This window comes from Pezoporus flaviventris, unplaced genomic scaffold (genome assembly GCF_033815535.1).
Source record: "Pezoporus flaviventris isolate CSIRO_AGI_PZ_B2104156 unplaced genomic scaffold, CSIRO_AGI_Pfla_v1 ptg000057l, whole genome shotgun sequence".
Lineage (NCBI taxonomy): Eukaryota > Metazoa > Chordata > Aves > Psittaciformes > Psittacidae > Pezoporus > Pezoporus flaviventris.
In genome coordinates, this window is record NW_026892605.1 from 5,046,296 (window position 1) to 5,117,351 (window position 71,056).

A 71,056-nucleotide genomic window follows, 5' to 3' on the forward strand; every position below is an offset into this window, starting at 1 on the left:
ACGGAGGAACTCTGGCAACATACATGAATCAATGAAGAGAACGTGCCATTAAGTAGGAACTTTACAGATGACAGCTTGCCCATTGCCTGTGTGTCTTGTCTTACTTCACACAGTCTATAGTTTCTAGGTATGTGCTGGGCTTTATTTACATCAGTGTAACTGTTCCTGCAAAACATGCATTGCCAGAGGTGTCATACAGCCTCAAAACCAATGACTTACGAAGTGAAGTTAATGATTCAGAAAACATGTTTCTCTGAGAGTAATTAATAGGATACCCTGCTGCTAGATGTTCAGGAGACTACTGTGCTTTTAAATAAATCTATGGGAAAGATTCCAGTTAGAGTTACACCTTATGTACTAATATGGGTGCTCTATGTTTCAGACTCAGTAACCATTAAGTAGTGCAATGCCATGCCTTATCAATATAATAGGGATCAGCAAAATACCAATTATTCATAATATTTTCAGTTTTAAAAGCTAGAACTAGTCCTTTCCATTTTTTCTAATTATAAATAGGTTGTGAGCATAAAAAGAAAAAGAAAAATCTTAAAGTGCTTGTGTTCTGAATAGTGACAAAGTTGCAGTTTGTGGTTTCTCAGCACCAGGTGTTGCAGGTGTATACAATATTGCTTCAAAATTAGGTGATAGACTATTAGGTCTCACACTTAGGACAAAGCAGGTAACTCCATACAAATGGATATTTGTAATAATATAATAAGTAATTGCTGAATTTGTAATAATATTATAAGTAATAATGGCATTTGGTAAAAGTTTTCATCCGTCATTGGGTGTCTCACTAGCGTAGCCATCTTGGATTGAAGTAACTGGCAGTTACTCAGGCCAGAACATTCGAAGCAGAATTTTAGGCATTGTCTAAAAGGGTTGGCTATTGTAGGTACTATTTTGGGTATTTTAATTTGGATTTCATTGCCTGAAAAATTCCTTTTTTTTTAATTTTTGGTTTAGGTGTACACAATCGGGTTCCCAGCCAAACACAACTGCTTTCATACAATCTCAAGTACTGCATCTCTGAGGAAAAGATGGATCTGGTATCACAGTCCACTCTAAACGGTAAGTAGTTGCCAAACAGACATTAAGATAATATAGAATTATCTTAAGAAGAAGAATTCACATTTATGATCACAGATGAAAAGTTACCTGTTCAGTAACATTTAATTCCTCAATAGTTGTATACCTTAAAGAATGAGATTTGCTTTTTTCAAAAAATTGATCTATTAAAAAGTGATGCCAGAGTATAATGATGATTTTCCTTTAAAGCCTCAGGAGCCTAAGACCAGTGGTTGAAAATCTCAGCTTCCTTTTTCACATTAATGTAAGCTTTTCATTATCCTCCTGGTAAGGTGGAGTCTGCAGATGTGACACGAGGTCACAAACACAGGTTTTAAAAATGGAGCTGAAATAAGACAACACTACTGAATTTATTCCATTTAGTTATTTTAGTACCTAATTTGTGATCTTGAAAGGGTTGGTAATGCTGCTTAGATCTGGTTTTGAGAATTGTTTACACAAGGGAAGTATTCCGGTATTTTTTTGTCTCATCAAAACCTCCTACTGTTGCTCTCATTTCCTTTGCAGTGTGTAGATCTGTTAGTTTACCAGTCTGGCTTTCAGTAACGGTTGCCTAGGAACAGTTTTCCCATGAGCATAATGAACTTCAGCTCTGTCACCTTTACTGTCTGGCCAAGCCTGTCTCTCACCAAAAATCAGACCAGTTCATGCTTTGTGGAATTCACAAATATTTTACACCCTACACCAACATGCCATTAATAATTAAAAATGGTAAAAATGTAATAATAAACCAAATGGGAACATAACTTCTAAAGGCACCATTTTACAATCCAATTTATTATTTTTTTTAATACAAGACAATGCTATTCTGTTTGTTTGGGGTTTTTTTTATAATGTTTCACACACATGTGTGTATTTTTCACCCCCTCATGAGTTATGAACAGAGTTTGTGACCTGACCCCACCTCAGGCTTTGGCTTTGGCTGTGGAAGGGACAGAGCACCTTTGTGGGGTCAAGACCAGCTGTGGTGTGTTCTGGGCACCCTGTGTCTCCATTACCTGCCTCATCTTGAAAGCATATTGTGGTTTGATGGAGTTTGCAAAGTGAGTAGAGTAAGGCTCTGGGGTAAAACTGAACAGGAATAGGTGAATTAAATTGTGAGCAGGCACTTCAACTGAGTCACCCACAGTTAATGTGGGTTGATATTAGCAAAATATTAGCAAATATTAGTTAATATTAGCAAAATGCATTACACAGATAGATAACTGGCTCCTCCAGTTAGTTCCTGTTGGTGTGGAAGGTTTAAAAAGTTAAATCAGAATAGAGTTTGTTACCATGTCATGCACAATTATACATGAAAATACATTATTCTGAATAAGCATATTTATAGAAATCACTCTAGCTGTACAATCATGTTGCCATGTTAGGGGCTCAAGTGTAGAATTCAGGCTGCAGCTGCGCATGCAAACACCTCTCCTCTGCCTATATGTGCGTAGTGTAGCTACAGGTCTTCTGCTACGTGTAGCAGCAGTCTTGGTGCTGGTGGGGTCACCTCGCGCTGTGTGTTCCTGCAGGGGAACAATCACAAGAACATACTGTTTTGTGAGAAATGCCGTGCCCAAGCTTCCCTGCTGTTTGGGAGGCGTGACGAGGTGCGGCCCCGGAACCGGCTGCTGACACCCGCAGCCCGCTAGAAAGCGATCCCGTGCTGTGGTGGGGGCTGCAGACCCATCAGCTGTGGACAGGCGAGATTGTCATCGAGTCCGGTAACAACCTCTGTTCGTCCGCGGCAGCCGAGCTGGGCGACACTCGCCCGGGCCCGGTCGAGCTGCTATCCCTGCGCCGGGGTTGCTATGGCGACAGTCATGACAAGTGCCGCGAGGGGGCGCTGTCAGCCGCGCTGGTCCGCGACCGTCGTGGCCGTGGGGTGGGGGTGAAACTGAAAGTGAAGGGTTCGGGCCGCGGCAAGGCGGGACTCAGCGGCCGCCCTGCCCCTTTCCACGTTCCGCCCCCACGCCGTTCGCCGGCTGTCTCCCAGAAGCGCTTGAGCTGCCCCAGCGTGAGCATGTCGGATGTTTTCGACCGAACTCCGGGTGCCGGCCGACGCCGGGGTGCGGGCTGGGAAGGCACTGCTGTCCCCGGTGGTGCGGGAGCGCCGGAGAGCGGCGATGGGGCCCCCCTTGGGGGAAGCGGTTCGAACAGCTCAGGCTCGGCCGACGAGCAGCAGCACCAAGCGGGCGGCCTCTTCCCGCAGCAGGAATCACTGCGGCCTCCGAAGACTGCGCCTCTGGGCACCAGAATCGCAGGTACGGGCGCAGCGGCCCCCTCCCTGCCCCTCCCGAGGTCTCCGGTGTCAAAGGCGTAGGGGAGCAGCTCCCTGCAGCCTGCCGCGCTCCACTCGTGTGCCCGCAGCATGCTTCTCCTGCTTCGCTTGTACCCCCATTCGCCAACCCCCTGAGACTGGAGCCATGGGGGTTCGCCTCACCTCCCCGCGGCCAAAGCTCGGGGACGCGTGATTTTTCGCACCCCCATACGTAGAGGCGGAGGAGTCACCGCGGCCTGAGGACCAGCTCGCTGTGCACCCCAGCCATCCGCTGGATTCTTCTCTCACCGGGGAGAGCTGCGTGGGGGCATCTGCACCTTTCCTTAGAAGAGTGATCATGTTTCTGGGTTGTGGGCCTATGGCCAGGTAAAGGCGTGGTGTGGCACTGCAGCCACTCACAACACCTCTTTGTCCACTTCCCCCCGTTCTGGGCCTTCACATCTGTGTGTGCATTTTATCCATCTGTTAAACTGACAGCAGATGGTTCAGCCTTCCTCTTATTGAAGAACACCAGCCTAAAGGTTTGCCAGAAAATAAACACAATCTGACAGTAATACAAAGCATTGTTTGCTGGTTAGCTTTTTCAGGTAGGTATCAGGTTCCATTTTCAATAAACATAGGAGCTAATCTATAAAGATACATTTGGTACTCTTGGGAAATACTGTTTTGAAAGCACTCTTTCACTGTTGATTGGTTGTGTAGTTGTGGGGGGTTTTCTGCCAACAGTGTATGAGAAGAACACCTAAGTGTCTTTGAGAATTCTGGTAAAAATTAGTGTTGTTAAAAATTAGTCATGTCTTCCAATAATTGAACTTCAAAGTCTTGAATTTCTATCTGAAAAGTATGGAAAACCCACAAGATGAGCAAGATTTGCTAGTTTCTCAGGTTAGCTCTCTTAAAAAGCATGTTTTCGTGGGAGAGGAGAGGAGAGAGCTCTTTTTCTTTTTTCTCTTTTTTTTTCCTTTCTTTTTTTTAAATGTTTCTTTCACATGAACATTGTGGTTATTTTCTATGAGGTAGAAGGACATCTAGAGTTTGCTAAAGTAAAAGCTTTATCCATGTGTAAGAAAAACAATGTATTTGATGTAAACTTGAAAGTATTTTTAATAGTAAAAGTATATTTTAAATAAAAATATGTATTATGTGTGTACTCAGTGTGAATACATACTCATTTAGTAAATTCTAAGAAAAGCTTTTAACAAAAATTTTTCAGAGCACCTGCCACAGACAGGGATTCCATCTGGATCACAAGATAAAGTTTCAGTTCTTGATTCTGAACCAGAAATGGCTGAACCTCAGGTGGCTGCAGCTCCTGTGATAAGATCAAACTTGTCTGTTAAAGCACCTGAGTTCTATCCACCAGGTTACGTCCAGAACTTCAATCAGAACTTTGCGGTGAGTGTTTATTTTCTTTTCTGCCAATGCCAACTTGCTTATATTCAAGTTACCATTTTTCTGAGATCTTGTTTAATCAGATAACTTAAATGCTTCATTTGCTGAAGAGATTCCAGAAACTCGGATGATAACCTCAGGAGTCACAGTCAGAATGTTAAGTGATAGTGGGTGAATATTATGGTGTATGTGAAAGCATGAGATATTTTGCTAAAGCTTGCTGCAGATAACGATGTTACTTGTTGATTTTACTAAGCATTGATTGCATCTTTTTAGCAGCTACCTCTGTTGTAGTTCGCATTGGATTTTAAGTAAAGGCTTAGGTACACGTTTATACAGATTTCAGTTTCTGAAGCAAGTGTGGGAGAAAGCTTGACCTTCAGCTTTTCCAAGCACAAGACTTTACCTTTTTGAAATTTATTCTACAGTGGGTATGATTGACCGTGACTTTTAATTCCTTACTTAAAAGTGGTATTGTATCACCGAAGGGCAGAAAAGTAGGATTAGGCTCATTCCTAGCAGTTACCTACCCACATACCTAATACCTTTACAGCCAGCTTAAGGGTGATTTCAATTCAATGTTGTAGATGTATCATGTAATAAAAGTTGGTACTTTGTATTTTCTACTCTGTAGTCTTCCATGTTACTGCTTCAGTAAAGGGAAAGATGTATGTGAATTCTTGGAATATCCTTTTGTGCAAGCAGCCAGATTCTGGTATTGTACATAAACAGGTGGGAACAATGACTTTTACAAATACACTCAAGTGAATTTAAAAAAAAAACAAACAAAAAAAAAACAAACAGAAAAACCCCAGACAATTTATAGAAACATACAGATTTTTAATAACTTCTAGAAAAATACTTGATTTGAATGCTAAATGTGGTGGCTTCGATTTAAAGTCTTTTCCTCACCAGTGAAATTGATGTTATCTTAATGTTGCCAGCTTTGCCAGTTTGCTGAATAGAATTACTGTCCTGCATAATAGAAGCCCGTAGCCGATATACAACTGCTAATGAAAGGCCAACACAAACATGCCTCAGTGAATTGGGTAATCTAGGGGGAAAATAACTATTTTCACTCAATATATGTTACGTGTTTTCCATAAGTAAAGGATTTCAGTTTCAAGACCAAAAAACCTGCCATTTGGGTTGTCATTAGACAACGCGTGCTTACAATTACAAAGTTTTGAGGACACCAGTGTTGCTTTTCAGCTCTTTTGCGAAAATACAGAGGCATGTAGGAGTTCCTGGTTGCTGTGTTGTAGGAATATGTAGGACTATGTTGTAGGAATATGTAACTCATCTATTAATTAAAATACCTGTTAAAATGCTAGGCAAATCCTAGAACATGTACTTGTAAGTATGTTGCAGGGGCCTTAATAGTGGTGTTTCAGATGTTTGTGCTTCACTATTACAAAGTTTTTTGGTGGTTTTGGCTTTTTTTTTTTTTTCCTTGGTGCATTTTTGGTTTGGTTGTTTCGGGTTTCTTTTTCGTTTTAATGGCTGAATTAATTTTACTTGCAATAAAAATAAGAAATTTAGCACATCTCATTATTACACAGAATTTGATCATGAGTTTTAAAATCTGAATCAAAATTTTGAGAAAATACTGCTTTTCTGACTTAAAATTAATATCTTTTACCTTTAATTTATAACATTCCCTGGAATTATTACATCTGAAAGCTCCATTTCTCTTCTAAAATACCCAGTGGTTTTGCTATTAAGCATTTATTGTTTTAGAAAAAGTGACAGATTTCTTGTTTAATTGTACATTATAATAATTACTGTGCATGTCCATATCACATTTGCATATGAGATTACTTGATGACATCTGGTTAGTTCTGATACTCAAACTATCAGTTTGCTGTGAAGACAGTGTAAGTGGTACAGCACACAAGGCATACTAGAATTTTCAGAAAAACTTTACCAGGACTTTAGGGAATAAAGACCCCATGGTCCCTGCCCATGGCAGGGGGGTTGGACCTTGATGATCTTAAGGTCCTTTCCAACCCTAGCTGTTCTATGATTCTATGGGATTATCTGTTTCCATACAGAGGTCGGTCCAATCAGAACTTGTGGAATTCTGCAGTAGAATTGGTGACTAGATTTAGGTTTGAATTGCTAGTTGGAAATGTCAGACTTGTTCTCTGGCACAAGTGTATGATAATAACATGGCTCTCACTACATCAGAAGGGCACAATGATGTCTTCACTTCGTAAGATGAGATTTTTATCATCTTAGGTGGAATCTGACCATCACCATTTGATCTGGCTTTGGTTTTTACTTCTTTTCATTTCAAAAAGAAGGAGGTTAAGCAGCCTCAGTGCTGGTCTTATATGTTTAGCCAAGCAGGGGGGTGCCTCTTCCCTTTATACAGCATGGCAAGGTGATTTTGTATATGCAACAGTCTTTATGCTGTCCCAAAAGTGGAATTGTTACTTGGTGTGCAGAATGACTATATATACTCAGACTCGAGGTGTTTTATTCTCAGGTGTTTTGCAAAGTAAGGTGCTAGGTGGAAGCTCCACAAAGCTAGCGCACCTTAGTTTTGTGTACATCAAATATATACATTTCAGAGAGCAAAGAAATTACTTATCATTGGTCAAAAGTTACCAAATATATTATTAATTAGTACTTTTTTTTAGCACACATGCTTCATGAAAGGGGGTGGGGAGACAGCAAGCTTTTTGGGTCCTAAATTGAGCCAGTCAGCAATCTTCCTGTGCCACCTTCGCTTTTCACCCAGCTACTGCCCTTTCTTGTTGATCACTTGTTTTTCTAGTATTCACTTTGTGTTTGGCACTGTCTGGTACAGGTGTTCTCCTTTTATCAGTCCTTTAGCTCTGCTTCTAAGGTTAAGGTAATTAGTAAGGAGTGTATTGCTTACACACAGTCTTGTTTTTACAAGTGATGTTGTTAATCACTGTTTATCACTATGGCAAATTCCATTTTCACTGTACATCATTTGTACTTAAGTTTGCAATAAATTTATTGTAAACTTGTTAAGTGCATATAATCTGAAAGTGAGAAGAGCTTGTTCCTAAGGGTCTGAAGAGAAATCGAATGAAGGATTCAGTGACGAAGTTCGTAAGTGGAAGAAAAGTTGTAAATACCTACCAGGTATAGGAAGGCGGTAATTAGCACGTGCAGAAACTGAGCACAAGAGCAGACTTGGCTCATATATCTTCCTTTTTGTTACCTTTACATAAACCAGAGGAGTTTTAGTACCTACTGAGCTTTTTCACTATTGTTTTTTTGAAACTCATGAATTGACTCTTAGTAGAAGCAGAGGCAAAAGAGAAGCAAGTCATCTCTTAGCCAAAAAGAGGCAAATCCATTATCTTTAAATTGGTCAGTCTTTTGTTGTGAATAATCCAGGATCCCATCCTATAGCTATCAAACATAAAGGAGAAGGATTAGACAGTGTTCGCTTGATTGAGAAATCAACAACAGAACAGAAATTCGTGGAAAATTTCTGTTTGATTTTCATGGCTTTGAATCACAAATTTGTAAACTTATAGCTTCCTATTAGCCAACTAATAAAAATAATAGGAGGGATTTGCTTTGCTTTTCTTTATTTGATACAGTAATAAGTGCTGTCTTCGCTTGTTAAAATCTGCCAGTGACAAATGTGAGTGGTTTATGTCTAGAAGTTACTGGGCTAAACATTATTATTTTTAAAGTATCAAGCATTACTTATTTAGCAATATACAACTTTATTATAATGTCTGAATTATTCATTTTTCTCTCCTATTTGTTCTTTTTGCTGGCATAGTTACTAAAACCTCAATTGCATTTGGATTTGTGTAGTTAGTACAGGTAGATTAATGTGGTTACAGAGCCTCTGTGTTTAGCCTTTTAATTACAAAATGGGAAGAGGAGTATCAATACAGGGACACCGGTATACCAAATGATATTGGGGCTCCTTCCAGAAAGACATTCTCCTCCAATATTGAATTCCTATCAAGTAAGTATGAGAGGAAGATACCTTCCTCTCTGGTGAATGAGGATCTCCTAACAACCTGATGGCTGTCAGAAGGAGCAGCTTCTTTATACTAGCTGCAGCAATAGCATTCCCTGCTATCTCCCTGCAGGAGAGTTTTTGAACAGGTTGATTGGAGAAATGCCAGTTCATTTGTATATGACTAAGCTGTAGTTGTTGCACAATAATGTCATAGTTCTGTGGAACAAAATAGTTGAAGTTTATTGTACAGAACTTTTCCTGGGGTACTTGAAATTGCCTAGTAAAAGTTGATTTCCTTTAGCAAAATAGAGTATTTAGCTAATTACACATAGGCCTGTTACCCTTTATTCTTTGGCTTTGTAAGCTCCAAACCATTAGAACCGTAGGATACTTCAAGTTGGAAAAGACCTCTGAAGCTCCTTGACTCCCTTCCCCAGCTCAAAATAAAATTAACTTGGACCAGGTTGTTGAAATATTTATCCTTATAGTAATAACAATTTGCCACCATTTCCATAAACCCTTTTCTTTCTTTTTTCAGTTTCTTGTGAGCAATATTATGTAACTTTGTACAGTGAATAATACTAAAGACAAATATTCTACTTAATTAAACATAATAGGAAATCTTTCTATTTTTTTCTTTTATTATATTGATACGTCTCACCCTAGCTTAAGTTGTATAACCTTATGATGCGGATCTTTGAAGAATTTTGGAAGGTCTGCCTTTTTCCCCACACATTCTTCACAGGTCATGAAATTAATGTAAATACTTAATTGTCAGCAGTGTCTTTCTGTACAGTTCATGTCCAAATAAAAATCTTTCACAGATCCATGTTGCTTCACAGTAGAGGAGAGACTGAGGTGTTTTGAAGACAGAAAGTAAATTACATCCCTTCAATAAGGGAGAAGTGGTGGGGAAAAGGAGAATGTACTTATAACCCTTGGCAATGTATTTATGTCCACTAGATGAAGAAAATTGTTAGTTCACTAATATTTTTAGATAATTTTATTCTTTACAGTTCATGTATTTTAAACCTTTTTCTTGTTAACTAGTAGATCAGTTGACAGGCCTGATATTCTGTGTCACCCTTATATCTTGAATAACTAATGATAAGTCATTTCTTTAGCAGTCCCTCTTCAGGCTCCTGCTTACACTTCTGAAATCTGTGTAAGAATGCTTTTCACCATCTTTTGTATAGCGTGACAAAGTGAATTATTTGTACTGTGTTATTACTAGTGACATCACAAAGTATCCTGCTTACTTTGCTGTTCCCCTCCCATGCTAGCATCATAATACTTCAGAACAGTAGTGACTTCAGATACCATTACATATGTTCATTTCTAAATGAACAAAATTGACAGACTTCTGTCCATCAGCAGGAGTGTAAACACTGATAAAGTGATACTATGCAAGCTCATCCCTCCATTAGGGAGCAGGTGTGTTTACTGTCTGGTTTTTAACCTCAATAGCTGCAAATTAATGCAGTACCATTTGAATAGTTTCATTTCATGCTTTGTAGTCTTTCATCCATTGTCAAGAGATGCAGATTCACTGACTTTAAAAAATACTTTTTACATGGGGGCGCTAGTTGTATTTATTGTATTTCTGTAATTTCTTGCCATTCTGCATGTTTTGAAGCACTATATACTCTGTTTAAGCCAAACATAATTTGTTTCAAGTTTCCAATTATTTTTCCTTCTACATTTCGTATATATGCAGCACTGTTTGCACATCAGGAATGGGTGTTGAGCCTCTATTAGCTTTAGCCTTAACATATATACTTTATTGCTTAGTTAATCTTGCACCTGACTTGGCAAACTCTTTGATTTCTTTTGATCTGTCTTTTGATGTGTTTTGCCTGGAGACTCTAATCTATATAAAAATATTACTCAGTTCTTAAGATGATAGGTCTACTAGAGCTTTCTGATGCCCTGAGGTCTATGTTCTCTTGTGTTGAAGTAAACTGTTCCTTTTAAATAGTCGGTATGTTATTTCATTGCTATAGGATTCTTCCTTTGAAGATAGATACGATGGCTATCTGACTTTGGTGGAATATGTACAAGACTTCCTAAATCACCTCACCGACCAACCAGCTTGTTTTGAAACTGAAATAGAGCAGTTTGCTGAAACACTGAATGCCTGGGTCACTTCAGGTGAAGATTTACAAGGGCTTGTTGAGCTCATCTATCAGCAGGTACACTGTGTATATAACATTGATACTATGCCTCTGTTACCTAGTGTCCAAAGTATGCATACCAGTATTGTTTGTCATGTAATTTTATCTATGTAGTTGTTTAATGAATTTTTCTTTTTAGACTGGAACATATAGGGAAAGATTTTGCTAAATCAAATCTAAATGGTAGCTCAGGTGTGGGATACTTGGGCTGTTGATAAATTTTTAGCTCCTGGCTCACATACTAGATTTGAAATGACGGTTAAAGGGAGTTGTATTTGAATTGCTTTATTTATATAGTAAAGATTGAAGAAGTACACTCTTAAGCAATGCCAGAGTTGTACATTTTTATTCTATCCTGCAAAGCAAGTTCCTTATACTACTCAGATACTTTCAATTCCTTGGTATTTTAAAAAATTAAATTCATACCTACTGTGCTCATCAACCTTTGGGAAATACTCCTTTACTGACAGGCTTTCTTATTCATTTGGAATGTACCTATTTCAGAACAGCATAACTAGGGGAAGGGAAAGCTCATCTGATGGTAACTAGGTCCAGTCCCATTGATGGCCATGGAAATGAGGACAGCGACCTTGAGCTGAACTCCATACTAATTGGGGGAGCCATTGGAACAAACAGCTTAATATCTGTTGGTTAGCAAATTAGCTGGTTTTACTGTCTTTTGGCCTTGTTGCAGAGAATGAAGTCACACTTGCCCTTGCTGTTCATTACCTTGTGCATCTTTCACTTTTCTGGGTTGGTTGGTTTTGAATTCTACCTTGGAGAATGCAAACTCTTATTTACCTTTTAAGTGCAGATACTTGCAGAATATTTTAATCTGAGGCATGTAGAAGCTGCATGACCAATTGATCATGGTACAGAACCGTAGAGTCTAAAGTTTCTTACTGTCATATAGAATTAATGCAGATTTAATTCACAACAGATTAGTGATAATCTGTAAGATTATCTGTGCTGTGTTTGGCAGCATTGTTTTCCCATCTTTTATTTGAACACATGGACAACAGTTTAAAAAGATTAACATATCCATGTAACTTTATTGGAAGAAAAAGAGGGATTTATCAGATTTTTGAATTCATACAAGTTAAATAGACTCTTACTTAATGTAAGTCTTCAGTGTTGTCTCTTTCTCTCCCCCCCATTTAAAAACAGGTCCAGTGTTAGGGTTGGCTGTGCCTTCTTCAACTGAGAAGCATTGAGTATTATTACTCAATGAGGGCTAGAGCACCTCTCCTATGAAGACAGGCTGAGAGAGATGGTTTTGTTCAGCCTGGAGAAAAGGTTACTCCAGAAAGATCTTACAGCTGACACAGGTTGCCCAGAGAAGTTGTGGATGTCCCATTCCTGGAAATGTTCAAGACCAGGCTGGATGGGCCTTTGAGCAACCTGATCTAATGGCCTGGCTGAACAGGGAGATACTGTGGGAATTCAGGAGAAGAAAGGAGAATCTATTACCTGTAGAAGGGACTGTTGGCCCATCAGGAATTACAAGGATATTGTTGAATTATGGAAGGAGAAAATTGGAAAGGGGAAGGCACAGATGGAACTAACTCTGGCTACTGCCATAAGAGATAATAAAAAGTATTTTTACAAATGTATTAGCAATAAGAGGAGGGCCAAGGAGAACCTCCATCTTTTACTGAATAGCAGGGGAAACCTAGTGACCAAGGATGAGGAAAAGAATGACATACTTAATGTTGCCTTTGCCTCAGTCTTCAGTAGTCACACCAGCCATCCTCAGGGTGCTCAGCTTTCTGAGCTGTATGGCAGAGATGGGGAGCTGATTGAAGTCTCTATAGTTCAGGAAGAAATGGTTAGAGACCTCCTGTACTCAGCACTGGTGAGGCCACACCTCAAGTCCTGCATTCAGTTCTGGGCCTCTCACTACAGAGAGACATTGAGGTGCTGGAGCATGTCCAGAAAAGTGCAGCAAAGCTGAAGTGTCTGGAGCACAAGTGTGATGAGGAACAGCTGAGGGACCTGGGGGTGTTCAGTCTGGAGAAAAGGAGGCAAAGGGGAGTTCTTCTCACTCTCTACAGCTATTTGAAAGGAGGATGGAACCAAGAGGTGGCTGGTCTTTTCTTACCTGGTAACAAGCAGTAGGGTAAGAGGTAACTGCCTCAAGCTGCAACAGGGGAGGTTTTGACTGGGTATTAGGAAAAATTTCTTCACCAAGAGGGTGGTCAGGCACTGGAACAGGCTGCCCAGTGCAGTGGTAGAATTACCATTGCTGGAAGTCTTCAAAAACCATGTAGGTGAGGCCCTCAGTGACATGATTTGGTAATGGACTTGGCAGTCCTGGGTTAAAGGTGGCAGATTTACACCTGCTATGTGTAAAGACTAAAATGAATGAAACCCAAGACATGTACACTCTTCCCTTTGTCTGTGTATCAGGTATCTCAATCTGTCTATAAGTATTAATTATATACTTCCCCTTCTTCTTCCTAACCCATTTATGTCTCTATACAGAGTGAATTTTTGGTTCTCTTGTTTTCCAAAAGTTGAGCACTCTGACACTATAGCTCAAGAATCTTGGCTGTTTATAGTTAATACACCAACTGAAATTTCTCAAGATAAGTATTGGTAATTAGCCTTCTGCTTAGGTTGTGAGTTTTTTGAGTCGGAGATAAACTGGGATTACCAGCAATAATAATTCAGGGAAGATGTTACTGCACAGTAATGATTGGTTATTAAGAAGATGTAGAGGTGGGTTTTTTTGGTCTCTGAGTTATAATACCAAAAATTTAGGTCATAATAGCTAAAACTTAATTGTTTCAGTATTTGATGCAACCACAAATGCAGACCAAGTATTTAGGAAGATGAAGTTTAGAAAATACAGATGAGGTTCGAAGAATTTGCGTGTGTGCTTGATTGATTTGGGGGGTTTGTTAGGAGAGAGAAGTGAAATTAAAGTGATGTATTTTGCTTTATAAAAAGGGGACACCTTTTCTAGTCCAAGCAACTAATTGAACCAAAGGACCAAAAAGCTCATTAGATATTTCACATGCCTCTTACTGGAAACTAGATTCTGGTTTACTATCTTAGTTACATAAACTTGTTGTATCTTCCAAAGACAATTCAGTTTTTACCAGCGACTTCATGCGCACAGTACAGTTACAGTAAGTGCATTTTTCTCTGCCTGTAACTAGCTATAGTACACATAGAAGGTAACTAGATAAAACGCATTGACATGCTAATGGCAAGATGCTCTTTATTTGAACATGTTACAAGCAGCAAGCACAGCTGTAGTGCTGATAGATGATCAAGATATAAAATGAATGTTCAAAGATGATTCAGCCATGGGAGAAGTTTAATGAATTCTTGATAACCCTATTTTCTTTTTGGCAGAGCTGCTGGAGTTACTTAAACTAGAACCACTTTTCACTGAAGCTGTATTTGAGAAAGAATCTCTAATTCAAGTGTTGTTAGAAGATAGTTTAAAATAATTGAACAGGAATAAATTGCCAAAATAAGGGGATGTTCTGCATTAAGTTCTAAGAGACTTTCAGTAATAGACAATGTTGAATTTTCAGTTGCTTTTTTCCACCTCTTAAAATTTTAAAGTATAGTATTTAAAGCAGAATATTTTTCAGACAGTGTATAACTTACATTGTAGAATTTCATTGCTGCCAGCTGTTTTTAGATGACAAAAGTGTAAATGTTCAGAGTAATATGACTTGTTCTGGAGAAAAAGACCCATCAAGAGCTATTAACTGTAATGATAACAGTCTTAACCTCCAAATCAGGAGTTTGCTATTCTGCAGATTGCTGGAGTGTGTACAGGAGAAAGTATTTGTCTTTACTTGCCATGTTCTTATACTTTTTCCCTGGGCATTCATTATTGCCAGAAATAGTTTCCGGGATAAACAGCCCTTTGAATGAAGCAGACTTTTTGCTGTTGCTGCTGTTTTAATATACTCCTTGCTCCTTGAGAGAGAGAGTGTGTCCTTGGAAAAATGTTTTAATGTCCAGTGTTGATTTTTTTTGTAAAAACAGTTTGTAAGTGACCTTCAGATATTTTTTGGTTGCAGGTTATAGTGAAGAAGCACAGTTGAGACACACAGCATAATGGTAGTTGTTTTCTTAAAGATTCTTAAAAAATCACAGTACATGTAATTTTTTAAGTGCAGGAATGCATTTAGCAAAGTGTTGATGAGATGTAAAAATTAACATGACAAATAGTAATTATTAATCTTCTGCTCTTCAGTTGTCCTATCAACTGTTGTTAAGTAGTTTTCAAAAAAGCTGTTAAAGATACTTCCTGATAGCCTAATAATGATTTTATGAATAATTCCTTTTTTTCCACTTCTATTTTGGAAGGCCACATCTGTCCCAAATTTTTCATACATGGGAGCTCGCTTGTGTAACTATCTATCTCACCATCTAACCATTAGTCCACAAAGTGGGAACTTCCGACAACTGTTACTTCAAAGGTCAGTATCAATATGTAATTTTAAGCCTGTTACTTTCTCAGGTTACATGTCTTCTTACTTTGTAACTGTTAGCATCATGTGCAACCAGGTACATATATAAAATAGTTTAGATGGAGGATTATTAAAGCACAGGTACATACTGGTTATCAAAAACATACATTTTAAAATATTCTAATATTTTAAAATATGAGAAAGGGATTCCATTTGGAGTTCTGTTGGCTCTTTTGACCTGAGTATCTCAGACTGATCACAAATTACAGGGTAAATTGGAAAGTTAATCAACTAAAGTTTGAAAGTATAGTAAATACACATATATGTACTGTTCTTGTCCTTTGACCCTTGCCAAGACTGACTTCATTGTGGTTTGGGTTTTTTTTTTTCCTTTAATTACTTTTCTGGCTGGAGTTGCTGTGTAAGGTTTATTCACTGATCAGCTAACTGACTTTGTATGTGAAGTGGGTGCATAAAATCCATAAGAATACATTTCTTCAGTTTTCAGTTTCTACAGAATTCCGAGGGCTTACAGTTTAATAGACTTTGTAGTTGACAAAAAAAAAGTTTTTAAATGGACTATTTTAAATCTTTTAAATCTTACTGCATGACTTTTGAAGCAGTACACTGTAATACTTAAGAATTCTTTAGAAATTAGCCTTTTTCTCTTTAAGGACTTTTGGCTTTATAAACTTCAAGCTTGCTTCTTTTAAAAAGTTTCATTTAGTGCACCTATGTTTAGAAACAAAATCATGAAAAACTTCAACAGCAATGCATTATGATGATCTTTTATCCAGAGTGTAACTTCTGGAGTGTCATGGTTGAAGACAGCAGGTAGCTAAAAATGATAACAGCCACTTGCTTACTCTCCCTGCCCCTCAGGAGGATGGAGGAGAAGACCTGGGAAGAAAAGACAATTTAATAAGACAGAAATTGAAGGAAAAATAATAATAATAAAGCCAAGTAGTTGACTTGCTGAAATGCAGTGCATGTTTTACATCTGTGGATAACCTGTCCAATAGTGTCCATGGTGAAATCTGCTCCACAGTCATGATCCCATCTATATGTTGCATCTCCTCCTTGGTGGCCTGCATGAGGCCACTGGGTTAAAAATAATTCTCCCTTATGTTGCCAGTCCAAATCCACCTGAGACACTTCAGTCTTAGCAGCCTGATCTACCTTTTGGCTGTTTTGATGTTCTTCAGTGGCCCAACTCTTGAGTACTTGAATATCTGTCTACGTGGCATACTTTTACAACAGGTACTTTACCCAAGCAGCGCTCATAACTATCTAGCCTCAGGACAGATCTCTGGATGGTATTCTTAAATAGTTGTTTAACTCTGAGGACGTTTAGGAGACATAGCAATAGGATCATGCTGGTTTGAACATCCCTAGAATATTCAGAATTCTCAAGCTATTATAATTAGCCTGGAGAAGAAGAGGAAGATGGAGGAAGGTTTCTCCTCCAGAAGAAAGGGAAGATGGAGGAACGTATCTCCACAATGGGTTCTCCGAGAAGGTAAAAGGTGTAATTGCCAATAGATTCCGATAGATGGCTCCCGAAGTACGGAAATGAGGCAAGGTTGAGAGAGACCAGATGAGTCTCGCAAGCAGCAATTTTATCATGTCATAAGCCAGTGTTACAAAGTACAGCAAAATGGTAACCTTAACCCAGCCCCCATAGTTGATAAATATCACAACAGGCAACATGTACAGCAAGTAAGGTGTTACCACAACTCTGAGAACACACACAGCAAGTCTGAGAGAAAATCAATCAATATTGTGACCAGTGACTGTTAAACTAATATAATGAATGCTTATAGCAAATTTGTTTTAACACACTGTGGTCAGATCTGTTGTTAGCTCAATCTTTTGTGCACTGTGTTGATCTCCCAAAAGGACTGTCATGGTTTAACCTCACAGGTAGCTAAATGCCACACAGCCACTCACTCACTCCTCCAGTGTACTCACAAAACAACTAAAGCATCAGTGTGCTATTAACATTATTCTCATACTGAAGCCAAACCACAGCACTGTACTGTACCAGCTACTAGAAAGAAAATCAATTCTATCCCAGCTGGAACCAGGACACAGAGAAATGGAAAATACTTACATTTTCTCTCTTCCCCAAATGAGCCTTTTTGCCTTCAAAATTACAACTTTTATTTGGGGATTTTTTTTTTTAAAATATGTTTGTTACTTGAAGGAAATAATCTGTTAAGGTTGGGTTATCAGGCTTTTTAAAGCCAACCCAATAGATAACATCAATTTTGGCACCCTGCTTATGTTTTTATTACTAATACGGATGTAATTGGGAAGGGGGATAAACAACCTAACAGTATAACCACAGAGAGTTCATCTTCTGTTTCTCAACCCAAGTTTCTACTTTAAGCAGCTGAAATAGAAAATGTAGATTTTTTCGTTTCCTTAGTGTTTCTTAATTCACAACATAACCATAGAGAGTACGTTAGAAGTCTGTCTTTCCTTTATCTCAAATACTTTCTAATTCTGGTTTTGAACTGCTATGTAAGCTTGTATGTTTTTGGCACAGTTGTTGCGTACTAGAAAAATTACCTCTCAGCCGTATTATCTTAATCCTCTGTATTTATATCTAGATTATAGAATCACAGAATGGTTTGGTTTGGAAGGGACCTTAAAGCTCATCCATTTCCAACCTCCCTGATACGCGCAGGGACACCTTCCACTAGACCAGGTTGCTCAAAGCCCCGTCCAGCCTAGCTTTGAACACTGCCAGGGATGGGTCAGCCACAACTTCTCTGGGCAACCTGTGCCAAGGCCTCACCACCCTCACAGCAGAGAACTTCTTCCTAATGTCTAATCTAAATCTACCCTCTTTCAGTTTAAAGCCATCCCTCCTTCTACTATCACTATTTGCTCTTACAAAAAATCCTTCTCCAGACTTCTTGTCAGCCCCTTTAGGCACTGGAAGCTGCTCTAAGGTCTCCCTGGAGCCTTCTCTTCTTTAGACTGAACAATCCTAGCTCTTTCAGCCTGTCTTTATAGAAGAGCTTCTCCAGCCCTCTGATCATCTTTATGGCCCTCCTCTGAACAGCTCCACATCCTTCTTATGCTTGGGGCTCCAGAGCTGGACACAGTACTGCAGGTGGGGTCTCACCAGAGTGGAGTTGAGGGGGAGAATCACTTCCCTTGACTTGCTGGTCACGCTTTTCTTGATGCAGCCCAAGGTGTGGTTAAGCTTTCTGGACTGCTAGTACTCATTGCCAGCTGATAATCAGTTTTTCATCCACCAGTACCCCCAAGTCCTTTTCTTCAGGGCTGCTCTGAATGCACCCAGCCAATATCCATGTTTGGGATTGCCCCAGCCAAGTGCAGGAACTTGCACTTGGCCTTGTTGAACTTCATGAGGTTTGCGCTCGCCCACCTCTAAAGCTTGTCAGGGTCCCTCTGCATGGCATCCTTCCCTTCCAGCATATCGCCACACAGCTTAGTGTCATGAACTAGGCATCACTGTCACTTAAAATGGTTAGATAAAGAATATATTGAGTAAGTGTAAAGGTATCTAAGACAGTGTGGGCAGCACCCTGAAAGGGGGAATATGTCCTTCACAGTAATATTTGGGTTTGTGGACATTTGGCTGCCTGAGTTAAACTTCCCGGACCCATATTCTTATATGTAGACCGTAACTGTCTTTTAATTTTTCCATGTTGTAAATTGCTCTATTTCATTTTGCTCTCTCCAATTTCAGCCATTGAAAACATCATCATGTAATCATATGTATTCATCTAAAAGGAGACAAGTCCATGGTGTCTTTGTGAAGTGTTCTCATTTCCTTCACAAATTGTACTTGCCAACATTCAGCATGTAACAGCTGCAATGTAGTTCATAAATTCTTAGCATTCTGTTAAGTAAATATCATGTTAAATACCTTGGGATGTTTACAGATGTATGACTTTGTTTTAATTTTTACAGGTGTCGAGCAGAGTATGAAAACAGGGATGAAGCCACCAGAGCAGATGAGACTACCCAAAAAGAGTTTCATGCCTTTGTCCTGTTCTTAGCTGAACTCTACCTTAATCTAGAGGTAAGAAGAAACTTCCATGTGGTGTGGTTCTTTGTTGACTTTTTGTTGTGTTCAGGTAAACACTGAAAATGGCATGTAATTTGAGGTGTTTTTTTCTAAAGGGAGAGGGGAATAAATTAAAAGAACTTTAGAACAGTTTTGTTGTAATGTGTGTCCAGGAAATAGGACAAGATCAGTAGAAGTTTATATTTTTTGAAGTGTAAGAAATTATAAAAAAAAACCAACCACAACCACCTTTGGAATGCAGCTTTTGGTATGTTCTTTAGACTGGCAATACCCCCAGATGAGTACACTTCACCAGCACAGGAAATGTTACAACCTTGCAGAAGCAGATCATGATCAATAACCCATAATTCAGTATCCAGTCACCAATAGGAGCTATTAGCAAACCCTTGAGGAAGATGTGGAAAGTTTTAAAATGGGCAATTAAAAAGGTAGGCCTTTAAAGATACATCTTCTGAAGGTTGAGCCCTTGTATTATGCTTTAAGCATGTAATCTTGTATTTAGATTGGGGTTTTTTTGTATCTGTAATAGGTGCAGAAAAGTTTATGTACACTTACAGCTTCTGACTCTGTCATGGTTTAAACCCAGTCAGGCAATTCGTTCGCTCACTTCCCCCCCTTTCTTGCCCTCCCCCTGCTCCCGGAGGGACAGAGAGGAGAATCAAAAAGAATGCAACTCCCACAGGTTGAGATAAGAACAGTTTAGTAACTAAGGTATAACACAAATCACTACTGCTACCACCAATGATAATAATGATAAAGGAAATTACAAGGGAAGAGAATACAACACCTCAGCACCAGCCGACCGATAACTCGCCCCCCTCAACCCGACCAAGCACCAACCCATACCTCCTCCAACCCTGCAGTCTCCCAGCCCTTCCGGCTAACTCCCAGTTACCTCCTGGGCATGACGTGCTGTGGTATGGAATACCTCTTTGGTCAGTTTGGGTCAGGTGTCCTGTCTCTGCTTCCTCCTGGCTTCCCCTCCTCCCTGGCAGAGCATGAGCCTCACAAAGTCCTTGGCCAAACCAAAACATCGCTATCAGCTCTGTTCCCCAGCTGAAAGGTAAAACACTGCACTGCACCAGCTACCAAGAAGGAGAAACATGACTGCTACTGCTGAACCCAGGACAGACTCTTACACTTGTGAGTTCAGTAAGGTCACTGCCAAAGTGTACTTAAAGGTATTTTAGCAGGATTATTTCAACAGTTTGATATAAGCAAACAATATAAAAATGTTGTGCTGGCATAAGGAAAGAAAATAAATATTTGAGTTTTCCATTTCTGTTTGTAAGTAGGCCTTGAAATCTGCTTTTCACTTGCTAGAAGTAAAGGGGAAAATTTACAGAGGGCTTTGCAGGAGGAGGAGTTGTCCAGTTCTGTGGAGCTTACGGTTTATTTTTTTAACTGTTTTCTATACTCTCTTAAATACATAATGAGCACCTTCCAGAAGTAAGCCACTACAGCTGTAGAGAATACATATCGTAACATGGGAAAGAGCATGGGGTTCTGGGAATCTGGGATTTTGTGGACCATTTGCCAGGCACTTGGTAGCTTTTCTTAGCAATTTACTAGCAAACAAAATGCTAGGCATGCATTGTTATGTATGTGTCAGAATTGCAAGGTATTCTCAAGTTCTGTGTTCTAAAACAGCTACAGTATGTGGCATGTTCTTCCAGTTAAAGACCTCAGCTATGTTGATCACAAACCAAATCATAACAGCATTCAAGAGAAGAAAATGTGACTAAATTGATTTCTAAAACGTAAGTCTTTTAACCTTGTTGTTGCAGATTAAAGGAACAAAGGGACAGGTAATGCGAGCAGAAATTCTTCAAGAAGGCCTTCGGGAATTACTAAATGCGCTGTTGTCTAATCCTGTGGACAGTAATCTGATATGTGCAGTGAAACTGCTGAAGGTGAGACAGTAGTTTTAACGGAAAAAATGGTCAAGTTTTTTAACCTTCTTAACTTTGGAAGCAGTGGGGGAAACTGCAAATGAGGAAATGTTTATAAGGTTTTATGCATTACATCATTAACAGAGGAAGCTATACTTGTTTGCTGTGTTTTTCTTCCTTAGTACCATTATGAAATTGAGCCAACAAAAAAGTAACATAAGCTCTAAAAGTAAAATGAAAGGCTGTTCTTATACATACAAGAGCAATGGAACTGAAGTCAGGATGCAGACAATTAAGCAGTCACTTCAGGTCTCCTTTTGCTGTTTCTGGTGTGGGAGAAAACTGTAATCAATTTGAATGAATTGTGGGGGCCTGTAAGGATGCTGGGGAGGGACTCTTTGTTAGGGACTGTAGTGATAGGACAAGGGGTAACAGGTTAAAACTTAAACAAGGGAAGTTTAGACTGGTTATAAGGAAGAAATTCTTTATTGTAAGGGTGGTGAGGCAGTGGAATGGGTTGCCCAAGGAAGGTGTGAATGCTCCATCCCTGGCGGTGTTCAAGGCTAGGTTGGACAGATCCTTGGTTGACATGGTTAAGTGTGAGGTGTCCCTGCCCATGGCAGGGGGGTTGGAACTAGATGATCTTAAGGTCCTTTCCAACCCTAACTGTTACATGATTCTATGTTCTCTGTTCTGAAGGACGTGTCTGCCACTTTTTGTGGCAAAAGTTTCTTGATACCAGTTATTTCATCTTGTATTGCCTGTATCACTGCTACTGCACAAATAAATATATTCCTCTTTCATGATGAAAACAAACCTCTTTGCTCTTAAATTTTTCCTTAAAAAAATGGTGGCTTCTATGCAGGGAGAAAATTTTCTCTTTGCTGGCCATGGTTATATTCATAGTTGCGAAAAGACTTTTACAGGAAAGCAATTTAAAAGCTTTTTTGGACTTTAGGTTTTTTGGGGGAAAAAGGGGGTAGGGGAAGGGTGGTTGGTTGTTTAGTTGCTTTTTCCTCATTCTTCCCTCTTCTTCCCACTCGACTGTTTTTCAGACTCTTCTGTCTTGAAATGCAGGAAGCTTCTTTTGATATGGTGAATAGGGAAGAGAGGTTTTACATCTTTCTGTTTAAACTTTTCATTTGAAGTTTGGATGTTTAAACAGGTTGCTTCAAAGCAAAAATGTGAGGTTGTATTCAATAAGCATAGTCCCTCCTGTGGTCAATCCTTATGTTGGCAGTGCTTCCCTGAAGCAAGGCCCATTGAAGGACTTCCCAAAAAGGCAGTACACAAATCATGAGGTTTTTCAGTGCTGCTGGTTTTTATAATTGTTCTCAAAAGAAGGTGGACGTCTTGCTATTTGTGTGAATGTTCTTGGAATATTTACTTGACTTCACAGCATCCATTCAAAATAAAAGACGGCAATCTAAATTATTTTATGACACAGTACTAACCTACAGAGTGTTACAGAACACAGGTTTGGGGGGGGGGGTGTGATGCAAGTGTTCTCTAGTGTCTTACAGTAGCTACAAATATTAGAGAATATGTGTAGCTAGATTGGGCTACTTCATGAAACAGAATCACACAGAATCACAGAGTTGTTAGGGTTGGAAGTGGTCTCTGGAGATCACCTAGTCCAACCCCTTGGCTTCACTATTGAAGCAGTAAATGTCTCCTGTTGTCTTTTCCATTTAATATAGTGATAGATACAGGTGTTTTACCTGTTTGCTCTGCAATATGTTTATTTGTAATTAAAACTCCTTGGTGCTATTATCTAATTGTCTAGAATCAGGGTAGGACTGCAGTAGAAAATTGAGAACACCAAACAAATGCTGACCAAGATGCTTGCTTTTATCTTTGCATTTTATTCCTTTGTATCATCAGGTGCCGTTCCAGGCATTTTGGAAAGTGTAATATTTATGCTGAGTAGATCAGGAATTGCTGTTAACTTTGATCACAGAGGCAAACTATTTTTCTTGTGATTTAATTCCTACTGTGCAATTACTGGGCAGCGAAGTACCTATTTTTAACAGAAAAGGCTTTCATCCACAGCAGTAGTAGACTATCTGCTGCTAAAACTTGGCATCAGCTTCAGCTTCCCAGATTTTATGGATTAAAATTCAGGCTGGCTTAATTAGATAATTCTTAGCTCCTCATATATACCCAGATGAAATCCTCTGGCATGTGTGATGCTAGCTAAGTTTACTGAAGTGTTTCTAAACTGTTTATTAAACTCTTCATTATTCTCAGGTAAGCTAGTGGCATTATCTGCAAAAATAAGGTCTCCTTTTCTTATAGCATATACTTACATAAGATCTGACAAATGTCATTGAAGAGTTGTTTCAAATCGTATTTCAACACTGAAAAGAGAGAAGTGGTTGTGAACTTCTTTGTGACATAAACATTGGACGTAAAGCTACCATACTGCTTGTAATCTAAAATAAACTGTTTATAAGATCTGTTAATCTGTTTAGCAAGAAGGTATTGGGAATTGGGAATGTCAATCCTCAAGTAGTCATGCAGTACATCTAAGTGTTATGAATTGTTACAGAACCTGTTCTTTTGACAGTTTATTAATGTTTTATAATTAAAAAAAAACCAAAAAAACAAGAAACAAAAAAAAAAAAACAAACTAATCCAATGTCTTTAGTTGACAGGCTCAGTTTTAGAAGATGCCTGGAAAGAAAAAGGAAAAAGTGATATGGAGGATATTATTCAGAGAGTTGAAAATGTTGTGTTGGATGCAAACTGTAGCAGGTGAGAAGATAAATTTGTGTGCAGTGGGGTTTTCTTATATTAAACAGAACACCTTAAAAATCTTCGAGAATAATGAACAACACATCCAAAACATTTTAAAAACGTCTATTTATAAGAAGGAAGGGGATGTTCGGCTCACTTCCTATGTATAAAATCAGATATTTCTTCATTGAGGAGGCTTGGGGAGATTGTTTTTTTTTTTAAAAAAAGTGTATTTTATGTTTTGATAGGTATGTGTGTTCACAGTAATGATTTTTTTAATTTTTTTTTTTTTCAACTTTTTAGATCTTGAAATCTTTCATAAGTGCTTTGGTTTCTAAGAGCAAGTATATATATACAAGGAGACAACTGTGGTGATATCTCTTAGTTTATACTTTTAAATATTAGTTTAACAGTATTAGGGTTATATAAATATATACAAATAACTATAAATGTAAAGGCAAAGTGAAACTTGGTTTTGTGTTGTTTTTTCTGGAGAGCATGGTCTTAGTGCAGTCTGGAGAACAATGAGTGGTATCAACAGCATGAATGAGGTGATCTGATTCTGTTGTACTTCATCCTCAGCTTCTTGCAAATTCACTAAAAACCTATAGATGGTCCAGGCACTGTGACCTGATATCTTGCCATATGGAGGGAGGCCAACAGGTAGCTTGTAGCATCTGTGGGTTGTAATTGAGCTGTCCCCAGGGAGGATGAGGAAAATTTTGCTTCAGGAACCTGAGAAAATTGATAGCACAAGCAAAGGCTTCAAAGACACAGAAGCACAAACTTACTTTAATAGAGAAAACAAGTGAAGATTTTATTTATTCCTTAATGAGAGTCTTCTGCATGAACTTGCTTAAAAGAAAAAAAGCAATTTCTGTTATTTTAGGAGTGAAATGACTCGTGATATCTAGTGTATTGGAGACATTACTTCTCACTGTTGACTGCAAATTACAGTGTGATTAAGAGGGCTGAAGTTAGGAGAATCAATTAGATTATTAAATACAATTTGAAGATCATTTGCCTGTTTTTCCCAGTACAATCCTTTTATCAGAAAAACTTGTGCTACAGGTTTGGTATCTTGATAAAAACTATAGCAATTTTTGTTTCGTATGGGCTCCTTACTTCACCACAGAGGAAGTGGAGAGGGTGAGTATCTTATACTTGATATATAAAGCATCTAGACATGGGGGGGGGGGGTGTGTGTGGAAATTAACTCAGAGTTATCTGTCGACTGGACCAGGTTTTGTCCTTTATAGAGCTTTTGGGAGGGGATTTAACTACGTAATATTTGCAAGATGTGAGAAGCCCAATTTCCTACTTAGCACAAAACATTCTAACTTTTGGAGTGCTGCTTTTTTTCAGAGATGTGAAACATATGCTTCTGAAACTAGTAGAATTGAGATCAAGTAACTGGGGTAGAGTTCATGGATCTTCTGCACATACAGAAGCTACCCCTGAAAATGACCCTAACTATTTTATGGTAAGAACATACACTTCAGTTCCTTAATTGTGAATTTAATTTGATTCATAGACAATCACATTGCTGAAAACTACAAACAACTGTCTCTCTGAATACGTATAACTTTCTGTGTAACTTTATTCTTAGAATGAGCCAACATTTTACACTTCTGAGGGTGTTCCTTTCACTGCAGCGGATCCAGGTATGTCAATAGCTTAGCATACCTTTCTTCTTAGTCTTTGAAAAGTTGTAATCAACTTTGTCCTGTTGAAGTACATAAAAAGTTGTTCTTCAAATTTCTGAAATTCATACAGATTAAAAGACAAAATTATGTCTGAATTTCTGACTTTGTGTAACCCATGCCTTATTCTGCATTAAAAGAAAATAAATATTTGAAATGGAAAGCATGTATTTGAGTTCCTGTCACTCAGAAGAATTTGTGCCATAGTTCTCAGCACTTGATCTCTCCAGAAAGCCAGAAATCTTCAAGTCAATTTTTTGTTTTTTGTTAGTAGCAAAAAAGGGTTGTTTCTTCCTTAGTTTCCTTGTTTTCTGTAATCTGAGCACAGTGTGGCATGAAATCTCTTGCAGCAGACATCTGTGCCTGGGAAGTTAGGTATCATTCTTAAAGGTTAGTTCATGTCCTGAGAAACACAGTAGCAAGAGGGTTTTTTCTATAAGATGTTTCATACCATTTTGGTTTCATTTAGAAGGTTATTTTCCAACCATACAGATGTATGGTAATTTAGAAGACTAGTTTTATATATTATTCAATGTCATTTTTGCTTTGCCAGATTATCAAGAAAAATACCAAGAGCTGCTTGAAAGAGAGGACTTTTTTCCAGAATACGAAGAAAATGGAACGTATCTGCCAGGACCTGGAGATCCGTATGTTTTCTTTTTGAGTGATAATTTTCTTTTTTTTTTTTTTTTTTTTTTTTTTTAATACCAGTTCTTTTTACTGCAGACTCAGAAATCCAGTCTTGCCAAAAATAAAACTAAATAATTAATAGTTACCTCTACAGTGGAGGTTAGCTGTTTTGTAATCACACAAATTTGAAACATATTTATCCAAATGAGTGGGTTAATTAGAATTCAGATATTCATATACATGTACAAACAAACTCTTTTCTGCATTATAAATAAATTAATTTGCAAGCAAAATGAAGCAGCAGACTTTCAAGTGTTGGTAGTGAGACAAACTGAATTCACTTGAGTGATGTGCATATACATCCCAGCTAGAGATGATTACAAAATTTTCAGTATCTCAACATTTGTTACGTTTCTTTCCTTAGAATAAGTAGTATTCCTTCAGTGGTTATTGAGTATTCCTTTGGAATTAAGGTTTCATGTATCAACAAAAAGGAATGCAGGTTTTTATATAAACGGATTCTTTAACTAGTGTGCAACCAAGGCGGTGGATGCAGTATTTGAACTAGGATGCTGACCAACCAAAAAAATAAGCTAATATAATGCTAATTATGGTTTCTTGCAAATAGATCAATACAGATGTACTATTGAATTTTATGAAGCTTGGTTAACATTATGGCACTTACTATCATCTCGGAAACTATTTCTGTTTTTAAACTGTGGACAGTGTAATATGATCCAAAATGGTGACAAGCACTGTCACTATTTGTACCATGCCCAGGCTGCTTTGAGGTTTCTATTTACTTATTTTCTTAGTTACCCATGGTTTTTTTCCTTTTCAGCTCCTTTAGGAAAATGTCATAGTTAACAGCTATTTACAGAGCTGTGTTTTATTTTTGACATCTACATAAATGTTTCTGAAAAGCTGTACTTAACGTCTTTGGTGATTTTTCTTTTTTTTTTTTTTCCCCAGGTATTTTGATGACATTGATGATGAGATGGATCCAGAAATTGAAGAGGCATATGAAAAATTCTGTCTAGAATCAGAACATACGAAAAAATAGTGAGATGTTACACATTAATGTTAGTTTATTAAGCCACTTTATGGTTAGAATTCATGGGGATAAAAACATTTGTACCAAAACAGGGAGCTTGAGTTTCTCCAAGTACTAAAGTTACACAATTTTCATTAACAGAAACTGCCAAAAATTGTAAACTCATGCCCTGTATCTTAAAATGTTGTGTATATAATCATAGTTTATTTTATGTACAGGTATATGAACAATGTTTTGGCTGCAATAAAAATTATTTTAAAATTATCATAACTGAAATTACAATCTAATGGGGAATTACTCCGTAAAATTTCACTTGAGAAAAAGGGGAAGAATAACTTGATCTGAATTTAACTGCTTTCTTGCTTGTTCCAGTATACATTGGGATTTACTCACCCTTTTTAAAGATACCCACATTTAATTTTTTTTTTTTCCCCTAAAAAAACATGATCCAAAAACAGTTGGGTCTTGGGTTTGGGATTTTTTTGGTGGGGGGGTGTTTTGGGGGAGTTTTTTTGTTTTATTTTTTCCCCTGTAGATTACAGCAATGAGAAGTGATTTGTGTAAGTTTTGTTTTGTGGGAAATTTTGTTTTGTTTGTTTCCTTCTTTTTTTCCCCCAAACCTGTACGGATGAGGTCCAGATGTGTTTGGCTTGGTTTTTTTTTTTTTTCCCCTGGTACAAACACATTCTATGTTGATAGGTGAGAAAGCAAGCAGTATTTTGGAAGTTGGGTGCTTTCAAAGTCTTTGGTTTAGATAAGCTTATTTTCAACTTCTACAAGCAAAAACTAGCTTTTAATTTGCGGTGTTATTCAAGAGCATACAAATGTAGTTATGTTTTAACCCATGCTTCTCAAGAGTTTGTGCAGTGCTCAGTATGGAGTTTTGGTTTTCTTTTCAATGTATCTAACATGTCTGAGCTGGTAACTCTTCTAACTTACTTTATTCTTCTAATTTTATGTAGTTTGATTTTGTAGTTGGAGTAAATTCATGAATTTCATTAATGTCAACATTCTGAAGCCAACTGCTCTTCTTTTGACCCCATATAATCATGTTACCTTTCCTAGGATACTCTGTTATTGTTGTTGCCAAACTCAGTTGTACTGTTTCCTGTTATCTGTTACTGGTTAGATTGAGTAGAATCCCTTACCAAAAAATTAAAAAAAAAAAATAAAAAAAAAAGTCCCAAAAGTTAGCAACTATAAAGAACACATGTTGTAAATATGCATGTAAATAATTCTGGTAATATTTCACTGTTACTTGTTTGATTAAATAACTTGTGCATCTGCAAAGAGTGAGCACTGACTCTTTTCTTTCTGTTCATTTAACATACTTATTTAGGTTGGGGTTTTGGAAAATAAAACTTAACTAGTTTTGTTTCCTTTGGTATAATTTCACTACATTTTTTGCTTAAAAATAAAAAAGGTACTTTTTGTCCTTTTTCTGTTATCTCCCCTTTACCTAATACTCCTATTTTTCTTTAGATAGTTGCAGAGAGTATTATCTTTTAATACTCATTGGAAAAATAAAGTTTATCAAAGAGCAGTATGGTCATAAGAGCTATATTAGCATTTCAGAGTCTCTAGAACAAAATCCAGAATATAGAAAAGTGAAAATTAAATTAGATTCTTTTCACACACACATTCTCAAATGTTTAGCATGTTTTTCATACAAAAATTTGAATCCAAATACAGATTGGACCTCCACTGACTTTACAGGCAGATGTGCTGTGGAAAACGTACTTACTCAAACCTTGAAGTCCCAAGGAACAAGTATTCATATATCCATTACAGTAAACTAATAGTGTCTTCAAGGGACTCCACTCTGTGTTTTAGTTTTGTATCTTTTGTAGTGTCTTTTTGTCTAATGTAGCTGTCGGACTCCAGTTGTATACCGTGTCAGCTTGTGGAGACAGTGTGTCTTCCCTGTAGGTAAGAAATAGGGCAAGTCATCCTGTACAAAAATGTTGAGGACTAGGAATTGGAAGGATGAAGCAATTTGGTTCAAAGTTTGCAACATAAGATTTGCCTTCCACCAGCAGTGCTGCTTGGTGACATAAAGTGATGCTTCTGTTCAAAGTAGTGACAATGGTGGTGGTCTCTCCACATAGGAAGCTTTGTAAGAATTTTTAAGGCCATACTGGAGTAAAAAATTGGTTTTAACTCTGCCTTACTGCATAAGGAAGACAGGATAATCTTGGCCTTAAACATTTGACAACCTTACTTGTCTTAAACCTCACAGGAGTCTAACACAAATTACTGATGGGGGAATGAGATGTGAGAGAGCAAAGCCAACAGCAGGTTTTGCATCATCATAATCACCATTTCCTGCTCATCTGTCTGCTTTTAACTGCCAGTAGTTCTGTACATGACAGAGATGAGTCTTGAGAGATTTAAAGATAGTTTCACCTGAATTTTCAAGTGCACTGTGTATGTTTCTCATCCACAAGTTTCTGAACAACACGTTGCAGATAAATAACACTTAAAAAGATTTCTTTATGACATAATGGTAAACCAGTGAAGGTACAGAAGCAATGGAAAGCAAACTGTGGGAGAGAAGTGAAGCAAACTTCTTTAGCACTGGTTCTGAAAAGAAACAGACTTTGCCTCCAAATTCAAGCACATGACGAAGCTTCACACATTAGAAAACAGTATTTGCCATTCCAGACAAATTATTTGTGATTTAACAAAAATGTTTAGTATTTGAAAATCACATGCTGCTTGAAGTCATTTCAAACGTGCTGTTTTTCATGTGGTTTGCTTTTGAGAGAGAGTTACATATTTGGATATTGAGTCAACTTTTTCTTGGTAGTTTCAAATCTGCTAATCTTTTGGGTTTTGGCTGGTTGGGTATTTTGTGTTTGGTTTTGATTTGGGGTGGGGTTTTTGGGGTTTTTTTTTTAGGAAAACAGATGGTCACTGGTTTTTTGAATGTTGGGTTCAGTAATTGTAGCACTACAGAAACAAGCAAAACTAGCTCAGCTGTGTCCTATATCAGAAATCACGCATAGCTGGGATTTTATTTTCTGTTTAAATAGAATAATCCATTACGGCACTGAGTGTTTGTGACAGTCTGGTTTGTAACAGTTGCTTTTATTTCTCTCTGGGACAGTACTTTCTTACTACGTCCTGCCTTCCCTTTGGTATTGACAGCTCAAGTTTGCAGCTTCCCCCATCTGCATTGTAGTTCTAATCACCCAGTTTATACTTGTGAATCCCACTAGCTGATGCAGCAAGACAAAATGATACTCTGGCCAGAAGTCAGGGAAAGCAGTGCACTGTTTCGTGTACTGCTTATTTGCCACCTCTACTTCAGCATGTGTGACCTACTGCCACAGTTCCTGTGCTGAGGGTTCTGGCCACAACAGTGAAGTTGCCAGTAACACACAATGCATTGTCCATAAATCATAAAGAGTAATGAAGGATTTGTAATCCTGATACTTACTTTGAAACTTGCTTCAGGCAAGGACAATGCAGGATAATAGTCATTTAAAAGGGTATTGCAAACAGAAGCAGACTGACTGATGATGCATAGCTGTCTGTAGCCACTTCACTGGGTGTTGATCTACTCTCTGCTTTGCTGAGAAAGAATGGAGATCTGTACTGAATGCAATTAGGCATAATTTTTAAACTGGCCTTTGGTAAATTAATCTTTCAGTCCATTCAGCTAGGGCTTCTGCAACTCAGTCCTGAGTACAGGGATACCTGTTAGATTTCCCTGCCCTGCAAATGCATAAATACACAGGAGCAGTGACCAGACAGTTACTTAAATATAATCTGTCTTCGGGACATGTGGCAGATTGGCCATTGGCCTCCTTGTTTTCTAGAGGTGACCCTGTGGGGAGACACCCACAGCTCCTGTACAGTAGCTGGGAGGAAGGAATGCACTGGTGCTGCTGCTGCTGTGCTCCAGGTAGCCCTGCTCTGTATCAGGGCACTTGCTGAACAAGGTCTTTCTTAAAGCACAGGTACAGGTCCCAGAAGAAAAGGGCCTGGAGATGGTGACTGACAGAGCTGAACATGATCCAGCTTGTGTCCAGGCAGCCAAGGCGGCCAACAGCATCCTGGCCTGCATCAGCAGTAGTGCGGCCAGCAGGGCCAGGGCAGTGATCATCCGCCTGTACTGGGTGCTGTTGAGGCCACACCTTGAATCCAGTTCTGGGCCCCTCACTACAAGAGAGATATTGAGGTGCTGGAGTGGGTCCAGAGAAGGGCAACAGAGCTGGTGTCTGGAGCACAAGTGTGATGGGGAACAGCTGAGGGGAGAGAAGGCTCAGGGGGGACCTTATGGCGCTCTACAACTACCTGAAAGGAGGGTGGGGGTTGGTCTCTCCTCACCCAGTAACAAGCGATAGGACAAGAGGAAACAGCCTCAAGCTGCACCAGGGGAGGTTTAGGTTGGATATTAGGAAAACTTTCTTCACAGAGAGGGTGCTCAGGCATTGGAACAGGCTGCCCAGGGCGGTGCTGGAGTCAGCGTCCCTGGAAGTGCTCACAAACCGTATAGCTGAAGTTGTGACATGGTTTAGTGGTGGACTTGGCAGTCCTGGGTTAATGGTTGGACCTGATGATCTTAAAGATCTTTTCCAACATAGCTGACTGTGTGATTCTATACAGGTAAATAGGTTTTTTTTCTATAATCTCGGCCTTTGTACTGCTAATCTTCATCTCTGGAGCAACAAAAAGATACTTGTGTTTCCAGCAGGTAATAACGAACCCTAACAAGTTGAAACTGTATTCCCACCCAGTGTATAAACCGGGTCACGCTTCCGCCTGCTGCCCTGCAGGCAGGAGGCCGCAGCGACCCCACCGAGCCCCGCTGTGTGGCCGGTGAGCTCGGCGCCACGCCCCATCCCTCCCTTCCCGCCCGGCGGAGGCGGCACCCGTGAGCTGGGGCTTTCCCAGTTCCTGGTGCCGGCTGCGGCCCAGGCTGCGCCGCCCCGGCCATGGCGGAGCGGCTGATGGTGCTGTACGGGGACGACTCGGCGGAGGTGCACTACGCGGGGGGGGGCCGCCTGCTGCTCTCGCCCTGCGGCTGCGAGTACCGGTACGACGCGGCGCGGTCCGCCGCTTCCCACCAGCTGCAGCCGGCCCAGAGCACCCGGCAACGGACCGCCTTCTGCCGCAGCGCTCACCGGGTACGCTGGGGTCGCCCCCGCTGATTGATCCCTGTGCTCCTGGCCTTGATGTGCAGTGCCGGACCAGTGTCGAGATGCTTTCTCGGAGCTTCCCTCTGGGTTCTGCCCTGCCGTGCCGTGCATGCCGGCGCCGGTTCCGGGGAGCAGCCGTGGTGCGGGGTGCCCGGCGTGCAGTTTATTCTGCTCTCCAGCAGAGTTCCTCTGTGTGATACGGCGGGGATCTCTCAGCCTCTGCTGCAAAACAGAAGGGATAAAATCAGCTTTAAACGTCATCAATGTGTAGACAAACCCGTAACAGGCTTGTTTTGGTTTGTTTTTCTCTTCACTTCAATAGGAACGACTTGTACGAGCTCTAGATTTCCGGAACAGGTTCTCTTCTCGCCCATACTTACCTTCACATGTTATACCTCCAGAAAGAAAAAAGGTGAGAGTTACACATATAATGCTGTTGTACAATGGACATCCCTAGGAGCCTGGCAAGGTGGACTCCAGTAACTTTACACGCATGCGTATGATGAGCACAGGCCTTGATGATGTACAGAGGACAGTTTGGTGAGTGCAGCTAACAACTTTAGAATACTGCTAGTTTTAGTTACAGTTTCAACAGTTTATTTAGTCCTCTCTCTACATCTTTTGTAGCCAAGCACCAAAGAGTTTGTGTACTCATAGTGATTTACGGAACTGAAGTTCATAACTCACAAAGAGTTATAAAGCAGGTATGTTTATTGCGGCGCCAGGTGTGACGGGGATCGCTCCTCCTAACTCACACACTGAGAGCTCAACAGGCTGGATATTTATTGCACACAAACATACATATTCATCAGATTTTACAAACATAGGAGGAGTTTATTACAATTAGTTCCAAGAATTCATTAATACCATTCTCCTGTCTACACCTGCACATTGTCATCTGGTGGTCTTGGGCTGGGATCTTCTGGATGAAGTATGAGGTCTTCCTCGCTGTGCAATTTTCACCCTTGGTGCAGTTTCCCCAGCTGGCAACCTCAAGTCTTATAGAGACTAGCTGAAACAGGTTCTTGTCAGACATTCATCTTCTTGAGGGAAAAGGGCCCCTGATTTTAAATAATGTGTTTTAACTACCTATTCTATTCTGAGTTACAGTTTAACCACAAGACTAGCAAGAACAAGAACATAATCTGTTCCCCATACTAAGTTAACACAATCAATACACAGTTTGAAGAAAACTCTTAACCCTTTCCTTAGTCCATTACTATTCCTCGCATCAATAGTAAGACTAAAACCTAGGGGTTTGTACATACACCAGAATGAGCTGGTTTATATATTGTCACTTTCCTGCACTGAAAACCTGCGAGGGAAGACTGGGTGACATAGGGCAGTGTTTTCTGAGAGCTGTCACATTCAGCATCCCATTGTTTCTGCACTGCAGCACCTTTGTGACTCTGGAGGCTGCAGGAGGGCAGGGGCAATGTTACTCTAGGAATGGCTATTCCAGGTCTGGCTGAGGTCCATCCGGAGACCCCCATTACCATTTCTAGGAGCTCCTGTCCGGGTTCCCACTGAACACGTGTGTACACGCTATGGTGAGACTCTTAAGGCAACTTAAGAGCGCCACCGAGTGTTAAAACTTCATTAGTAGCAGGCAAGTGTTAAAACTTCATTCGTAGCATACTTCATGCTAACATTTAGTTCCTGAAAACACAGTATCACTACATACTTAGCAGTACGCTGATGCTCTGTCATTGGCACACGTGGGTCACACTTGAGACAAGGAGGCACAAAATGAAATACAAACCTTTGTAAATAAGTAGAATCAGTTCTAAGTAATGTTAAGTTTGATGGTGGTGTAACAGTAGCAATGGAAAATAACTAAGATATATATTTCACAGAAGAAAAAAAATAGAGTACAGCTAGAGAACATAATGAGAATCCTTGTATAAGATAAACTATTGTAGTTGATATAGTTCTAGGTCCTTACGACCTTAGTACAAAATACGTGTAAGAAAAGCCAGATAGAAAAACAGGACATGTAGATAAAAGAGTACCTGAAACTAGCAGATGTCCAGGACGGGCTGCAGCTAAGTTACCTGACAAGTAGAAGGACAGGATGATTATGTCTGCAGTGTTACCAAACCAATTAAGCTGGTGTAAGCATTATCTACTGCATGTGCTTCAAAGACTGCCAGAAATGATGAAGATTGCTGGAAGAAGAAAACAATCCCCAGAAGACCACTACCACATGGTTATGTGCGTGTGAAAATGGGCATGGAATTATGTAAAGCAGTGCTCGGGTGGTTAATGAATGTGTATGATGTTTAATGAATATGCATATTAAGCAACAATATAATCACAGTCTGTTTGAGGTTCGGCTGAGACACGTTAGGAGGAGCTATCCCCCGTGTCTCCCGGTGCCGCAATAAAGAATACCTGCTTGTCAATTTAAACTTTGTTGGCGAGTTGCTGGAGTCTTCCCCGAATCACTCTCCACCCGACCCCAGGCCACCATCTTCTGGAGCATGGTTGGGCCTCTAGATGTTTCCTAACTTAGAGCTTTCACTGTTCAGGGTGCTGGGGGTAAATTTCCCAGCCCACAGCAACTGTTTATCAACTGTTGCTTTTGTTAAAGCAAAAGCAGGTTTTTCTGTAGCTCTTAAGATTGTACTTCCTTGGTAATTCACTGCTAGCTTATTGTTCTGTGTCCTCTTTTCAACTAGTGCTCATTGTTTTGCTACTTCCCACACTCAGCAATCCATTATAGCAAGGTAACAATTACCAAGCTCTAGTTCTCTAGTGGACAGTTGTGCCTGGTCAGCTGACCATGTACCTTACCAGCTAATACTGCATATTAAAACATTATTGCTAGGTAGAACTCTGTTAGAAGAAAGCAGACACAAAAATGAGATATTTTGCCTCTTCTTGAGTACATGTATGCAAATAAATGCAGAATAATATTTCTTGCTATGTATCACCTTGCAGGACTGAATTCATTTAAATGTAATCCTCCATTGCAAATTGTGGGAAGCAGGTCATCTTTATCTTGCTGAATACTCCAGTCCTTTTTCTTGGTTTAGATTATTTTCAGGGATATCTTAGAAATTAGATGGCCTGACCCTGCTACAGCTGATCTGACAAGATGTGCAGACAATGGCAGTGTGAAAATCTCATCAGTAGATGGTTATGCTCACCTTTACCTGTCAGAATTGCAGCAGGAATTCACAGTGCAGTTCTTATGCAAAGTCAGCCAGTCATCTGCAGCATCCCTACACTCATCTGAAAAGAACAGCAACTATCAAACCAGAGATCAGTATGGAAAATCAAGAAAGAATCCTGTTGCTGAAATGTCATTGAAACAAATGAGAATAGAGGGTAAGAAGAATGATCAAGGTTGTGCTGAAGGTAAATACAGAGAATCAACCAATCCAGAGGACCAAAGAGACACAGATGGAGTCCCTTTGTTCTACACGAATCATTCTTGTGAATACATATGGGTTACACAGTGTTGGTCCGTCTCCTCCTACCCGGAAGAATGGAAATACCCTTTGTCACTGGCACTAATGTGCTATAACTTAAACAATGCTAAGAGGGTAATGCAGACATGTGAAAAAAAGAACCATCCATCTATGGAAACTGATGTTTTAATAGACCCTGGAAAAAAGGAAACAGTTTCTCATTTACCTACAGCTTTGCCACTCAGTTGCAGAGCCCCACACTTACACAGGTAATTTGTTTACTTCATAGTTCTTGACATGTTTTGAAATATGTAATTTGGAACTTCAACCTCTAGCAAAATAACTGAATTCTAGCTGTGAAAGGTTTTTTTTAAATTACTATAATAGTATTTATTTTTTTAGGAATGAGAGACACGAAGTTTGTGAAACTAACATTCTGTATCTTACTGTAATTAAAATACAGGAGTTAGTCCAGAGAAAAGTATTTTTTATATTTCTGACATGCTGTACAACTATGTAAAGGAAAAAAAGAATACTGAAAAAAGCACACAGTTTTTTGATCTGTTTGGTGTGGTTTCATTTTTGAGAAGATAATACTTCTGAGTTGTGCCAGTGGCATACACTTTCTGTCAGCACCACTAAAAATAATTAAACAAAACAAAAGAAAACCTTTGCAGGTTTGAGAAAATTAATTTGGTAACTAGTATGGGTAATTAAGGAATCAGAGGAATCTGAAAATACCTAGTCTCTTTTCCTTTAATAAGTGTGCATCCTTCTGTTCTCGATACAGAAACGATCAGCAGCACATAAAGAAAAAATCTGACCTTCAGCCTTACTGAAGCATTTGTTGTATTTTATACAGGTGGACTTTCTGTGACTTCTTTCAGAATGAAGACATTGAAAAGTATTCATGCCCTCAGCTAATTCAAATCGTATGGTGGCAAGGTGTTTTTTATAGGTATGTCGAAGATCCTGTGTTTCATGTTTGGAAGACTTTACAGAAATTAAGCTTTAAGATGCCTTACTTTGTCCCTTTCTCACTCTTTGAGAGATTGTACACAGTCTTCATGTAAGAGTCTGTTCATTTCTGCTGTTCACTGGACTGCAGATTTTCTGGTACAGTGTATTTCCAGGTCTGAAAGTGGGTATGTCTGAAACAATCAATCTGAAATCATGTTTAAGGCTTTTAAAGTAGTGATCTGATTTTAGAATCACAGAAGAAGGCCCTTAAGATCATGTAGTTCCAACCCCCTGCCATTGACAGGGACACCACCTACTTGCTCAAAGTTGCTCAAGGTGCTGTATGAGAGTTCTTAAAGGTTTACTGCACAGCTGGAGCTCCCACTGGCAAAATGGTGCTTGGTTTCTTTAAAAATTACATTGCTGCTTTTGATGCTGAAGATTTCATGCTTTGTAAATGCATGGTGACCTATCTTGGTCTTGATGTCTTGGTGACCTACATAATTCGCATCTTGCAGGCAGCTAAACTGTGGATTTTACAGGTGTACGGTTAAAAAAAAAAACAACAAAAACAAAACCCCAAACTTTTTTCTAAAATTGCCCTTTCCAATCTGTTGTAAAACCTGAAAATTCTACAGTTGCTAGCAGCATCTAAAAGTCTTTGATAAAAACATAATCAGTGTTTAAAGCTTTAATCTTTCTGCCCAGTGTTCTTCACTTTCCTCAGTGCAATTCCTAAATTTTTATCTCATTTCTGAACAAAATGCTCAGCAGCTCTTCAGTACTATACCTCATTTCTTTGGATATGGTGAGTAGCTGTACCTAATTAGTCTTGTAAGTCCCATTACCAAACTCCAGGCACATAATCGCAGAGTCACAGAATTGGTCCATTAAATGCTTTTTAGGCTTCTGAGATACCGTATGATCACAAGTGAATGACCATTTATTTTAGGGAAAAACACAGCTGCAGTGAAAGTGAAGACCTTCAGAAATCATTCATTCTGATGCTCTCTGTACACATAGGTAGGGCTGGACCACTAAGAAAATGAAGACTTTTCTCTTTAGAATTGCTGTATTTTGTTCTCAGCAGAATGAGCTCTTGTGATATGTTTACCTCAACACAAAAAAAAGCTTTCCTTAGCTTGTTTAACTCCTGCACACCATGTACACTACCAAAGAAAGAGCCTGGCAATGTTAATGTTCTGTGTTAGAAGAAATAATTGGTACACTCTGGTGTTTGTAAAACAGTAGAAGGTTTCTCATGTAGGAGTCGTACTGAAAATATGTTTCTGCTTTGTGCTTTCTTGAAGTATACCAACCTGTTTTGCTTGGGTAGTGACACAGCATTTAAAATACTTGTTAAAACACTTGTTATTTCTTTCAGATTTATCCATGGTAGGAAAAACATCATAGAAATCTATCCTGGTGATGATTCAGTTCTCAAGTCAGAGGGAACACTTTTTGGAAATTATTTCATACACTATGCAATCCAGAAAGGAACAAAAAAGGTATAAAACTGTTCTAAAATTTTAAAATATTTTCTAAATTCCTGCATGTTAAGCAGTTTCCTTATTTTTTAAGACATTTGCCTATGCAATCTGTAGTGAATCAATCAGTCATACAAAAAATGAGATTATACTTTCTGTTCCAGAATGTATTTTTATAAGTTACAGATGGATATGATTTTCTTACAGATAAAAAAATTCTTTTTCATTGTAACATTCATTTCACAAGCTCAAGTATGCACTGCAGTAGGATTCTATAATGACCATTTCTTACTAATTTAGAAGAGACATTTAGTCTTTAATGTACTGATGAGAGGTTAATCTTTGTGCACTTGGAAATGTTTTCTTTTTCATGGTATAGAGACAGAACCTAGAAGATGCAAGTTCTGTTCTAGCTTTGTCACAGACCTGCTGTTCATTGCTGGAGAAATGGCTTTGCCTCTCTCTGCGTCTGTCTATTGTTAAACTTCCTCAGAATAGACATCCTCTGAAGGCTCATGCAGTGTTTTGTATTTTTAAAGCAGAATTAAGCATCGACTTTGTACCTTTCAAACCAAGCCTGTGACTTGTAGTCAGTCGTAGTTACTCAGTAATGAACTAGTTGACTCTCTGATAAGCGAACTACTTGGTCCATACTGAGTGCATGGAAACCATGCATGTTTCTTCCCACAGAAGAAGGCTTGAAGAATACAACTGCAGGTCAGTACTTTTCAAGGAGATACTTGTCCGTGTTCTGGAAAAATGTGATTACAGTTGCTTTCTGGGAGGTCAGAAGTTTCATATCTTGCAACCTTTTAATACTGTTTTCATGCTACAGTACCTGTAACTAACTCACCTCCTTTCTGCTTTTTACTGCAGAGGGAAGAGAAGATGTATTCGGTCAACAGCCTACCTCCCGACGTACCAGGAAATTCATATTCTGTATCCTCCATCATCACTCAGGCAACCAAGTAACTTTAATTTATCTTTGTTACATTAATTCCTCTGACTGTGAAAGCACAGTAGTTAAAATTGCACGTAATACATATTATGACATGAAGTATAAAAATTAAAGGAGTTTATATTAGCACTAAGTATGTCTATAAACTTACAGAAGATCACAACTATTTAGAAAATGTAGTAAGTATGAAATGCTTAATACTTTGTTGTTTTTTTTTTCTCAGAATACTTCAGAACTGCTACAAGACTAAACTGTCACTAACTCATAACTATTATCTCTGCTGCTGGAAAATGGTATGTAGCTGAAGATTTATAAACCTTTCAGTGTTATAAGGTTGATTATGCAGGCCCTATAGGGAATAGGACCTAATCTGTAGGGAAGAATGGTTAGTGTATCCTTGAAGATCACAAGATATATATTGGGAACCAATAGCATGCAGTGTAAATGTATATTTGTGAAACAGAAAGCAACTGCATGATAGGGATCTCATTATGGTGTGGAAAAACAAGTGAATTGAAGATCTGGGAGAGATTCAAGTATCTGAATGATGTAAGTAACCTTTCCTCAAGTTTTTAATGCATTTGTCTCATTCTAGGTACCCGAGACAGATGGACGAGAAATGTTGCCAGTTTTGCTGTATGAAAAGGTTATTCCCAGCATAGGAAGACTCATCGTGTACTCGGATCATAAAGTCCATGCTGCTTTTTGGGATGGGGTGACCTTGAATATGGTCTGGGATTTCAGCTCTTCCTATAGCAAGATCCAGGTAAGTCATGAGTTACAGTTATTCTTAAAACTCTTCATGAAAAGTATCACTAGGAAACTAATGAGAACGTGAAACAAAAGTTTTGATGCATGTAAAATACAAACTGAAGACTTTGGAGAGATTCATTCATAGCATTTTTCATTTGGAAGAGTACAGAAGCTCAAGAGTAGGTTTGTCTCACAAGCTTGTATAGTCATCTAAATGAAAACAGGAACTATCTGCAAATACCACCATTAATGTATTGCCAGTATTTTAACCAGAAACAAGGGGGAAAAATATTTTAGTGCCTCACAGATGCCTAAGGAAGCAAATGAAACTATCCTTTCAAGAAGTCACATTGATCAATGAAGGGAGTATTTGGTTTTTACTTCAAATTACCTGCCATTGAGTAAATGGATAGTGAAAAATTACTCGGAGAAGTAACCTTGTACATATGGTATTCCCATGTATGTATTTAAATCTATTTACTACAGAAGTAAAACGACTATGTCGATTTTTGCTGAATGGCACTACAGAGAAAATATGAGTGTGGAATTCAAGGTTGACTTCTGAGACTTTTGCTTCTGTGCCTTTGCTTATTATCCTGAGGTGACAAGACACAAAAATATGTTAAAGTGTCTGAGGACATCTCTATTACAGAATCATAGAATCATAGAATAGTTAGGGTTGGAAAGGACCTTAAGACCATCTAGTTCCAAAGCCCCTGCCATGTCCAGGGACACCTCACACTAAACCATGTCACCCAAGGCTCTGTCCAACCTGGCCTTGAACACCGCCAGGGATGGAACATTCACAGCTTCTTTGGTCAACCCATTCCAGTGCCTTACTACCCTCAGAGTAAAGAACTTCCTCTTTATATCCAATCTAAACTTCCCCTGTTTAAGTTTTAACCCGTTATCCCTTGTCCTATCACTACAGTCCCTACTGAATAGTCCTTCCCCTGCATCCTTATAGGCCCCCACAATTCATTCAAATTGATTACAGTTTTCTCCCACACCAGAAACAGCAAAAGGAGACCTGAAGTGACTGCTTAATCCTCTGCATCCTGACTTCAGTTCCATTGCTATATATATATAAATATGATAGTGTGTTAAGAGATACAGTATAACTTCCTGATGTGAACTTGAATCTATATACTCACTCCTGATAAAAGGAGGAAGAACTGAATATTCTACAGGTTTGGAAACATTTCTATACACTTTTCTGGATGTAGTTTATTCTTGAATAACTAAATTCTATCCTTAGTGAAATACAGACTATTAAGTATTTAAAGTGGAATGTTCATAGATACTTAATTCTTAAACTGGCATATTATACTTGCTTTTTTTTTTCTTTTTCTTTGGACTGTATCAGAAAACTAATAATTCTAATTTTCTTTTTCTTCTAAGATAAACGAAGATGTAGGCTGGTGTAAGTTAACTACTTCTGATGGGTTACAGCAGCTAATACAAATAAGTCATCCTGGAATCTATGAAAGGTATAAGTAACTTAAACAAGTTAAATGGAAAAGAATTCTGCACAGATCTCTTATATGAAGACATGGTATTTACAGAAAATATACGGAAGGGGGGTAACACCAAACACACCATGATAAAAGCTCTGTGTTTCATCTGGCAAAGATTCAGGACCTTTATGGCTCAGGACCTCTGCATACTGTCATTCCATTATGGTTATTCCAGTAATATCTTTTAAGAAAAGTGACTAGAGCTGAAACTTGGCACTTAGATCAGTGGATAAGGATGGGGGCGGGGGGGAAGAAAAAAATCCTTGTCCTATATAGAGCTGGTACACAGAAGTGGATAGCACTTTATCAGATTTTTGCTTTAGAGACTGACTTTCAGATACTGACCTCTGCGTGCAGATTGCTTTCTCTAATCTGCTTGCTCTAATTACAGCCTCATTATGGGAATCATTAGAAGCTTACTGTGCTACTTTTCAGTAAGGAGATATTCACAAACAAAAATTAACATTTGTAAACTATTCATTACAAATCATACAGCTTTGTTATGATTTTCTGTGACAGCACAAATTTTAATATGAAGAAGATTCTAGACAAAAAATGGGAATCAAAAATTGGCAAGGGAACCTAGAGAAAAAAGCTAGATTTTGACTCATGGTTTTTCTTTCAGATCCAGGTCTATTGCTTAATGCCTTCAGGTCTTTTTGCTTGAATTACTGCAGCGTGTTTCTCATATAAATAACTTTTTTTTGTAACTTTTCATGTTAATGTAGGTACACAAGAACAGCAATAAAATGGTGCAGAAGTTTGAATGAAAGGAAGGAGATTCCTGAATATACTGAACACTCTGTAACTGAAGAAAATTGGTATTAATCTTTATCCTAAATAATTGACTACAAATAACCTTTATCCTAAATAAGTGACCTATAAATAAGTTGAAAATAAAACTCAAAAAGACTAATAAACTTTGAATTTCATAGACTGTATTTCCTAAGGGTCAGAAGTAATAATTTTAAGTCCATTTATTTTTCTTTCAGTGTTTAAAAAGTTAGCTAAATTGAGTTCTAGCTGAAGCTTGTTTCATTGACCTTCTGCCTGTCTTATTTAAAAATCAGAATTATGGTGACTTTGCCAAAGGAGGATTAATGTTATAGAGACAGTATCTTGCAAGGTGAAAAAGAGAAACTAGGCTAAGAAAGGCATCTTTAAACAGAGCACCAAGCAGCTCAAAATAGTACTTTGAACTGCTAAATGACATGTAACATCTCTTGCTAATACATTTGTCCTTTTTAATACATGCTACAAAAGTCTGCTGACATCATATACAAACACATTCAGGTATTAAAAAAGTGGGGTTTATCATTTAAAATGACTACACTTTGTATTCAAATTACAGCAGATTCAGTAGCTGATGAAATAAAAGTTGTATCTGTACATACATACATACATATAGCAAAGAGGTTGTTTTTAGAGCAGAGTCCGTATTTTTGGTAACACAACTGATTGACAGATGGCAGCCATTTACTTGAGGTATGAAGGACAAAAATACAGCTTGCTTTTTTTTTTCACTTGGATTTTGCTCATCTGATTTTTAGTATTGCTGGAAACTACTAAAAATTAAAATTTGAAGTAGAAAATACATTAAGAGAACTTTTCGTGATACTACATCATTTAATAATCTATTTTTTTTTTGCACAGGTCTGCTGATGTTGAGCTTGAAAAAATACAGAGATTTAACCGTATCCTTTCTGAAAGCTGTAAAGATTTTTCACTTTTACATTGTTGTTTATCTGTATTTTTGATCATCAAAGGCTGTCTATCCTGTTATCACCTTTTATTGTTTTACCCACTTCTTATCTTATAAAGCCATTTTTTCTTATTTATCCTTTTATTGTTTAGCTTGTCTGATTTCTGTATCACAGCACCAGTAGTAAAAGCAATGGCAGTGTATAAAACTAAAATAAATAAATCACCAAAAATAGGAAGCCCTTTAATGGGCACTGCCTTAACTTCACTAACACTCACCTGCTGATCTTTTCTTGAAAGCAGGATGATGCAGTTGCCATGGGGCTTGTTGTTACAGCACAGAACCCTTCTGTTTTTTAATTACCTAAGTTCCACTCCACTGTATTCAGATAGCTCAAAAAAGTGTGCTGCGCTGCCTCTGCTTAAAGCCACTCTTACAATTTTCTCCAAGCCAGCATTCAATTTGATTAGTACGAAAAGTGCTAGCTGTTGAATGTGCAGTGTAACATCACATAATTTCCTTTTTAAGGTAACTTTTGGATAAATCAAAGTCTCAAAGACATTTTCTATAAATGTTGTAGACATTTTAAGTTATACACTTTTATTTTTTAGCTTTATGTAATTGCCATGCTATGAAATGCGAGACTTTGCAGAATGATGAACAGGAATCCAGAGAAGTATTTTTCTCATTAGGAGGAAGAGTTTGAATTATATTTTTCTTTCCTTAACAAAATAACCCTAGTTTTATTGGATAATAGCAATGTTCTGGAAGGGACATCTGCTGCAAAAACCAATCCATCTGGTCTTACTGTCAGAAAAACAGAGAATGAGAGTGAGCCAGAAGGAATCAGTGAAGGGTACGTCCTGGAGGCTTTGGAAAAAACTTCTAAAGTAATTCATGATATTGAATCTCTGCTTGCAGCTTGTGGGAGGTGAAGCCCCATGGCTTCATGAAGACCTGTGTTCTGCATCTTCATGGGAATTGTTGCAGTTCTGTCTGAGGAGGCTTCGAGGTGCAAGAGGAATGAAGGCTTAAGGCAGAGTGACTGAGTTGCTGTTGTACGACCAGAGTTTTGTGTTGTGGATAGGCATAAAGAACAGTGAAATAACAGAGCACAGCTGTATAAATGCATCAGGGCTGACCTGGAAGTGCTGTTTTTATATGTAAGAATGTCTGTTTGAATCATGTGATTTTACAGAGGACTGTACAAGGAACTTAAGTTACTGCTCAAGTGGCTAGGGTGGGGATAAGCAGTTTTAACTGTATAAATACGCTTTTATGCAGATGCATACACTGGGTAGTCCAGTATTGAATAGAAAGCTTTCCAAATGCTTTCTACTTCATGGTTTTGTAGTAAATAAGTATTAAAGTGTCGTCAGTGCCTCCTGGTGCATTTTCTGTTACTGGGTGGTGCACTGTTGTACTGGTGGTGTATAGTGAAAACACACTAGCCTGCTGCTCCAGAGATGAAGATTAGCAGTACAAAGGCCGAGATCATAGAAAGAAACCTATTTACCTGTATAGAATCACACAGTCAGCTATGTTGCAAAAGACTTTTAAGATCATCAGGTCCAACCATTAACCCAGGACTGCCAAGTCCACCACTAAACCATGTCAGCCTCAGCTATATGGTTTGTGAGCACTTCGAGGGATGCTGACTCCAGCACCGCCCTGGGCAGCCAGGGCAGCCAATGCCTGAGCACCTTCTTCTGTGAAGAATTTTTTCCTAATATCCAGCCTAAACCTCCCCTGGTGCAGCTTGAGGCTGTTACCTCTTGTCCTATCGCTTGTTACTTGGGAGACTGACCCTCACCTCACTACTACCTCCTTTCAGGCAGTTTAGAGAGCAATAGCGTTCCCCCATGAGCCTTCTCCAGGCTAAACCCCTTCCTAGTTCCCTCAGCGATGAGACTCATTCTCCAGACCATTCACCAGCTTTTTGCCCTTCTCTGGACCCGCTCCAGCACCTCAATGACTCCTCTGCAGTGAGGGGCCCAGAACTGAACAGTGATGCCGCAGCCCCATCACTGCCCTGGCCCTGCTGGCCACACTATTGCTGATAAAGGCCAGCTGAATCGAGTTAAGCTCCATCAATCACGCCCCCAGGTCTTTTGCCATGAGCAGCTTTCCAGCCACTCTGCTCCAAGCCTGGAGCGTTCCATGGGGTTGTTCTGACCCAAACCCAGGACAAGGCACTTTTTTGTCTTGTCGAACCTCCTACCACTGGCCACAGCCCGTTGATTCAGCCTGTACAGATCCCTCTGCAGAGCCTTCCTGTACTCCAGCAGTCGCTTCACTGCGACTCCCCCCACCCTGTTTCCCAACACTTCCCGGCACACGTCTCCACACAGCCAACCAGCGCACTGCAGACCGAGGCGACCACGACACAAGCAGCTCCCTCATCCGTCCTCCCAGCCTGCTCCGCGGCCACGCATGTCTCCTGCGGGTCCGGGCCGCTCTGCTTCACCTCATGGGGCGAAGGGGGCTGTTGGCAGTGGTGGTGGCGGTGGCGGCCGCACTTGAGGTGGGTGCGAGGGGCTGCGGGGCGGCCTCGCTACAGGCGGCGGCCGCGGGCGGCTTCCCGGCTCCGCGGACTCGGCGGCTCCGAGCGGCAGCCCTTCTCGCCCCGCGGAGCCGGAAAGCCGCACGCAGCAGCCCGGGCCGGATATACGGGTTGGCTCTTCATGTAAGAATGCGGTGCTTTGCCTAAAGCCAGGCGTGTCACTTAGCTGCCAGCCTGCCTCACGCGCCGTTCTTGTGGTAAAGATGACGGCACATTTTTATTTCTTAATGACTGAGGAGATGGTTGATGAGGGGCTTTGGTGGTGGGTGTTGAAGCAAAGCATACTCTTTCTTCAGGACATAAAAATTTTTGCTGATCGGTGTAATTTCACGTCTGCTTGCCGCATGCCTGTCTTTCCTTCTTCCCCGTCTTTAGTTACACATACTGATTGTATTCTAGTCTTAAATTGGATTAGTTATTTACGATGCAAATGATGTTGCAGTTAATGAGGGTAATGCATAAACTGCTCGTGCTTCTTTTTTTCTTGTTTAGGATGACAGATGATTTTTTTTTTTCTTCTACTGGATAGTACTGGGATCTGTTTCTATTCCTAAATACTTTAAGGATATTTCTTCCAAATGTTTTCTTTTAGGTACATCTCAGTTCCAAAGTACTCATTAAGGAGCAGGTGTGCCGTTTGGTGTCTTGGTGTCTCTTTTCAAAAAACACCTCAAGTTATGGTCCCTGAAAGAAACAATTTATTTAAGTCCTGATTTTGGGGGGGGGGGGGGTGGTGGTGGTATTTGTTTTTCTTAATTTCCTTGTGGTTTTAATTTCGTTTCTTCCTCAGTAATTTGATAAAATCTCACTGATTTCTTGTGTGCTTTTGTCTTCTTTCCTGTTCAGCCCCTTTCCACCCTCCAACATCAATAATGCGTTGTAATTATCTAACCGCAAAATATTTGCATTACTGGTTCTTCACAGGTCTTTTTAGCCTCGGATCTGCTTTTCCATGAGATAATACGTTAAATGTTTGAGTTTATGTCTTAATTGGTAATTCAACTTTATGGAGTATTCTGTATAAATTAACATCCAGTATCAAATAATACTTTTTTTAGGAGATCATAGAATTATAAGGGACTGCTGCAATCTTGACTGCTTTCATAGAGTGCATAGTTCTACTAATTTTAAGCATTGAATTCCTATATGTATTCATGTACCTGACTTTTTTCTCTTGCTGTTACAACGTAAGTTGAAAGACTTCTTAGTATCAGCTATTTCCTCAAATACATATTTGCAACTTTGATCTAAATATCTTATTGTGTTAGTAATTTACAATGTTAACTGCATGTTTGCTAAAATTATTTTTATAGTTTCCGTAAGTGAATCTAAATGCATCAGCAAAATTGCATTTTCTGGATATAGGCAGAGATTATGCATAATGCTATATATATCTCATAGAAAAATGTCGTGAGAAAGCATAACTCTGAGCAGTGTAACTCTGTCAGCTGTTGTGTGCATGTGTTTTATGTAAACCCAACCTAAATCTCTCTTCCAATATGTCGACTGGGCTGATCACCCATAGGTTTCTAAGCGTTCTGTGTAATACATCTGTTTCCGACTCCTCTTCTAACAAGAATGCAAGCTTCAGAACTGTGCTTTGTCAGATTTATAGGATAGAAAAGCTCTGACACTTCATTGTGATAATTTATATTTTATTGGGATATGTGTAAACATCACACTTTATTGTGGTATATTTACACCACCTGAAAAGCATTGTTTATTTCACATAAAAAATGCATTTTCTAGTTTTATATTAGAAATTGTCGTTTCAGAGATTATTTTGGTTGAACAGAGTTTTGCTTTTTCTAGTCTTGATTTCACTCTTGATCTGCAGAATATTTATAGTTACGCCATTGTACCTGGGAATTTGACTTGATTTTTTGCACAGATATCAGTCATTTGTGTCTGTGAAAGGTGACAGAGACAGTTTAAAAACAGTTACTCCATGGACATGGCTCTCTACTAAGGGTAATCTGAAGTCACGTTTTTGCTTCCTATTCTTTATTCTGGCTCAAATATACCCATTCATATATTGTTTTCCCGTTGGTATTGTTATCTTTTTTTCACTATATGATAATTCTCAAATAATACTAATTTTTTGTTACTTGTTTTCCTGTGCACTTTATGCACGTTAATAATATCTATAGCAAAGCAGTGTAAGCCCACCACAGGACTGATGCAGACCTCTATTGCTGTTTGAATTTATAGGTCACCACTTGGAATAGACAAGCTCACTAACTGGTGAAATGAAATTAGAAAGAGACCACTTAATGTGACTCACAAATGTTTCATTAGGTGGGAATCTTTGAAGCGCACAGTTACAAGAAGTATCTGTTAAAATAGGTTTCCGTGTAGTTTGAAATGCAGTTACTTAAAACAGAAGGCTGGGAGTGCATTTTTCTGACTTTATGACATTGGGGTTTATTATCTTTTAATTATTACCCTGTTCCATCTTTAATTAGCACCCTTCTTGTGTTTTATAGTCGTCTTTTCCTGCTTTTTCTCACAGGGCTTCTAAGCCCTTGCTGAAGATACTTTTAGCTCAATTAAATTTGTTAAGGAATTCATTTAAAATATGTTGCTTCTTTCTCTATTTTATACTATTTTTTAATTTTTATGTATGTTTTATAGAGAGTTTGAAGAGCTCTGTGTAGTATCAGTGCTTACTGCTACCTGGTTCAATTCATTTAGGATGGAACAAATGGTGTTTGGTCTTCTCTGCACTGGACTGCGCAGGCAGGATTCAAAAAGCACAGAAGCTCCATGCTGAGGCATAGACCAGGTTTGCTACTGGAATAAAGCAACTGCAATGGGAAGAATATGTTCACTTAGTCCCAGAGTAAGTTGGATTCTGAATGCTGGTGTGCTTTCTAAAGGTATGCTGCTGCATCAATTCTTCACAAGTTGGCTTCCTATTACAGGTTTTACGGTAAATAAAAGCCAATCTGATGTGATGCTTATACAGAAGAAACATTTGTGAGGAGATCACCATTTGTTCCTTAAAATGGAATTTATTCAGAAATGTTGGGTGTGTTGTAAAGTCACGTACCAGAAATAGCAGTTCCAGTGTTTCAGGAAGTACTTTGTGTTTACATCTTCCTTCAGGACAGTCATGGTTAACAGACTCTAAACACAATCTACTTTCATCTGTGAGCAAAGTCCATGTATTATTCATGCTTTCTTCTCCTTAAGAGCTTATAAATAAATAAATCAGTGGGCTTTTTTTCTACAAAGATCAGTGTCAGTATGCATATTTTTGTGAGTAATTCTACAATAAGCAGGCATGCACATAATCTGGAAGACACATTGTAGATTTCTGGGCCTTATAATCAATAACATGTTTATTACGTGTCATGATTGTTAGAAGTTTTCACTTTTAAAGATAGTCTAATACACTGGTAAAAGCCCATTTAGAATAAAAATTTACCTAATAGTACTGTGTGAAGAAGAGTTATTGAGATTGCACAGAAATAGCAATCTCTTGGAGAAAAAAGTTTTTGGCTAGGATGTAGGCTTTGAAACTGTGGTCTGTTTCCATGGCTCCACCAAAAGGCAGAATAGAGTAATAGTTGGGAAAGTCAGAAATTATACTGTCCTTCAGACTGCTATTCAGTGTGTTTAACATAATAAAGCTTGGGAATACATCATTTTAACGTGTTCCCACTTTTATTTCAAACGTGTGGCTTTTTATGGTATCACAGAAATGAGTAGTTTGTCTCTATAATCCAAGTATCCCATAATTGCTTCTTGGAAGTGCGGTGAGGGTGTCTTTTAAGGGCTTGAATTATTTTTGGAATTTCTTTTGAGGTGTCAGATGGTTATTTAGGGACAGTAATCCCCAAGAAATCACCTTCTAGGAGAGAGTTTCATAACAATTACAGAACATTCATAATTTAAAAAAAAGTTTAAGTGATTATTAATGCTAGTAATAGTGCATTTATTTTCAAATTAAAACAGTCAACTTTTGAAAAGTAAGATGTCTGAGATAGTTGGTTTTTTTGTTGGTTTTTTTGTTTTCTTCTGCAAGAAGAGCTGTTGTGAAGGTAATGTGGCAGACAATAAACAAGTCCTAAAAGTAACAGCAGAGTTTGCTGCTGGAGCACATACTGTGGAGAAGCATAAGTAGTTTTGCTCTGTACGGAGTTAGTTTTTGTTACTTCTGCTTGACTGAATCATTATTGTCTTAGAGTTTGAGATAAATAGTAAAGATATTTTAGTGGTTCTGGTTTTCTTAATGCTTATTCGATGTGCTAGTCTCCAAGCTAAAAAAAAAAAATGTTGCTCAGAGAGGACTACCTGGGTGATAATACATATAATACAAACAAATAGAATAAAATAACTGAAATGAAAAAAGAAATCCCTAGGAATATATAATAAAATATTGAACTGGAGTTTTCTTTGCTCAGCTGTAGTAGTGATAAATGCTTTGTGATGTTAGGTTTTTTTTCTTTAATAATTTTCTCTCTGTTCTTAACAGTTACAGAACAACTGATTATGCAAAGGACAATGTACAGTGTGTGTCCTGATGACATTTTGTGTGATGTAACATGCTTATTGCCATGGCATCTGAGACTGAAAAGGCCCATGCTCTTCTCCAGACTTTCAGCACAGCTTCAGTTATTTCTAGTCTAGGTTTGGGAGTATTTTGCTTTGTAGCAGACAGAGTTCTGCAATTTTCTTTCATTCAGCAAAATGACTGGCTCCGAGCCTTCTCTGATAATGCAGTGCACGGTATACTAGGAATGTGGTCCTGGGCAATAGTGGTTGGACTCAGGAAGAAAAGTGACTTCACTGAGGTCACTCTGGCTGGCTTCCTCTCCTCTGTCATTGATGTGGACCACTTCGTTCTTGCTGGCTCCCTGTCATTAAAGGTAAGTCAGTAGATAAGTGGTTGTGTACTTTTTTTCTTCACTACTGTTTACTTTTTTGTTCTTCTGCCATATCCTAAGCAAAAAAAGTTCCAATTAGATACATTTAGTAGATATATGGGAATTATATTTGATGCAGTTGTTAAAATTTTAAAAGCCCTAGAAGTATTTTATATCTACTGTTAAGTTCTTCTTGCTCTGTAAAAAGGAGTTCTGAAAGCCTTTGTTTATTATATCCTCTGTGTATCACATAATTGCTTTGTTATCCAAGTTAAACAGTTAAGTGCTGCAGTGTGTGCTTTTTGTATAAAGTGGATTATTCCATTTCTGTTTACAATAAGGGATAGAAATATCTGGAAAGTAGATAATTGAGCTGCAGTTTGGTTTCATTCAGTCTGACTGAATAGTACATTTGGTTTTAGCCAGCCCTAAGTATTTCTCCCACAAACAAGCTATATATGAGCTGTCACTGTTAAAAAGGCAGTTTGAGTTTGCCCTTAAATATAGTTCATTTAAAAAAAAAAAGCAAGTGTCAACTTCTTTATAAACATAAAAAGGTGATTTTTCTCTTGTTAAGGAGTATACATGATCATCATCCACTTGCAGAACTGCTTGTAACAAGAGTTTCTCAGTAGGAGTACTACCAGATTATGGCATTTTTTTTTGGTAGTGCTCTGGTGGTTTCGGTGTGTTCTGTTCCTCCTTCCCCATTCACATACCTATAGCCCTGTCTTTCTTGCTTGTTGTAGATATGTATGCCCAGATTTTGCTGACCACAACAGTTTCTTCTGTATACTCTACAAAACATTGGCACCTTCTGTAAGCTCCGTCTGTGCCAGACCCAGCCCCAGTTCTCTTAGCTCTGTGCCTGCCATATCTCATACCTTAGGCAGACACCCAGCTAGCTCTTGCTCCCCATAGCAGCAGCCCTGCCACTCTGCTTGTTACTAGGAACTTGCTCTTGGTTGTAGTTGGAAGTGTCCACTGGAAGTCATCTTCTCAGGCCCCCTGCTGAAGCAGGCTCACCTGGAGCTCGCTGCAGAGTCCCACTTCTCATCGTATGCAAGATGCTCCAGTCCCTTCACACTCTTAGTGGCCCTTCTCCAGACTTAATTGCCAGTAGCTCCATGTATCTCATAGTCGGAAGCCCATCTGGACTCATCTCTCCGAAGGTGGTCTTACCAGTGCTGAGGATAAAGGGAAGCATCACTTTCCTCTACCTGCTGGCAACACTCCTAAGCAGCCCACTGGCCGCCTTTGCCACAGGTCATGTTGCTGGCTCATACTCAACTTGTATTTAACAAGTTGAATTTCCTCTAACAAGTTAAATTTCCTCAAAACTGCTTTCTAGCCAGGCAGCCTCCAGCATGTAGCGCTGCCTGGTATTGTTCCTCCTTAGGCAGCTTCTAGTTCTCCCCTTCTCTTGTACTTCTTGCATATGGAAATACTGTAAAATTATGAAACTATATAAAGAAAAGGAAAGTTTGGTTCATTAAGGAGTCCTATAATATTAACATTTTGGTATGGAATTTAAATCTATAATACTTTCTGTATATATTTCCTTATTTTAAAATCAGCAAATGCAAGTAATGAATAGTTAATTACTAGAAAGTATTGTTAAAGTTTTATTGCTGCTTTATTCTTGCTTTTGAGGTTATTACCAGTATTTTTTCTTAATTATGACCACTAGATGACGCTCTTCACCAGTGTCTGTTTAGAAAGTTGAGTTGTGTCAAAAAACTGGGAGGTGACCTGTCTCTGCCACCTTCAGGGAGGTGAGGTTAAATATGCTTATATTTTCCATAATGGAGACTGCTCTTATAGCCTATCCCTAGTATCCCAAACAAAGTAAATAACTGCAGTTTCATGACTTAATTTTTTTTCCTGTGTTGTTTTGGTTCCCAAGCAGCTAGCAGTTTTTTTCTAATATCCAGCCTAAAGTATTGTTGTGACAGCTAGATCTTGTTTCCCTATTCTTTGTGCCCTCTCTGGAGAAGATAGCTGATTGCTGTGCTTTCCCCAGTGTTGCTCAAATCAGAACTACAAGGTATTGAAAGTAGGAGAATAGCCAGCAGTAAGTTAGTAGCCAAACTTATTTAGCTGAGGAAAGGAGAATGCAGGATGCCTAAAGGCTTTTTCATAGCAATTTGCCTATAAACTTCTCCTTCCAAACATTAACTGCGTTAATAAAGGATGTTTATCTGTGAATCATGTCCTGTGTATGTCTCTTGACCCTTATAGCAGTAACAGCAGTACAACTTGCAAAACCATTATGCTTTTCAAAGAGTCTCTTCTTGACTAGCTGGCTTGCAAAAAATGTGAAGGGCCTAGATCTGTGTTTTCTAAACCCCTCACTATTTTTCTTGGTCTCCTCTGTATTACCTTATGCCTAAATTATCTTTAAAGGGTCCCGGCCCAAATTGTGTATAGTATTTTAGGTGAGATTTCATTAGATCCAGATAGCATAGATTAATTCCTTTTAGTGTCACATACATGCAACATTTCTGTCATTTAAAAAAAAAACCAAAAACCAAAACCAAGTCTGTTACAGGTTTTAAATCTTCTTCCACTACAATCAGAGGGTTTTTAGCTTGTGATATAATGTAATACGCTACTCTTTACTGCTCTGTTGTTGCCCAGTTAGCTAGACTTGATTGTAATACGTGATTTTTCTTTCTTCAGCTTTATATGACGTAACTTTCAGTTTCATGTAGTAATTTCAGGCTGTTGCCTATATAATTTATTACTCCGTGGAATACTTTTTTACTATGTATTTGTTAGCACCAGTCCCATTCTTCCTCCTTAGATTGCAGAATTGAGAGTAACTGATTTAAGAGACTACAATGTTTACTGCTTATGCAACACATTCCTAAGTAACTAATAAATTAAGAATCTAATTAACCACACCACTCTTACTAATTTGTAACAACAGTATTTTTCACATTACACAATTACATATAAAGCTCTTCATAATAACTCTTAAATCTGATGATGGGTTACTTTTTTTAAGTAGGCAGTATTGCCATCTACCTGCAGTTGCTACAGTCACACTCCTCCCATCATTTCCTGCTGACGCAGCTGACTGGATTATTTGGCTACTGGGCTGCTTTTCATGGTGTCATCATTATTTTTCTGCAGTATTCAGGTTAAATAGTCACCTGTGGTATTTATATGTTTACTCTGATAAATACTTGTGTACCAAGTAGCATGTGATCTGCCCTTTTGGCCACATTATTTTTTGCAACAAATATAAAGTCTACAAAGACCTTGCTACTTAGAATTTGTAGTTCTTTGTATTCCATTTTTAACTGTGTATTATATGGACATAAGTGTAGAAGAATCTAAGAATTTGTGTTTGAAGAATCTGTGTCATTGACTAGCTCTAAAGGTGAACATTTCTGCAGCCTGCCATCATACTCAGCATTGCTGATAAAACAAGAACAGCGTTATGGGCTGTTCCCAGTGTCGCACAGGACTGTAGCCTGAAAACTCATGTTGTAGAACAGATGTGCAGGAATTGCTAGCTTGCTGCTTAAAACTACCAGCTTCTAAAGTGTAGAGAATGCAGTCAGTGGCAAACAAGATTGTACCAGCAAACATATGTATAACAGCTGGTTAATGTGCTGCTACTGACCAGCCTTGGCTGCACAGGAGGCATTCCTGATATGCCCACAAACAACTAATACAACATCGAATTTATAGATCGGGCCCAAAACTAAAGACTTCAGGTCTGTGAAATATCATGGAATATGAGTGACGCAGCCCATGTTATTACATAAATTCTGTGGTGTCACTTCGAGCAGTAAAGCAGGGTTAGCTTGGGTTCTCTTGCATGGAATTGTCTCCAGTCTCCAGATGCTCATGGTGATGGGTAAAAGGGGCTGGAGCAACAGGAGCTTCGAGATCTTGCACCTGATTCAGCATTCAGGGAAATGGAAAGGTAATTTGTGAATAAATTCTGTTTGCAACTGCAGCCTGATCTCTCTCATGGTAGGCATCCCCCTAAATCTACCCAAATCATAGTCATCTTTTTCTGAGAGATTTAAGGCAGAAAAGGCCTTGGTAATCTCTAAAGGCAAACAAGTTAGGAGAAAGTGTGTAACGACTTATATTGACAAGTGGAACATGTCTATCCCTTGGGCTTGTCAACTCAAAGATGTAAATGTTCTCTAGTTACAGGATGGAAAAGAGGTAACAAAGCGTTCTTCTTTCAGAACTTAGGCACAGCATTTCAGGCATTCGATGACTACTGCTATTACTGAATAGGGTTGTCTTGTGCTTAAATTGCACGGTCAGTTTGTTGTATGAACAGCCTTACCATCTAAACTTTGTATGAAACAAATTAAAACATCACCTCCCCAAAACTGGATAGAGGTTGGCACTAATACTGATAAATTGCATATGTAATTAACATTCCCATTCTACTTACTCATTGTGTTGCTGTTGGTACCTAACATCCATAGGGCAAATATTGGGAAAATATTCATTTAGACTTTACCACTGATTTTTATGAAGTGCAGGGATAATGACTAGTCAGTAGGATGTCTGCCAGAATGTATCACTATCCAGCGTGGAATTTTTTCAAAATTAGGCTGGTACGAACTTTTCAGACTCTTGTTGACAATAGCAGTGACTTCTCTTTGTAGGGTAGCAGCACAAGATTTTTCTGCCTCAATCCTTGAATTCTGCTTGTATAAAGCAGAAATGAAGTTGTAGAAAATATACCCTTTGCACCAACTTTAAGGAGCTGAGTCCATACCACTGCAGTTAAAAGTTGCTGAGACAGTTTATGAGCTTTTTAATTCCGTCACCTGATTGAGAGAGTCAGAGAGAAGCATGTGGTGGGAACCTAATAGAGCAAAGCTTTCTGTGAGCCTTTTAACATTGGCATTAGTTTAAAGCACGGGCTGTTATTCTAAGGTGGCCCGTAAGTTTTCATCTCTGATTTGTGGCTAAGGCTACATCAAAGTTTCCTTACAATGAAGACGGTTCCAAGCAGTTGTCTGAATTACTCATAAAAACTTCATTAAGCCATTCCAGAGTCCCACTTCCCATAGCTGAAACCTGCAACAGTTAACACGGCTGAAGCATTGACAGGTTACTGTCTGGTGTCCTGTAGTAATGCTTTGTTTGCTTTCTGCAGTAGATGCAGTATTCAAACTAACAGTCAGATGCACCATTATATACAAAGAGTATGCCTCTGGTGCCTGTTAACAGTCTTTCCAAATGCTCACTGGTATCTGAATTGAACCAGTTAATATCAACATCAACACCTGTATAGATCTTTTAGTAATGTGCTATCATTTTTCTTATGCTTACAGAAGCAAGGATTTACTTATTTGTTGCTTAGAAAACCGAAACAGGTTTTTTGTTTTGTTTCGTTTTTTTACTACCTAAATTTGTGGAGATAGTTCTGGCTGTTGCTAGTAAGTACATCTGGAATGTTTTCTCAAGTATATATATTAAATTGATAGCTATCACTTCTTAAAACGCTTAATTTTAATCTCACTGGTTAGCCATTTGCCTTAATTAAAACCAAATATCAGGCTTTCAACTGAAATAGTGTTAAACAATTTGTTGATTAAAAAGAGCCCAGTCACAAATGGTTCAGAGGTCGGCTTCTGAATTTGTCTTTTGCCTGTCTGTAAAGAATACTGTGTCAAGGCAACCAAAATATATGTAACTTAAATGATATTTTTGTTGTATTGGAAGTTACTGTTCTGTTTCAGATGCTGTTCAACTAAAACAGCTTCACAGGTGCTAACCAGTATAGTGGTTTTTTTTTAAAATCATTAAAACATATGAAATATTTCAAGTAGAGCATATTAAATATTTTAAGTGTATTATATGGTGGTTTTGAATTCAAAATTAGATACATGTAATCAGTACAGCAGACTGTACAAGTTCTGTGCGTACAAGGTTCCACATGCCTATTTGACAGATAGCACAGCTCATCCCTCTCCCTCCCTATTTCATCATTGGTAATGCTTCATTGGATGCGTGATTCACACCATACAATAGAGATACAGCCCATTAAACAGCTCTTGTATGTCTAAATAATCATGTTGGTTTTGGTAAACTACAGTGGAAAGGAACAGTGTGTTTTTCTTTGCACTTGCACTTAGCCACTTGATAATACACCTGTAAACATCCGTGAAACATTTCTTTTCTTGTCACAGTTGTACCTATTGCCAATTATCTTTTTCTTTTCTGCAGGCTGCTCTGACTCTTCCACGGAGACCATTTCTTCACTGTTCTACTGTGATTCCTGTTGTGGCTCTGACATTAAAGTTTATTATGCACCTTTTCAGGCTTAAAGATTCATGGTGCTTTCTTCCCTGGATGTTGTTCATATCCTGGACTTCTCATCACATCCGTGACGGGATTCGTCATGGCCTCTGGATCTGCCCATTTGGAAAAACTCCTCCTTTGCCATATTGGCTCTATGTGGCAATTACAGCATCTTTACCTCATCTATGTTCATTTATTATGTATTTAACAGGCACTAGAGAATTAATGTCTATAAAACATGGAATCCGCATTGATGTTTAAGAATGAAGTTTCTTAAAGGCTGTTAAGGCTTGAATATTTAAGGACTGTATGAAGGCAAACTTACTTATTACAGTAGACAGAAGCTTTAGGGAAAATTTGGGAAGATTCAGGAAGATTCAGATATGAGAAAATTAAAATTGCTCAAAATGTGAGTTTGCTTACAGACCTTACTGCTGTCCTCATAAACAACATTTTCCATTAAGTGCAATGTCATCCATAAAATTCAGTATTATTACATGGAAGTATAAATTTCCTCATAAACAAGTTCTCTAACAAAACATGTTACTGTGTTGCATGTTCATAATGTAGTAATTTGTGCTGGGATCTATTCAGTTTTCATTTACAGAAATTTCTCAGAAAAAGTCCCAAAGTAAAAGTATAGCTCTTGTCTAGGTTACAGTGTACAAGCTGAGAATTGTCTATTAATCATTGTTTTACTAATTTTTATGTTCACTGAACTCCATTGGCCATTAAGGAGACGGGACCTTAATTCCAGTTTGTGATGAACAGCAGTCAAAAGGATTTATGTTTATAGAAGAGCATATATAGGGTAGCATGTGCTGAGCTGAAGTTATCAAAGGAAGTAAAGATGAGGTGATGTGTTCATACGACACTCATGTGGGTAAATATATCTTAGTATAAAGTGCTAAGAAGTTACAGAAGATACTATCTGGGATGACTGGCTTACTGAGTACCAGAGACCTATGGCTGCAAAGTACTAGAGGCTGGCTGATGCACGCTAAGCCAATTACAGAAAGCGTTTCACCTTTTAAAATGTGCCTTCCAAATAGTCTCTGCCCTATATATTCTTCATGTAAGAAAGGTATGCTTAGGGAAACAATCAAAAATGTGTTGGCTTAGAGTCGTCAAAGCAGGAACTGCCTTTTATCCAAAGGTTTAATGGTTTAGAAGAGGAGGAGTTCATGCATTTAATTCTAACCTGTATTTTAAACTATAAGGTTATGAAATTCCAGTTATGAATATATTTTGTGCAAGAAGTGAACACTTAAATCCTTGCAGCAAATTTTCTGAATTCTTATTTCATAGTATAATACTCATATAATTTTGCGCTTTATAATATACAGGTCTGTTGCAAAGGGAAATGCATATAGGAACAAAGTGGAGAATTGCATTTTCTCATTTTTAGATTGTAGCTGTAGTATTTTCAGTAACTCTATGTCCACCAACAGTCCTTAAGATTGGTATGGTACTGTAATGTCCTGGCGATGTTTAAGGTATATCTTCAGTAGTTTAAAAACACATATTTTCATTCTCTGTATTGCGATTTTTGTGAGGGTTTTTTACAATAATTTTCAGCTGTGTTTCAATATCTTACTTTTCTGGTCATGTTCTTGTACCAGTTCTACCACAGCAACAGGTGAATGCCACTTAGAAATATATGAAGGAAGGCAGCAAGAACATGTGACACTTAAATTCTTTCTCTCCCTGCAGACCTACCTGGCAGTCTCACATCCTGGCCTTCAGGCAACTTCACCTCAGGCTGTTGACAGCTTTTCAGAGTAAACTGACAGGTTGCATGTAATGCTGTAATTTGTGGGTACACAGATTAGAGAACAATGGTGAAGTTCATGTCACCTAGGAGATACACCTGCCTATTAGGAATGAATTGCCTAACAATTCCTTGCCAGTATTTCATGTGCATTTCAAATTCATTGGTATTTCCAACTATGCATTGATACCTACATGTGTAGCAAAACCATGGCAAAAATAAACCAAGACACTAAAACCATAATGAATTTGTGCTTTTACTGCATCCTTTACAGTAAAGGATAAGTGTGAAGTACAAAAAGCATGTGAATTACACACAAAAAAAAATGTTAAAAAGCTCAAGTTAATTCTGTGCACAATTCATGATACTAAAACAATAGTTATTTCAGTGGTTCATTTGCTATGCTAATCTAAACTTTTCCATGTATTTTCAAGTGGTACTTAACCAAGTTGAAGAAAGTGTGGTGGTTTCCTTTATTGTTAGAACTTTGCTGCTTTTTTTCCTGTTTAATGGACTGCTATTGTGGAAAGTAGGTACTAACAATTGCCAAGTTTTAAAGAAAAGTGTTAGAATGCTGCTTCTCCCCAGTCCTCCAGAAACAAGGCAAAATTTTTCCTAATGTCCCAGTGGCCTTAACAGAAAGAGTAAACACATTTCTTACCAGTTTTTATTTAAAATGTAATCTGCATTTTTCACTTGACTCCTGGTACCACTTTATTCTACAGGGAAGTGTATTGCATCATGTGCCTTTAATTGGTTATTGATAAGTGAATTATTCATAATTGGTGCTGTGCTTCAAGGGAGTTTGCATTAAGTGGAAGTAATCTTAACAGCCAGGCCATTGGTATTAGTTTATTACTAGAAGAACATTTCTTTTGCTAACGGAAATAAAGTTCCAGAATGAGGGAGGGAAGGGGTTAGAATTCAGTCTAAAGGAAATGTTAGTTCATAGTTAATTTTGAACACATATATTTTTATTCCATCAGCTGCTATCAGTATGAAGCTAAATGAAATGCATCAGAAGAGTACATTTCTGTTTAATGGAGCCAATCTGTATTCTGTCAATTACGTAAATTTATTCAGGACAGAATAAATTTTATATTACAGGTGTTGCACAGCATGGGCTTTGTTCAGCCAGTAATTCTGAATCCACAATCTAGGTTTTGTTTCCCTGCTACAGGCAGACCTTGCACTGAAACAAAGGAAGGGCTGTTGGTTTAAAATACACTTTGCATCCATTAAAAAAAAAAAAACAAAAAAAAACCACAATAATAAGGCTTTTCTTCAAAACAGTAAGTTGGTTACTTCAGTTATTTCTTAAAATTTTCCACATTTCATGGCCTCTACACTGAATTCTGTATTGTAGAACTGTTTTCTATTACATATAACATAGACCCACTATTAAAGATAAATAATACTTGTATTTATATATCTCACACACTGATCTTTTGGTCTGTGTTCATATAATCATCTTCTATTGCTTAACCTAATTTTGTATCAAATTTACCTAGGGTAAGGAGGAGTGTTTGTCTCAGTGACTAGGAAACACAGTTATGCTATTAGTTAGCAAAAACATTTTAATGCAGTGTTAAGAAAATTTCAGAATGTTGAAAATAAATGATGCTGCATTCTTTTTGTTTGAAATGTTAAGTAGATTTCTAAGCAGCTTGTAGAAACAGATTTGTTTAATCAGAACTAATTGACTGAAAACATTTGTATTAGTAAATATGGGGGAACAATCTGTGTGAAAATGGATTTGTACACTGAAACTGTTGCAAGGGTAATTGAGCAAGTCAGACTGTATGCTGTTGCCATGTCCACCACAGAAACAATTCCTTTGTCCAAGGAATGATACTAATGTCCCAGAAGCTTTCCTCAGGTTGCCAAGGGAACTCAGTCTTACTTTGATCTTAGTCAGTCTTTCACTTAAATATTGTGTCACACTAAGGGCTCCTGGACTGGTGTGTGGTGGTTTCCTTGATGTGCTGTTCACTCCTTCCCAACAATCTTACAGATGAGCCAAAAAAGCTGGTAGTTGTGAGTGCTGGTACAGGAACTGGGTAAAGAAATGAAACCGAAGACAGCAGATGTAACAGTGGCACAAGGAATTTACAAGGTTATTAATGCTGCTAGTTTCACTTTTATGTTTCAGTTTAAATTGCAGATAGTCGAACAAAACCAACTTCTTTTTATATATTACTGTCAACAATTTAGAAGCAAGTTTTGTGGTGACTGCTCTAAAAGCCTGAAGTGTTTCTGGGATAAATGAATACTGTAAGATTTAAGTAATAAGGCTTTATCCATCTATTTTCAACAAAAGCATTTATGTATTTTTATTCATGTAACTGTGTATAATGTATAGACACAGGTACTCATTTTCCTGATCTTGCCAAGGAAGCACGTTTGGAGAGATTTGATACAGAATACTCTAGATAGCAAAACCTTTTAACACAAGTAATTTTTGTTTCATTAGTCCTTGGAGAGATAGATCTTCCCTTTTTCTAGACATGTTTTGTTAATGTGAAAGTTTTAAGTGATTTACAAGCATATTTTGAGTGAATGTTCTGTATTCCTTGTACATCAAACATAAATAAGCCAAACAAATGCACTTACAACTTCATGCCATGAAAATGTACACACATTATTTATCATTTTTTTTCCCCAAAGTAAAAACAATTTAACGTGCTCTTGCATCTTGCTTCATCCATCTTGCATGTCTATGTAAAAGTTGACCAAATGGCATTTCTAGTAGTTTTATATGGGTACAGAGACAGTATAGAGCTGCGTTTGTGCTTGACTTAACTTCAGGTTAGATGAAAAGCTTGCTTCTGCTTCAGTGTACCTGACCCACATACCTCAGCTGGATTCTGCAAGACTAGATGGCAGACATCTGTCTCATCACAGAGTCCCTTTGTATTCAGTGTATATCTAGTCTGTCTGTTGGTGCTTGAAACATGATTCATCTCTTCCTAAAAGAGAAGTCTACTTCTGTTCTACTAAATTGCATTCTAGTCACCACAGATTGTATTTAATTGGAAGGTAGGTGGCTAAAATTGAGGTTGTAGATTGGGCTTGTCTTCCTATCATTCACTGTGATTTCCTATTGCTGAAGAAGTGAACTGTCTTTTCAAGAACTCTTTTATCCAGATGATTTCTTAATATGCAGAAAAGCATGAAAAAGTGAAACAACTAAAGCCAAATCCCATGAGTCACTTCACGTAACTTCTAGACTGACACATTTCAGCTTTTTAAAATGAATTGTAGCTTTTAAAATGCAGAACAAACGTATTGTAAAATTAGATTATTTTCTTTTTCAAAATCTAAATCTGTCCAAAGCCAGGAGATTCTCTTTAAAAGATTAAACCATTGCAGTTAATATATTTATCATGGCTGAAATTTCCACTGCCAAGTCCTTGCTTCAGTTTGTATTTCCTTGAAAAAATAACATGGCTCTGGCTGCAGCGTATGGGAACTTAGGCTAGGAACATGAAGTACTGTAAAAGTCTGAGCCTCTTTCTCCTTTGGAAGTTGACTTAGAAGAGGCTCTACAGCAGAGCTTGTACTACGTACTGTCAGTCTCTTGTAATTGCAATACATGAAAGTGGATTGTCTGTTATTGTCATGATAAATATTTATTGCCATTAGAAACATCTGATACTATTCTCCAGCACTTCCAAAGAGATGTGGGTTGTACTTGCTGCTGCTGCCTGCACACTCATGGCAAAGAAGGAATGCTGCAGTGTTACTTAAGCAAAACCATGGCCTAAGTATGTAGTTTATGGGGCTCCATGGGTGTTAAAACCTGCTTCTGTTAAGAAGAAAATCCCGAGTTTTTTCCCAGTGAGTTTCTACCACTGAAAGTTGTGTTGAATGATCAAATTTCTTGAAAACTTGTTTCAAATAAGAAAATCTTGTACTTAATGACAAGAAAGTCTGTTCTTTTGCTGCCTATTTCAAAGGGATGAATTGGCACACTTTGTGGTTGTCTATTGCCTGGATTAGCGCTGCAAAACAGGCAGTGTCTTCTTAGTCATCAAGAGAGTGAGCATTTTCCATCTTTATAGTGGACAGGTATAAAGGTTTGCAAATGCCAAGTACAACTTTTTTGCCTTGGCACATATTCATAAGTAGTCACCTGTCATGCAAGGTTACGCAAGGTATTCAATAAAAGGTGGAAAATGCTTTGGACTAATCATACACCACGCATTTCATCAGAATCTGTCCAAACTGCTTACACAACAAGCTGTAGGTGCACCTCCTCTGGAAGAAATTAACCGGTATCATAAAATAGGCTACTTGTTTGAAAAAAGAACTGTTGAAGAATTGCTTTGCTCTAGCTTTTTCTTCATCCAGTTTCTCTGTCTCCTTAGCTTGCAGAAGGACTGGCCTTCCACTGAGTTTGTTCGCATTGCCACATAGTGTACACGTACTTAAAGCTTATGTGAAAGATAAAAGCTTTCAAGTGCACAAGGTGAACTTGAGTTGCATGATTATAGCAGAATGCTCTGTTCCTGAGTTGGTGGTGGTATATATAAACCAGAGGGGGGAGCATCTCTCAAAAGGAGTAGTATTGATTGAAGGTAGAGAATGTCAATTTCCCTGGCACTGGTAGTACTTCCTTATGCCAGAATATCACTCCAGTTTTCCTGGCAGAATATTGCTTTATTGATGGAGAGAAAAAGCTTTATTTCTCAGTTGAGCTTCCAGCTGATTTGGCACACTGACATAATTACATCTACAGAGGTAACAAACATTGATTTTTCTCTGTGTAATGAGAAACCTTCTACTAAAATTTTTCAACTTTGTACTGTACCCAGACTTGAAAAAAATAGTGCATCAGAATGGTTTGTGTTGAAGACAGAGTTTGAAAACACTCTCCTGACATGTTTATGAAGGTTATTTGCTATTTCTGCTTTTTTTTCTATCCCAAAATAAAAATACTTGCAGGCTCTTAGGAGTTAATTGAATGGTCTACTTGATGGAGGACAAAAGGACTTGCAGAGGTACCAACAGGACAAAATGGTTTACCAGCCTTTTGAAGGAGGTAACTGCTGGCTTTCAAAGTCAAAACAGTTGAACAAAGGTGTTCTCTGACATGCATAAAATACATCTGAATGCAATTGAATGTTATGTCCCTTTATATATTATCAAAGGAAAACTGCTTAACTGACCCTTGTTTTCTTCCTCTTGTATTCCTGCCTCCATGATGGCATTTCACATTTACCTCCCAAGTGCTTTATAAGCATTACCCAATCTCACTAGGTCTCTAATTAGTTTACAGGGAGGAAACAAAAAAAGCAGCTTTTTTTTTTTTTTTTGTGGGGAAGCTGGGCCAGAGAAGTGTGTTCAAAGCCCTACTTCTTCAAAGCAGAAGAGGTAGAGCTGACAGAAATGTTAGGATGAAATGTAGTTATTCAAGGAAAGACTACCCTAGAGAGGAGCTTGTTTCAAACTGTAATTACTAGCTTTGAGTTTCATGGTTAAATGATATACATCAGTCGCTTCCTGCTAGCTGACCTAAAGTGATGAAATAGTTTGGGGTTTAAAACTACAAAAAGAGAGCAGGTTATTGCAAACAACTTTCCAATGCCAGGAAAACAGGCTTTGGAATAGCAATGAGGAACTAAAATACCAAATTCACTTGCCAAAGTAAATCACCACCCTGCCCGAGTTAGTCAATAAATAAATCGCAGGACGATTCTTCCATCCAAGTACTTGGTGGACTGGAAACCATCAGATAATTTGAAAGAAAAGCAGTGAAATTGATTATGGGGAGAGTGTGTGTGTAATGTCTTCTGGCAGGAACAGAACCTCCCCTGGGAAGGACAGTCAGCACTTACTGTCTCTTATTCCTGTTTGGTTTTTATTGCAACCTAAAGATTAGATCCCTGAAGGATTCGAAAAGCTAGCATGGCCCATCTTTAACTGGAAACACATGGTCAGTGCTGACTAGACGAGGAAACATAAAGGAGTATTTTTGTTTGCCTGACTTCAAGTTGTAAACATAACCTAAAAGAGATTAGCATGCTAATTTGTTCCTGTGTATTTTCCTGATCAAATTTTACTGTGTTACATCTGTGCAGCCTTGATCTGTTATCTGAGAGAGGAGCATGGTTCACTGTGCAGGTTTCACAGTGTAACCTTTATTGCAGATGAGGAATATTTGGTGATCACATCACTTTAAGTGGAATTCAAAAGACAAGCAGGCCCAATCCAGAACCCAGAGCCCTTCCCAGTGTCAGTGAGTGAGAACTGCAGAAGCAGCATATTATTAACAACATTCTCATTAATAGTTTATTTGTTCTGGGTAGTGCAGGAAGGTTTCAGTCTCTCATTATGTTAGGTGTTGTGTAACACAGCAAGATAGTCCCTGCCCAAGTAGTAGTAGAATATAAATATTTTTTATATCATGCAGATAACATTTAACTATAAAAATATGAAGACATGAGAATTGATTCTGATCTTGTTTAACTTCAAGTAGCAGACTTTATAAAAGCAAATCAAAACTAATTATTGCAAATTTATACTACTGTTTTCTTTTTTCCTCCAAAATGTTGGCATTTCCCGTACCTCTAGGACTTGTGAAACTCGTGCATCTGGCATTCCAAAAAAAGCTGCCAAGAGTAGCCCCACATATTTTATTTTTGTATTAATTCTATTGAAAAAAAAAACAACCAAAAAATCTTAAGAAGTTTATACACAGACAGTGACATCACGGAGGAGGACAGGGAGGATGTGTACCAACTCATGCATCTTTCTACTGTTCAGAATTTGCTATGGCTGTCTCCCATTGTTGGTGAAGTGTGGCCTTTTCCAAAAGCAGGGCACATCAGATTTTCTACTAATGAGGCAGGAGAAATTAACCCCACTGCAGTCCTGCCTGCCGTGTTCCACAGTAGCACACATGCAATGTACGTGGCACACTGTTCACTGGAGCTTTTTTGTTCCCTTCTGAGAAGAAGAGCTAAAAAAATCAAACCAATGTGTAAGAATCTGTTTTGGATGATGGCTCCTTACACAGTGAGCTCCCCTTCTTCTGATGAGCTACCTGGCAGCTCCTGAAAAAGGATGGATGTTGATAGGAAACTTATGCAGGGACCCATGGTAAGAACACACCGCTCATGTTTCACAGTCAGCGGGCCAGGGGATCCATTCAGGAAGAAAAGATCCTTTGTTAGAGCTCCCCTCTTATTTCTTAGCCCAGGCTATGAGGCCATGAGAAGCATAAAAGAAGTCTTGAAGCTATTTTGCCTCTTCCCCAGCTTTGATACCTACGTTGGGCATAAAGAAAGCATGAATTCAACTCTGTGAATGAAAAAACAAGTATGCTAGCCTCAGAGCTGTGAGGGGATACTACCTGTTGCTTGGCAGATGTGAGGTCCTGAGGAGTTGTGTAAAAATCATAGTGCTAGCTAAATAATGAAAATGTAACGTGGGCATGATGATTTGTAAGACAAAATTGAATTATAACCACAGGCTGCAAGAGATCATAGTTCAGGGTTGATAATGACTTCACAAGCCAGTGTAACCATCAGTGAATTGGGTCAGGAAAAGAGGGAGAATCACATTTGTTCCCTGAAAAACTGGTGCAAGGCTGTTGATCCTCATGCACTGATGTAATCTGCTGCAAGCACTCCACACAGCCTTGTGTTAGTATAACCTCATGCAGTGGTCATGTTTGTGTTTGTCCCTGTGTAAGCCTTTGGTGACTGTAAACATGTTTTCAGCCAAAGTGTTAAGACCAGAACATTTGTGTATTTATGTTGGTAGAAAAAAGCACCAACCTTTTTTAAAAATCAGATTTAACAAATTTCCATTGAACATTTGTCACTTTTTCTGATCCCCCTATACATATAATGTTTGTTTTTGAAAGATAAGGAAATCAGAATAGGTGCTCAGAATACATGTTGTCCTGAAAGTCAGCTTTTAGGGCTGAGGAGAAGCAGGATAGAAACAAAGCATCATGCTGAACCAGACCACTGATCTGTGTGATCAGATATTGCCTCTGTAGGGCATGAGCTTTCAGATTATATAAGTAGACCTTCTCTCCATCCCCCAGTTTGCTTTTCGCCTTATGGAATCAAAATACCAGACTCACTTCCTCATTCAAATGTCAGTTCAGGCCAAAAAAAACTTCCAAAAGTTAGGGGAATATGGTGTTTGGCACTTAGAATTGTCATGAGAAGTCTTTTGGAAGGCAGAGTTGGGAAGAGGCTGTGTGAACAACTAATGTAAAAATCTCATTTTTTACTTGGTTTGCAAAAACGGCTATGCTGTGTAGTCCAGCAGAATTTTTTATTCATTTATTTTTTTTTTAATAATAAGGAAGCATGCAGAATTACTGATCTTTGTTCTATTAAGAAATACAAATCCCAATGTCCTTCTTCCCTGCTTATGTATCTCAGCATCAGGTTTTCTCAAGTGAGCCAGCTGTGGAAAACATCTGCCATTCTGTCTTTTCAGCAGCTGCAGATCCTCTCAACAAAACACTTGTGGCCATCCTCTAAATTATGATTGATTTTTTTAAAAACAAAGATTGAAAAGGGAAGACTCTTCAGCTGTCTCTTTGCTCTCTTACTCAATGAGTTAGGTCCTTTTTCTAAAGCTGCGTAATAATGTGTTGACTTCTAAATGTCAGCCAGCCAGCTTCTCATCTCTGTTAGCACCTGAGCCACAGCATCCTCTCCTCTTGCAGTCTGGCCTCCAAAGTGCTGCCTCTGAGGAATGGTCCCTTTTGCTGTGTACTAAAGGTAAGGGCTGTCTGAGTGGTTTCCATTGGTGATGACAGCTGTTACTGCAGTAAAAGCTAAAATCCAGTAAAAGCACCTCCAGGTAAAATGCCTGGCTCTTAGGGGAGAGTGTGTGTGTGGAGTGCATGGAGTCAGCTGCTTCAAATGGAACTCAAAATACTTGCAATGAAAATTTTACTGAAACAGCCAATAGAAAATACTGGGTATTCCTCTGCAATTCTGGCACTGCAGCAGAGCTGGTACCTTTGGATTCTTGCTGTGTAAAGCCCAAATCCAATTATTTGGGACAAAAAACTGCATTCTTCCAAAGAACGCAACTTTCATCCCATTCTATCATAATCTAATGGTCAGGGCATGGGAAGCCCATGCTCTGTGTGCCCACCTGACGGGAGGGAAATGGGCACTTCAGTCTCTCCTCAGGTTTCTTCTCTGTTTTATGTATCAGTAAGATGTAGAGCTGAATGTAAAATACACTCCCCTAAGGCCTGAGCTGGCTGTCAGGAAAGCTTACCTAAGGAGTGGAGGTATCTGCACCCTCCTTCTCAGGCAGAGGACTGAATCTGGCTGGTTTGCGTCTTACTGAGTGCATTAACCATTTAAACTGTTCACAGCTCAAATTCATTTTTCTTCTGGACTCTTTTTTTTCTCCCAAAAGAAACTACCCACAGATAAATTTCTGGTGTGCAGAAGGATGATGAGAGTTTTAAAGAGAGAGAATTGTAAAGTCTGCTCTCCCCCTTGTCAGTCATTCTTGCCCTCTTGATAGATGGGAGAGATCTCGTCCTTCCTCCAGTCATCGGGCATCTCTCCCATTTCCCATGATTTTTCGAAGATGATGGAGAGCAGCAGAGCAACAACATCTTTCAGCTCTCTCAGCACCCATGGGTGCATCGCTTCAAAGCTCATGGATTTATGAGTGTTAATCTGTCCAGCCTGTCCCTAACCCAACCCTCTACAACCAGGGGGAAGTCTTCCCTTCTCTGGCCTTCTCTTACTTCTGAGGTCTGTGACCTCCAAGGGCTGTCCTTAGCAGTGAAGACTGATGCAAAGAAGGCATTCAGAAGTTCCTCCTTCTGTGAATCTTCTGTTACCAGGACAACCCATCTGATTCAGCAACAGCCCCACATTTTCCCTTATCTTCCTTTTGCTGCTGATATACTTGTAGAAGCCCTAAGGAAGTCCAAAGTGTAACTGTAAATTATGTCCTCTGTCCATTCATGATTTAAGCCAGTCTAAGAAAAGAAAAAAATTATTGTGAGTTGTTGATCATGATCATTTAGAGAGTCATAGGAAGTAGCAAAGTAACAAATAAGCCTGTTGCATCTATCAGTACTTTAGAAGCCTTTGTCAAATTAAGTCTCACTAGAGATGGCAATGATCCAAAGTTGCTTCGATGTAAATTATCCTGCTTTAACAAACTGAGTTGGAGGGTTTAGTCTTCTTCACTAATCAGCACTCCTGTTGCAAAAGAAAATTGTTCAGAGGCAAGGAGTGGGTTAAAGAAGGACACTTTACACTTGCTTCTGCTTGAGTAAGTGGAAAAAAGGACGCATAACTGGAGGCATTTTATTACAGTGCATACTAACATAGAAGTTACAGTCATCAACCTGTGTTCAAAAATTAAAGGCTCAGATGGAAAAAGCTGTCAGATTTAGGCTTTCCAGGAGTCCTACATTCACAAATAAAGTTAGAACTTCAGAAAGGATTAAAACAAGGATTTGCTTTGTTTCTCAGGTAGAAGAATGACTACTTTCTCATTTGCAACACTTTCTGCCTGCAGGTTTGCACTTCTATTTGAGCTTTGAATGTGATTCAAATCAATATGTCAATAAAACTCTTCACTTTCCTGTACCTGTACTTGTCAACTATGCCAGTGCAGTTCTTGGAAAAGAATGTTGCGATAATTTGTTTTTGCTTTGTAAGCTGGATGGCTGCCTGCACATTCATATGGTGCCATAGCACAGTATTTGCTATTGTTTCCTGGCTTTATTCTTTATTTCTCAGTTTCATGAAGCACCATTGTTTCCTCATTTTACATTTTGTTCAGTTCTAATAGGTGTAACATTTTAAATTGTTGGCACGTTACATAGCCTCCATAAACTGGAAAGCATGTTCCATGTCTGACACAATCATAGCTCCTTGCTGCACTTTCCCATTGAAGTAAATAGACATTTACTGTATTTCGGACCTATAAATGGCACCATGAACTCTGAGGAAGTATTAAGATGTAAAACTTCAGTGCAAACCGATTAGTGTGACTGGTTTTATTTAAGTAAGTTTTATTTGGTATACTGTAGTTTGTTGCCAGCAGCAGAGAAATGAATACCTGTAGATATCTGTATTTATTCTGTGTTTCTGAGAACACAGCATGTGTGTGTGTGCCTGAGCAACCACCTGGAAACACTTCAGACTTGTCGTTGCAGGATCCAGTCTTAACAGCCACGGAGTGCTTTGGTTCTTCCCCTCTTCCCATTGCTGCTGCAGCTCTCCACGTGTTACCTTGGTGAGACTTTTGTAATCTGTGTCAGGCCTTTAAAACTGTATGTGATGATCCCCTGTGCAGCATTTGTCAGAAAAGACTAGTTAATTATCTTCAAGGATACAAAGCAACCCATTTTGCAGTGTCAAGTAGACACTGGCATACAAAGTCTAATACTGACTGAAGCTCTTTCTGTAATATGTTACTCCAGTAACACCTGCCTCGCTATTTCTTGTTCCTCTTCATGCTATGTTGAAAGATATTCATGCTGCTGATAGTCTTGTCCTTATCTAAGTGTGTGTTAATAAAGGTGTTGTGAGCTGTCTTAGCTTTGTCCGTGATGGTTTAGCTTTTGTAACACAGATTTGTTCACTGTAATTAAATGGCAACAATGAATCACCTTGTTGATTTCAACGTAAATGACTTCCCTGAAATCATACTGTACAGCACACATCATTATCTACTCTCTTTCTCCCCTTAACAGTAGACTTTCATTTGAAAGTGTAGTACTCTGCATTTGCCCCATTCTCTTATCCTGGTAGATAACAGTATCAAGCAGAAACCAAGAGCTATGAAACAAAATTGTGATAGCCATAAAGTGTGATTGCACTATATTAATTTGTTATTAAATGGAATTGCAAAACTGCTGTTGAGACAGCGTGAGTGTGGATTAAAGTCCCTGAGGTTAGCAATATCTTCTGTCTTGTGTTCTGGAAATGTAGGATGGTGAGAATGGCTTGTAGTGAGCCAGAGCAAGGATGAGCTGGGTTAAACAGTTTAGCAGCTCTACAGACTGATTATTCTAGTTCAGCACTGGAAGAGGTCAGAGCAGACAGCCCGCACTGCAGTGGCAGATATGGCAACTGCTTGCTACCCATAGAGCCTCAACTCAGACTGAGACTGCACAGTAATATTTTGGGGGTTTCGGAGATTTGAATCAGTGACTTAAGTCAAGTGTAACAGGAAATTTGAGGAGTTATTTT

The 71,056-nt window shown here is 38.7% G+C and overlaps 3 protein-coding genes across 7 annotated transcripts; all 3 read left to right on the forward strand.

Moving 5' to 3' along the window:
- Positions 1-980: 980 nt before the first annotated feature.
- Positions 981-27,672, forward strand: PAIP1 (poly(A) binding protein interacting protein 1). Of its 2 annotated transcripts, none has more exons than XM_061469437.1 (11): positions 981-1,071; positions 4,566-4,747; positions 10,712-10,900; positions 15,218-15,330; positions 19,273-19,384; positions 21,178-21,303; positions 23,933-24,039; positions 25,387-25,504; positions 25,631-25,685; positions 26,278-26,371; positions 27,327-27,672. In XM_061469437.1, the coding sequence occupies exons 1-11, from the start codon at positions 1,041-1,043 to the stop codon at positions 27,415-27,417; spliced, it is 1,218 nt and encodes a 405-aa protein (XP_061325421.1). In that variant the 5' UTR covers positions 981-1,040; the 3' UTR covers positions 27,418-27,672. The 2 variants fall into 2 exon arrangements, with proteins under 2 accessions (XP_061325421.1, XP_061325420.1); XM_061469436.1 differs by lacking the exon at positions 981-1,071 and adding an exon at positions 1,947-3,335.
- A 4,673-nt stretch (positions 27,673-32,345) lies between these two features.
- Positions 32,346-44,730, forward strand: CUNH5orf34 (chromosome unknown C5orf34 homolog). 2 transcript variants are annotated; one of them, XM_061469438.1, is made up of 12 exons: positions 32,346-32,543; positions 32,878-32,967; positions 35,594-36,240; positions 36,834-36,929; positions 38,316-38,439; positions 39,295-39,386; positions 39,600-39,669; positions 39,972-40,142; positions 41,531-41,619; positions 42,375-42,467; positions 43,300-43,340; positions 44,090-44,730. In XM_061469438.1, the coding sequence occupies exons 1-12, from the start codon at positions 32,352-32,354 to the stop codon at positions 44,281-44,283; spliced, it is 1,899 nt and encodes a 632-aa protein (XP_061325422.1). In that variant the 5' UTR covers positions 32,346-32,351; the 3' UTR covers positions 44,284-44,730. The 2 variants fall into 2 exon arrangements, with proteins under 2 accessions (XP_061325422.1, XP_061325423.1); XM_061469439.1 differs by lacking the exon at positions 36,834-36,929.
- Positions 44,731-45,995: 1,265 nt separating this feature from the next.
- Positions 45,996-57,558, forward strand: TMEM267 (transmembrane protein 267). Of its 3 annotated transcripts, none has more exons than XM_061469489.1 (4): positions 45,996-46,539; positions 48,606-48,753; positions 50,398-50,785; positions 56,999-57,558. In XM_061469489.1, the coding sequence occupies exons 3-4, from the start codon at positions 50,462-50,464 to the stop codon at positions 57,332-57,334; spliced, it is 660 nt and encodes a 219-aa protein (XP_061325473.1). In that variant the 5' UTR covers positions 45,996-46,539; positions 48,606-48,753; positions 50,398-50,461; the 3' UTR covers positions 57,335-57,558. The 3 variants fall into 3 exon arrangements, with proteins under 3 accessions (XP_061325473.1, XP_061325470.1, XP_061325471.1); XM_061469486.1 differs by lacking the exon at positions 45,996-46,539 and adding an exon at positions 48,028-48,209; XM_061469487.1 differs by lacking the exon at positions 45,996-46,539 and having other exon boundaries at positions 48,261-48,753.
- The last annotated feature ends 13,498 nt before the right edge of the window (positions 57,559-71,056 follow it).

Coding starts and splice junctions, on each gene's coding strand:
- TMEM267 (XM_061469489.1), top strand. CDS start 50,462: ATGCTTATTGCCATGGCATCTGAGACTGAAAAGGCCCATGCTCTTCTC. Junction 50,786..56,998: donor CTGGCTCCCTGTCATTAAAG/GTAAGTCAGTAG, acceptor TCTTTTCTGCAG/GCTGCTCTGACTCTTCCACG.
- PAIP1 (XM_061469436.1), top strand. CDS start 3,095: ATGTCGGATGTTTTCGACCGAACTCCGGGTGCCGGCCGACGCCGGGGT. Junction 25,505..25,630: donor ATGACCCTAACTATTTTATG/GTAAGAACATAC, acceptor CTTTATTCTTAG/AATGAGCCAACATTTTACAC. Junction 26,372..27,326: donor CTGCCAGGACCTGGAGATCC/GTATGTTTTCTT, acceptor TTTTTTCCCCAG/GTATTTTGATGACATTGATG.
- CUNH5orf34 (XM_061469438.1), top strand. CDS start 32,352: ATGGCGGAGCGGCTGATGGTGCTGTACGGGGACGACTCGGCGGAGGTG. Junction 41,620..42,374: donor CATCCTGGAATCTATGAAAG/GTATAAGTAACT, acceptor ATGTTAATGTAG/GTACACAAGAACAGCAATAA. Junction 42,468..43,299: donor TCTGTAACTGAAGAAAATTG/GTATTAATCTTT, acceptor TTTTTTGCACAG/GTCTGCTGATGTTGAGCTTG.